This window comes from Harpia harpyja, chromosome 23 (assembly GCF_026419915.1).
Source record: "Harpia harpyja isolate bHarHar1 chromosome 23, bHarHar1 primary haplotype, whole genome shotgun sequence".
NCBI classification, from domain to species: Eukaryota; Metazoa; Chordata; class Aves; order Accipitriformes; family Accipitridae; genus Harpia; species Harpia harpyja.
The window spans coordinates 11272032-11343018 of record NC_068962.1 but is presented as its reverse complement, the minus strand read 5'-3'; the positions used below and the strand labels follow the sequence as shown (position 1 = coordinate 11343018).

General features: G+C 40.6%; 1 protein-coding gene and 2 long non-coding RNA genes across 3 annotated transcripts; 1 reads left to right on the top strand and 2 right to left on the bottom strand.

The window, feature by feature from the left end:
- Positions 1–734: 734 nt before the first annotated feature.
- Positions 735–2822, bottom strand: LOC128135515 (uncharacterized). The gene is made up of 2 exons (XR_008233102.1): positions 2553–2822; positions 735–2443 (listed from the first exon to the last, which is right to left on the bottom strand). It is a non-coding gene; the product is annotated as an uncharacterized LOC128135515 (long non-coding RNA).
- A 43999-nt stretch (positions 2823–46821) lies between these two features.
- LOC128135654 (uncharacterized) lies at positions 46822–62263 on the bottom strand. Its single transcript, XR_008233193.1, has 3 exons — positions 61842–62263; positions 56043–56185; positions 46822–50061 (listed from the first exon to the last, which is right to left on the bottom strand). It is a non-coding gene; the product is annotated as an uncharacterized LOC128135654 (long non-coding RNA).
- Positions 62264–62628: 365 nt separating this feature from the next.
- Positions 62629–66315, top strand: RPS16 (ribosomal protein S16). The gene is made up of 6 exons (XM_052774607.1): positions 62629–62739; positions 62828–62884; positions 63798–63899; positions 64685–64781; positions 65937–65984; positions 66118–66315. The coding sequence occupies exons 2-6, from the start codon at positions 62837–62839 to the stop codon at positions 66261–66263; spliced, it is 441 nt and encodes a 146-aa protein (XP_052630567.1). The 5' UTR covers positions 62629–62739; positions 62828–62836; the 3' UTR covers positions 66264–66315.
- The last annotated feature ends 4672 nt before the right edge of the window (positions 66316–70987 follow it).

The following is a 70987-nucleotide window of genomic DNA, read 5'->3' as shown; positions in this document are numbered from 1 at the left end:
AAACTCTGCTGGAGATAAAGCACCCAATGCTGCAGCTTCTTTTGCAGTAGGAATTTTGATCGAGCAAGGAGTGCTCTGAAAAAACACACACACTTGTGTGTCAGAAAACACTAAAGTGATTTCTGTGCTAAAACGTCTGTGTTACAGTTATGCGGGCCTCTGTATTTAAAAAACTTAGGTTTTGCATATTTTTGAAATTGTGCATAATATTAAATCTTATGATCTTGATAAAATCACAGTGTTACTCCCAGGAAAATAAATGGCAAACAATTACTTCAAAAGGAGAACAATCTGTCCCTACTCTCTCATCACTTTGCATTTAGATAAAATTGGAGAAGAGGCCTAACTGCTATAGAAAAGGAAACAGTGTAAAAAATTAATAGCTTAAAGTACCATTCCAATGTCTTCTTTCTGTAAAAAATAGCTAATCCATACTTAAAATTCAAAATCTATGTCGCTGCTTTTCTGCATTGTATATTTAGAAGATCCTTACTTTCAAAGAGACACCAGGCGGTTCCCCACACAAAACAGGAATATCCTGCAACCGTATCCTGCATACAATCACTGTCATGTAACACTCACACTTCTCTGCAGTAACAGTAAGCACAAAGGGAAATACATTTCTTAATATTTTATACCCAAAATATATGCAGTAGTTTTAATGTCAATTTCTTCTAGAAGTATAATAATCGTATAGGTGATACATACAGAGGTCACATTAGAGAATGTCTCGATGCATTAATTCATTTTTATTTAAAACAGTCAAGGCTTGATTTAGGAACTCCTACTTGTTTTAGTGAGTTTGTATTAGCTCCCACTAATATCCCACTGAATCCCACTGGAGTTATTTACGCAAGTAAATGATTTCCAGTATAAGTTCCAAAATCTGAAATTTAATTGTATGTTAACTTATGATGGGGTTATACAACACACAGACAATTTCCAGCCTATTTATTCAGGTTAAACATATTATAGCAGATCTGGAATCGCATTCCCCTGTTATATAACATTCCCACAGATTCACACTTCAGCTTTAGGAAGGAGATGAGGGTCGGGCCTCAAAGAAGCATTTACCCCACGTGGTCCTCATACATAGAGAGATAAAGCTAAATATAACATAAAGCATGCCATTTGCCCATACAGTGTTAAATGAGCTCCATACCATAATCAGAACACAGTTAAACAAAACCAGGCAGTTACCTAGAAACAAAAGCACAAAAATCTCTGTCTCTCTCACATGCCTGAAAGCGTTTGTGGTCAGATCCTGCCACTGTTGTTCACATTGTACAGCATTTATGAGTGGTCCCATTGAGGTACTAGGGTATTAGAAACAATTTATAAGTTAATAAATGCTTCAGCTGCTTTTAAAACTGCCATAAAATAGGCACCATTTAGATTCAATATTTGCTTTAATGATTCCAGTGTACAGTGGCTTTGTTAGGTTTGTGTTGCCCAGCTTGGGTACAAGCTATGCAAGCACAGAGCTCAGCCTAAGCTGCAAAATTCTGGTAGTCCAACTTAAATCTAGCCTAACTTAGTTTACACTTGAGCTTTATGCAACTCTGGGTACACTACTACCAGTAGCCAAGCTAGTTAGTTTTAAGGTAGCTCAAGCACATCTTTCTGGCTTCTGTATCTCTTGATGTTTCATCTGCTGGCATGGAAGTTACAGAGGATCATATCATCAGCTGGTATAAATTTATTGCAAGTACACTGGATAAAGGTCCGAACTTCAAATTTTAGTACTTTAGGTATAGGATTTGGGTTTCACTTGTAGAAATACATATTCTGAGAAAGTCCAGACTAACTCTACTGAAACAGAGATACCTAATTCACAGAAGTGTGCTTGAGACTAGAATTTGGTCGATACCCAAATGTAATGAAATACAGTTGCTATGCTTCACCCGAGTGTCATGGTGGACATAGATAATGTTCTCAGGTAAGCTAAAACCAGCTTTTAGAAAGTTCAGTAGAAATCTTTCTGCCTTGGTCCCCTCTGACCCACACGGTAGATTTCTGTCTACCTGTGTGTCACGAGGGATGCTGCTCAATGTCTGGGCAAACATTTGAGACATCTGCACAGTCTGTCTCTTTTCAGTATTTAAATTTCCTCGGTACCCTGAAAGTTAGTATAGGTTTACACAGTATGTCTAACTGAGCAAGCATAGACAGAGATGGATTCGGTTTGTCTGTGCTCCAAGCTGCTGTGTACCTTGTCTGGAAATAAAAGAGCTCTTCCTTTCAGGTAATGTAGGTGTACAGCTCCTAGACCAAAGCTAGCTTGTTTCTGCCCAGCTTGGAGCACTAGCGAAACAAGCTGCCGTCTGTCTGCAGCTGTCCGCGTAGACTGTTATGACGGGACATGGGCGTTGCAAGCCTCGTAGTGAGGCCCCGGGCTGGAGTCTGGGTGGAGGCAGAAGCCAGGTGATGTAATTAAGGCAATCTGAAATCAAGAACCAGAGACATAAAATACTCATTAGCCTAACAGAGGAAGGCGAGCATACGGTTGGAGGTAGGGTTTGGCACCCAGAAGCCGGGGAGCTTGCACGCACCTTGACAAGAGGTTGGACTTTATGGTTGGACTCGATGATCTTGAAGGTATTTTCCAACCTAAATGATTCTATGATTCTAAGAGCGTAGCTAAACTTCTGCTGGAGCCAGGAAACCATGGAGTGCAATTGATGAGGTGGGACCAGGAGAAGGAGCAGAGGGAGCAGCAGCAAGGACAGATGGCTGGGGCCAGAACTACGATGGAACCGGCGGCAGAGGCGAGCTGGATCCTGACGGTGCAACCAAAGACAACAGCAGAGACCGGGCCTAGAGGCAAGGCAGAGAACAGAGCTCTTGTTCCCAGGACATCTTTTGTGCACGCCGTACCTACCGACGTCTAATGACACCTGTCTGCTGGCTGCAACGCCTGTTCTGGAAGCTGGGTCCCCCTCCTGAGGGCACAGCACCCCAAGGACTGGCTGCGTGAGGAAAGTCATCTTCCTCGGCTAGCCATGGCATAGTCGTACCTAGAAGGGACCGCATTTGTTAATTTTAATGAAGTTAGAGCAGGACTGTAAAGAAATCTGTGGAACATTTGTTTCCACACAATATTAATCAATATAACGAGGTGCAATCACGTAATCAGTCCCATTGAAACCTATAAGGCCTAGTAGGTATGCATATGCTTACACGTACACTTACGAAGTAAGCATACACTTACTCGGGCCTCTGCTTCAGTATAAGCAGGAGCCTTAATTTTTCAGGGGATGAAAGGATGTAATAAAGAGTGGAACTGGGCATTTCAGTACCCGTAGGGCTGAAGGTGGTGCAAGAAGATGGGTTAGCTTTCTGGCATGTGTGTCAGTCATTATAATAAAACATTTTGCTGCAGAGGTGTGTACATCTTCGCACAGCGCCTGTAAAATGACTGCCAGGAGATTAATTACGATATTTATACTAATCTAACCAAAGACATATAACAACAATTATGTCTGTAGCACCCACTGCTCTCGTGCGGTGTAACAGAACTGGATGTGAGTCTTTTTCCCTTGGTGCATCTGCTTCTAGCTGGAAAGCCGTGAAGCTTACATATACATGCGAGAAGCTGGGCTTCTGCCAAAGTGCCATTTGACACTATGCCAGCTTTTGGTCCTTCAAAAACAAAAAGCTTTTGGCCTTTGCCATTTAGGCAGTGCACCAGTTCATCCCCAGCTTATCTTTAGACTTCTAAACTATTTGTAAGACTAATTACTGTCAGCAATGAGATGGGTTTTTCAGGATAGGATGTTCTTACATAACTATGAATGTACATGAGAAAGCCTAAGTAAAGGAAATTAGCCTGCATGCTGAATTATCCACATTTGCTTGTTTCTGTCAGATACCTTCCTCAGACAGAATTTTCTTCTTCCAGTGACACACATAAGATTGTAAAATGAACTCACGGTAACTTATCTTCTGGATTTGTTGACAGTGATCTTTGTTAATCCTGGGAGGGGGGAAAAGGAGCAACAATTTCAAATAATTTTCATATTTCTTCCACGTTAAATAAGGAAATGAAAAAAGGTAGTGTCATATCTTACATTATGTTCAGGATATGTATCCAAAGCAAATGTGAGGATTCCAGTGCTTTGGTTTTTTTAAGATGACTTTATCATGTCCCAGTAAACAGATTGTAATCATGTATTATCCTTGCTCTAGCTGGAAGCTTTGGCAGGTCTTTTCTTTTTGAAGCAGGTGCTCTCCTGTTTGCTGTTTAGCAAGTAGTTTAAAAAGGAAAATTTTATAAAGCTCTAGGATTATTTTCCTCTGGTTCTACAACCTAAAATTCTATTGCATCAGATTTAAGAATCACATGGGTTTCTCATGAAATAACCATGTTTATTTTCAATTCCATGCTGTACAAAAATAATTGATTTTCCATAATTTGTAATGCATTAAAATGCATTAATTCACTATTTTAACGCACTGTTACATTATAGAGGTCCTAATTATATTGACAGTAGGCTTGATTCTCTGTTGCTATGTGTAAGAGAGTGTTTCCACCGTCTGAGTTCAGTCATCGAAGTTACGTGATCAGAGTTGCCCTCCGGAAAGGTCTTTCACTTTCCAGTGACTATAAAGTCCAAGGAGACTGCTCTCCTAAGATAGGTGCCTGAAGTCAGGCAGCATTAATATCCCCCACTTCACACTCATTTAAACCAACAAAATGCAAGTGCAAAGTGGAAGGAAAGGACTGGGCTTCTGTTGGGATAATTTTAAACATTCCCATTACATTTTCTTTGCACGCCTGTAAATGGCTGGACAGCGAATCAAGCTCACTCAGTTACATCTCGGCCTGCAAAGAGTCTCATTGACTATATACAACTGACATGAGCAAAGGAGGCAGAATCCGAAGACTCACCTTGCAGAGAACCACCTGAAAGAAATAATTATTAGTCACAACTTTAGCTACAGCTCTTGGATTTCCACAGCTTTCGCTGTTGATCCCATGCTTTGTAGATCTGTTTTGGAAATGTGTGTCGTTACAGAACCTGACTCCCTGTTCAATACTCAGTAGTCAGCTGCACGCTACCTACTGCTGTATGTTAGCACCATGGGCACATCTACATCAACAAGTAATTCAATGCAATAGGAGCAGATCACCAGCTGGAAATGGCTGGTACCGAGTCCTACGTTTACATTCTGTATGTATGGGCATCTTACCTTAGATCAGATTTACTGTGATGCTTGAACTATTTCTAGGTTTATATTGCGGGTTGTGCCTACCATACATGTGGTTCAAAATCCTTCTGCCCTAATTAGGCTTGGAGCGCAGTAGATAAACTTTTGGAGTGAAAGTTACAGTTTCGTTTCCCCAGGAAGATATCTTTTGTACCCACCAAACCCACTCTGCAAACCAAGCCAACACGCAGTGAGTGGCGATGATCAGAGGATTCACTCCGAAACCTCACTACTATTCTGAACAAAAACCCTGCTGGAGGTGCAGCTTCTAGGTACTGAAGACTGCTCACTGACACTGGTCCTGCTCCACTCTAAATCAATGGCCAAATCCTCAGCAGGATCAGGACCGCTGCCTTTAATTAAAATGCACGTAATATTACTGCACATCTGGGCGATGAACTATATCACTCTGCTATTTCAGCACTGCTAAAGCTTGTATTTAGAACAATGGAAAACAATTTGAGAATTGCAGTTTTTCACTTTATTTTGTTATGTGACATTTATTTGTATAGAGAGGATATAAACCAGCTATCCTGGGTCTTACATGCAGGAAGAATTCACTTTTCTTTTAAAGAACTGAAGATAGATCCTTGTTTTCATTTTTTAGAAGCGATAAGACATTACAGAAGTAACTGTGAATATGTGAATCATAATAATCTAAAAACCTGTATTTCATTAAATATGCTCCTAATAAATCACCCTTAGTCTTCTTACATTTGTAGTGTTTCAGAACAATTTGCTGCTGTCCCAAGGCATGAACTTTTTGGTCTGGCAATGACAGCATTTAATCTCCAGCTCACTTTAAATAGATTCTTCCAGCTCAGAACAGAGAGGTCTGGCAACAAATGTATGTGTTAACGCCATAGTGATGGATGATTTAAAAGAGGTTATTTAACTTGGCTACTAATAAAAGTTATTTTCCTGTAACTTTAAAATTTTAATGTAAATAATAAAAACACCTGGTCCTTGTGCAGCCTCTGTAACATTTGATAACTGCTTTATGAAAACTATCATGTCTATTAAATCCTTGGGAAGAAGCTCAAAAAAATCAGGTTAAAAATCTATTATCTCAAAAGCTCTGGTTTTACCAAAAAAATTGAGTTTACTGAGGACTTTTAAAGAAGAGTAACAAAAGTAAAATCAAAGACACACAAAAGAAGGTTAATTTCTAAATAATTCGAGTTAGTAGTATAGAACATGTATAAATTTCTGAGGTTTTAGAAAATCAGGTGTAAACTAAGATAACCCAGACTGGCAAAGTTTATTTAGAAACAGCATCCATATAATGAGTATAATTTGAGGGGTGTTCAGAAGCACTGGGGATGCTGTAAAATGAATCACAGTCTAGTTTTCTCTACCACGTTTTCCTTAGATAATATATACGAGGTGTTCAAGGGAGGTGTGATAAGAGTAATACCCCTTTTTTGCTGGTAGGTAGTGTCCTAAATCTGTTAAAATATTAATACTATAGTAACTGGCAGTAGAGGAAGATCCTGCTTTAGACTACAGTGCATGGAGGTGCTTGCTCACTGCAGGGATTTGATGTTTCTCTTTAGAAAGAGCTAGAGAAGTATTTGTGGTGTCTTTGGTGTAACAAAGTCTTTCCAGCGTTCCAAAGACAAGTTGTATTTCAGAGGAATCTGTTAAGGAAAAAGTCTTTGGGTGAAAAACAATTACTTAAAAAGAAACTACTGCTGAGGAGGTATTGTATATGCCTTCAGTGCAGAGAAGCCTCAATTGCTTCCATGGAGTTATGGTGATGGTGACTCAAAATGATTCAGCAATTGCTGTTCCATAATAAACAGAAATGAAGAATAATTTAAAAAAAAAAAAAGAAAAAGGCCATTATTTGAGCTGTCTTCCACAGATTTAAATTTTAGCAAGCATTCCAGATGGGTTTGTGGATTAAGTCTGTCTTTATTCTTTATTGAATGATGAAGACTCAAATTAGAGAAGGTTGCAAGAATTTCTATTATGTTGGTATGTCTTTGCTGATAATTGGTGTGGACTTTGTATTTGCCCTGAAAGCTAGACATAATCACTCTTCCAGCTCAGCCCTCTGATGCCTTCCAGCCTGGCCACTCTGTTGAACTGGGACATGAGATAGATACACTCTGCCTTTCCTTGTTTCATAAGCCAGCCCTTTGGCACCCAGGCATTCAGGAACCTGGAGAAAGGCAAGCACTGTTGAAGGAGATCGTTAGGGCTGATCCTGAGCAGTGGCTATATAAACTGAGATATGAAGATCGGTTTCCTGATAGATGGAATTAATGTACCAGAGTCTGTAGGCTGTAGACTGCAAACAGTAGAAGCAGAAAGATATCTTGTCAATTTGATTGTCAGCAGCCTGTTTGCATGCATAACTATAGTTTCTGTGGTATCGTGATGAGTAAAGATTGGCAAATTTTACAAGATGTTGTCAGAATAATGATGAAGACGGCTAAGTTAGCAAATCTGATGTGGCTATTGTTAAATATAGGTAGGCAAGGTCTAGCCACCATGATTTTACTGAACTGATTTTGCCATGATTGCTGAACTGTCCTGAACGAGCCATCTAAAGCAAATTAGATACTTCTAAGAATATCCTTATGGAAAACTTTAAGGAGTTTTCTCATTTACGGTTTTCTCCTTGCTCATCAGATACTCCTCAGTGGCCATCCTGCACTATACTTGAAAAGCAAGTATGTAAACTTAACCAGAAGAAAGAAAAAAATAGAAAAAAGGAAGACATGATCTCTAACTTGGTCAAGAGTGTGTGGAAGCTAAGAAGTGAAGGGGGTATCTTTTCAAGAGAGGACAGAAGAACCAGAAGTTGGTTCAGGAAGCATACAAGATGTTTGCAGCCCTTCAAATACCAAAAGAATGTCTTACAAAGCATTAGGATGCAGAAGAACCTAAACCTTACTTGCCAGGAGCTACTGTACTGTATGGATGGTTTTGCGATCTAGGTTACAGCCATCTTCTGCCACAGGAGAACATATTATGGCCAAACCAGGTCTTTTCCCTTGATGCCAGTGTACACTAAAGGGAATGATACTCTAATCTGTGATTCATGTAAGAATGGTCAGTACCTTGAATCTTCTTTGCTCGTGGCTTAAATCTTCATAGAAATGTCTCTGTTTGCTATGATTTCCTATGTAGATGATGATTTACTTTGGCTTTCAAAACTGACATATTCATTTAAAATCAGCAGTTCATTTAAAGTCTATATACAAGACAACTACAATGACACAAATTAGCACAAAGCAGATATTCCTCTGATTCTGACATACCGTCAAAGCGTGCCCTTAAGGCCTCCTTCGGGTGCACATCTCCACAGTCTGCTCTGGTAATTGCCTTTGTGTCTGGCAGTTCAAAATCGGCAGAGGTATTTCTGTCCCTACCCCCTTTTCTGGTAACATTTTCCTTTTTGTTTTACAAATATTTTGTAAAACACAACGTTCAACTATCATAACAAAAATATTGTGGCTTACTTAGACGCAGTCTAATTATGAGGCGTTTCCAGCATCAGTCTACAAATACACATTAAACAGTCACTTTGCATGGCAATGCAAAACGTACAAGCTATGCTCACATCTGCCTTTGCATCCCAGTGGCTCCAGGATGAATAGGAAAAATAGGTGGTTCCTCAGGAAGCTGTTAGTCTGGCAGCAATGCAATGTGAATGTGCCAGTCGAGAAAGATGTCGCCCCTTAGGACTTTCAAAAAGCTTAAAAAAAATCCTTTCATTCTGAAGACTCATCATGGATCTCCCCAACCAGTTGTGTTCACAGCAATGATTTGTCCCCAATGATCCAATAACATTTTCACAACCCTAGCAAATTAGCTCTTTTTCTTTCATTGGTAAAGTAGAGAGGAGGCTGTGGGTGGCAAAGTCGTGATATTAATTCCCTCAAAGCACAGTTTGGGAGGCAAATTGCATTGTGTTCCTCTGTTACTTTCCCTACATTGCCCATGGTCACAATACTGTGCAGACTCGGTAGCTTTGCAGTCTTAGATGAAATGTCTTAGATCTTCCAGCTGCCACATAGTTGCTGAAAAACCAAATCATAGTCTTCAGCAGTGTAAGTGCCATCTCTTTCCTCTACCAAAGCTCTCGTCATTTAGTGGATGCCAAGTTGGACGGCCGGGGCTTAACTCTCCGAGAGAGTTGTCTTCCATAGCCTCTCTTCTCCTGGTGATCGTCAAGGTTTATACGACAGTTCGGCCTCACTTCTCATTACTTGTTTTGCAATCCCTGTAGCTTTACTTTACCAAGTGTAGGTGTTATTTAAATGCCAATAACATTCAAGAACTAATTTGGTGTCCACTCCAGTTATTCTCACTGCTTTACAACCAGTCATTTTAGTAGTTGTTGAAGTTCTGCAAATAATAAAAAAACAAACTAGAAGAAAACCCCCTAATGTTATATGTCTGTAATACCAAAACATCTAGTGACCTGCCTACCACCTGTATTTCTATGCAAATTAATGAAGAGAATGAACCGTGACAGGAAAAAGAATACGGGTGTTACAAAGGAAATGCAAAATAAGAGAAGATTATAGGAAGCGTAGGCTGGTGTGTAAGAACTTTTCCCCATAAGTCCCATCACAATCCTCAAAAAGGGATTTTGGACTCACAGCACAGCACTCGCGGCAGTGGGGTGAGGGCCGCTGGGGCCCGTCACCCTGCAGGGTCCCCCGGGGAGGGCCACCACGGGCGAAAGCACTGGCCCTTCACCCGGTCTATCCAAACGGCGGTGCTGGCACCTGCGTGCCAGAAGTAACCCCGGCGGGTAAACGTCCTCCTGCCGACGTGACCCTGGGTATTTGAAAGTCAGCCAACTATCTACGTAGCGCCTGTTCGCTCTGTCTGAGAAGCTGAGCTCTGCCGTAGCAAAGAGAAGGTGTTATAGCAAGTACTTTACTGCAATATTCCTATGGTTCCTCTCCAAGGTGCATCTGCACTGCAGCTTGCTGGTACACGCAGTGTTGGCCTCGTAGGCCCCAGGGCAGAGTTAAGGCTGCATTTCAGAAGCGGATTTATTTCACCTCTGTACTTCCTACATTTTAGGAGCGCAGGTTTCTGCCATTTTAATGATTCATTTCCTAATTTTAAGAGACTTAATTCCTACAAGGACAAGGCTGGTAGGTAGCTCAGGTAGTGTTGTTTTCCCCAGCCAGGAGCTGTACAGCTGCTGCTGACTGCCCCAAATGGCTACCACAGTCCAAATTCACCACTCGGAAAAGTGAATTTTTATATGGCTTAAGAAAAATTTTTATCGTGATGTTTGCTTCTAATGCAGCTTCTCTATGTGCTAGGTCTGAAGTATACGTGATCAGCATGGGAACTGTCTGAGCCACAGTCTGAGCTCCTATGTGCTTAAGAACATGTTAGCAAAAGCAGTGATTTTCTAAACACATATTTGGGGGGAAAGTATCATTCTGAAAATCAAACTAAACTTGGCTACTTACGCTTCTCCAGCATTAGCTACATGAAATTTCAAGAGCAGCAGGAACAAGAGAAGCTTTCTATTTCACTCAAAATTGCCATCTTTGAACAATAAGTACCATTCTGTCTTTACAGAGATTATCAGAGCAGCAGTGTTGAGTTTGAAGAGAATAAGTTCAGGCCAGAGACTGTTGTCTTTAAGAGGAATGGAAATCTTCTGAAAGTATTTAAGTGACATCAATGTAAAATTGGCAGTGAAAACATATTCATTGTTTCTATCTTGGCCATCTCTAAAGCCATATTATCCACCTATGTGTATAATTTTTTCCATGTTGATGTGAACAGAAAGTGAAAAGATTGTTCAATCTATGTATGTATTTATCTTATGAAAGGGAAAATATACAGACAGGTAGAATGGATGGATGGATGGATGGATGGATGGAGGGCTAGATACCCACACACATGCATACACACACAAGCACCCCGCAAGAATAACTGAAAAAGAGTCAACGGTGGAGCTGAAGCTGGATGTGTCAGTAGGCCTTAGCATACACTTAGTATATACTTTGACAGATTTCAAAAATATGAGTTGGAATTGTGAGACAGAACATCCGTGATAGAAAATCCTTTTAAACTCTTAGGTTTGCATGTAGGGGCAAATGTTTTCCCCTGGGCAAAATCTGAACAAACAGAAGATGTGCAGGTGCCAGGGTGGGGCTACAATAATAATCCCCGAGGGCCGCTGCTTGTCTGTTCCACAAATACTATGTTTTTAGGATTAAAGCTGGTTAAAAAACTTCCATCAAGATAAATTCCCTCCAAGAGAAAATGCCCCTATGATAAGGGACTTCTGTGCGAATGATCCATTTTTATTGATTTTTTTTTTTTTAAAGATGGTTTCAAAGGTAGTTTCAGCTAAAAAACATTTCCTGACCATCTTGACTGAGGAATTCACATCGCTGCAGGCTGCCTGTGCAAGGCAGCGTGACCTTTCGAGCAGCGTAGTCCCAGACTGGGCGGTTTCCCACCCCCTTCTGCTACACAAAGCCCTGGCCAAGACAGTGACAGTGCAAATCTGGTTTAGCTCTGCTTAGCACCTGGAGTTGAGATCTGTGGAAAATGCCATTTTGGACTCGAGCTATTATCCACAGTTAGACCCCAACTTACCTTGTTTGTCTTGCTGTTTTAACCTGTTAGTTAAGTGAGCTTAGCTGTTAACACGACACTTCTTTTTCCCCTGTAGACATGCGGTAAACGGAGTAGCAAGTTATCCTCTCAGTGACTGCATGATACTGTTACAGTCATGCAATTGCTTTCAAGGGAAATTAATTTTAGGAAAGCACTTAATGTATTTACATGCATCTTCTAGTACAGTTTTGACATGGAAACAAGGAGGAGCCAACATCTTATAGCCAGCTCTTTGCTGACATACATAAACCACTAAAAAATTGAGAACTAGTGTTCAGTATGCCACTGAATGGACTTCTACCGACCCTCCCCTTTTGGAGTATAAACTTCTGTTGGAAACACCCAGCAATATTTTCTTTGTTACACAGTTGGTACAGAGGTTTCCTCCTGCTGGAAGTTTCCTCCTACCTGTAACCCTCTTTCCTGAAGGACATCTGAGTGGACCTTCCACCATGAAGTTTACCTGAACAGCAGATGAAGGGGGGAGCTAACTCCGCTGAAAAAAGCTATGGGGTTATTCAACAAGGTGGTCTAAGTAGTAGTTAAAATACTATGAGGAAAGTTAAGTAACAGCCATCAAGAAACCAGACTCACATTTTCCTGTAGCACTACTGAGGTCAATGGATTTGCCTCAGACTTATGCTTATATTAAAGCAGACTTCTTTCACTTAAAAATGACAGTCATATCCCTGATAAATATATATGAACAAAGATGTTTTATAATAAAGATCTCATGTAGGTAGCCCTGCCTTTATGTGAGAGCACAGATCTTAACTGAACATGCAGAGGAATGCACAGTTAGCTGTCTTGCTTGCAGTGTTACAGGACATCCTAGAGCAAGGTCAGACTCACAGTTATGCATTAGTATGATTTGTTATGAAAAGTGGCATTTAAATATTTAAATGTACCAGGTCCTATGTGTTTAATTTCATTGTTTAATCATTGCATAGTTTCCCAATTAAGTAGTAGCTGGCACAGAGTGGTGGGTTGCTCTTTATTTATGTGCTGCTGCAGCTTTCCAAAGCCTTTCAGTGTTGGTGAGGCATTTCAGCTATACATTATTCCTTTTTTGCTCTTGAAACTATACATCAAGATATGCAGGATATTAGCAAACTTTTCTTCCCAGGAACATGGTAAAAAAAAAGATATCCCAGTATAGATTCAGCAGTACCTATACAAAAATCCTTGCTCTTTTAGAGTGCAGCTATAAATCCATAGTTAATGTATCATGCCAAGAGTGAAGCACACAGTAGATGTATATCCCACTGATAATAACAGGAGCTGCATATATATAAATGCCTTGCACTATGCTAAAGATGCACTTTGAGGCATTTAACCAACATTTATCAGGTTGCAGCTACTGTATAAGATAATCGGCTACAGCTAAAACTATAGATGGCATCTTAGCTGTCTCGTTGTATACACTAACAAACCTTTCTAATATCACATGTGTTATACACAACAGGCATCCTCGCTGGAGGACTGGGATTGCCTGCTAAGGATTGCAACCATGCTGATGTCCAATTTAAACACACAGAAGATTAAACAATTGAGATTAAAATGTAAATCCAGAAATTTTTATATTAGTATTGCTGAGCAACAAAAGCATAATAAAGTGAAGTCATAGATGCTCCCACATTTACATTTACTATGATGTTTAAAAAAAAACACAACAGCCCAGTTACAATGGAGGCAGAGGGGAAAGGCAGAACATGATTCAAGACAGAGATGAGAAAAGGAAGAAAAGAAAGTGAAACATCATAATGCAAACAAGTAACAAGCATTTGGAAGTAAGCTACTTGAAAATCAGTGCTAAGCAGTGGGGCTTCGAATATTTATTCAAATATTTATTTCTGTTCCTGCTTTCCCTACATGCCCAGTGAAAAGACTGTTCAACAGGCTGCCTTCTGCTAGAGCTGGACATAATGGCACTGAGGCAATGTAGGGTATCTATATCTCTGTGTTTGCAGGTGTAGGTTTGTGTATGTTTACTGCTTACCCTGGAAAAAGCTCCTAAGCAAGCCCTCTTTTTTGCCCAGGAGGATTACTCTAGTTTTCTAGAGGAAAATCTGAAAAAAACCCGCAACCGACCAACCCACCCTGAAATCCACCCCTCCTTGTGCTTTGTGTTTTGGATAACTGTTTATTAGCATAGTGGTATATGCTAAATTTACTCTTGGAGTATTGGCATTTGCTCCTCTTAGGACTGTTGCATGCATTTGGCTAATAAAAGGAATATTTTAAAAATCAATTAATTAATAATTTCAAATGTGCTCCTAAAACTTACATAAATTTATGTTGTAAATCTGTCTCCAACATTCCCTCAGTTTATGTCACCACAAAAGCCCCCACGAGGAATTAAAAGCATCTTATGCACAGTTCACATAAGGACAAGTCCTTTTCTTCCCTCCCAATGAATCCTTGATTGCACTGTAACAAATGCAGCCTGCTGCACGGTTCTCTATAAACTCCATGCACAGGCACAAGATTCGGGTAGGGCCAGGGCTTGTTTTCCCACAAAAGTTGTGGGTTTGTTAGTTGATGCCAGCCAGATTAAAGTAGGGGTTAGACTGTCCACAGATATGTCAATTAAAAAAACATCTTGAGTACAATTTGTTGTTAAACCGGTACATATCTTGACTGAACTGGCCTCCAGCTTTGGCTTTGCAAGAGAGTGTTTATGCAGATGAAGAGCTCTTTGCAAAGCCATGCACACAGGCTTGTCCATCCATACTCAAGGCATATACAAACATAGAAGGAATGAAATTTATTTTTATCCGGGAAGATGGAGCTGCCCTGTGAGCACACAGCAACACAGTTCCAGCTGCATCAGGCACATGTGCTGGTGGTACTAATGGGGAGCCACTCTCCCCCTATGTCCATTGAAAATGAACCATTGGAATGTATACCTAATAAATTTACTGATATTTGCTACCACATGGATAACATAAATAGCGTAAAGTCTTTAAAATAAAACCAAACAGGCTGTTATTAAACATCTCACAAACTATGCCCGAAACTGGTGTAATAAGCTATAGCGAAGACAACCTTTGCTTTGGCACTGGCCTCTTCTCTGCCTAAACAATACGAAGAATTAAAAGTATATGGTCATAGAAAACAATGTCAGTAAAAGGATGTTTCATTATTATCCATGTCTTCTTCAAAAACAGAATAAAAAGTATTAATAAAACCCCAGGTGTCCAGCCCCTGGTGACCTAGCAGTCCCTATACCCTGCAAAGATTGTCCCCAGAAACATTCTTTCAAAGGAGAGTTCTGCTTTAGATTAGATTGCCTAGTCCTGGAGCTCACAACAGCCCTACTGAAAACAATTAAGTAATTTATACTTAGAAGCAACTGTGACCTTATCCAGAGAAATACCTTCCCATTATTAGGGCAAAAGAGACAGTATGTTATTTTACTTTCTCTAATATTATCTGTTATAGTGGTATTTTTTAAATTTGGGAAATCAACTAAAAAATAATATGTTGTCTAGCAACAAAGAAAACAGACACAAACAAAAGAGAAACAGAGTGACAATTCTGCTTTTGATATTGTATATTTCTACCTTCGGGTAAGCTCAGTAAAACTGAAACAACAAACAAGTTAAAATGAACTGGCAAATCAACCTCCCAACAGTGAATAGATACCAGGGCTCTGGGTCAGCCCAAATGTCGGGTTTTGAGTTTTTTTTTTTAATTTCAAAAGCATCTGAGATTCATTAAGTTCGTCTAAGGATGTTTAACTTTATAATTCAATCTTTTAAATTTAATCATTAACTTACAGAACAAACATCCATTATTTTCCCCTTCAGCCAATTTTTGCTCTTGAATGAAAAGGCTTTAACTTTTCAATTTTATTGAAGCTGCACAATGAAAAATGGTCAATTCAGAATCAGGGATATCCTGAGTTATGTGGTTTTCTGCAAAACTTAGTATTTGTACAGAAATATGTAATTTATGTCATGATAATATGCTAAATGGCACAGTCAAGCTATTAAAAATGCTGATATAAACGAGTTCCGCATTTAACTTTGCAAGATATGAATAGAAAAAACTATAGTGAAAGAAAGGAGAAAATAACCGTGTTGAAAAATACAGAATCAGTTAAGATCCACTGAAGTCATTGGAGGCTACAGCCACAGTAGTAAAAGGAAAGTGTTAAGGCTGAGCTCAAAGGCTGAGCACAGTGACAGGTCCACACTGCTCACTCACCGGTGTGCTCCTGGAGATACCCATATATTACGTTTGAAGGAAACCATCAGCTGTGCCCCGTGCTTTAAATTATACTCGAGCGTGTTCTTTTCTGCAGCACAGAGAAGCTCTACTTGTGCTTGGCTCAGCCACCTCCAAGCCCCTGCCTGCCCTCGCAGGGGTCACTGCTGGCGGAAGGGATGGGTAAGGTTGACAACCAGCACGGTCCCAGCGTGCGCCGACCGCTGCGGCATCGGGTGGGATTGCTCGGCACGCCGGCCTCAGGCCTCTGGGGACGGCGTGAACACACGGAGCTGGGTCCTGGGCACCTCTGAATTGCCGAAAGCTCCTGAGACAACGTAGAGACGGTGTAAAAATATGTACGTGTTGTCCTCGGTGAGGGGTGGATTTGAGACACAGAACTCTTTGGGGCAAGGAGGAGTAGAGCCACTTTGACCTGTTTTGGTGACCTCAGAAAACGTGGTTGTTCTGAAGGTGCTGTGAAGTCAGGACGTGCACATACAACCTCCTTCCCCCTCCCCTGCTCCCACGCACGCTTACGCGTACGTGTGCAGAAAACAAGAAAAATATTCAGAAAAGCAACGAGGAAAGACTCTTCTTCACATTTGCACCGCAGCTTCAGTAGGGGTGGAGCGAGCTCCTACAAAACGAGCACTGGAGAGGCTCGGTCTTGCTGTGTTCAATTCTGGAGCACGCCCAGCACGCGGGTGAGCAGCACTTGTTCCTGCAGCTTTATTGCAGAACTATACCCGAGTGAGACCATTCAGACTGAGGAGAATGTTCAGTGCTCATACCTCTAACTCGCTGAATTTGGACTTAGCCAAGACATTAAGCAGCACTTCAAGTTTTGGGAAAAAAAGTGGCAAGGGATGTTAATCACCTCAACTCATTATTCTTTGCAGGAGCACCTTGGAATTTCTCTCATGGACCTAGTCTTAGGAATGCATTATGCTTAAATAAATTAATGACATAAAATGAAATCATATTTTCACCTATGATTTCATTTGTTTCACCTATAAGTTGTCAAGCCATATACTCAGCTACAGCCTATAGAGCTGGTGAAAATGTGTCAAGAAAGCTGCACAGACATTTAACTAGAGATTTGGAGAATTAAAAAATTATTCAAAAGTTTTAAATAAACTCTCATTGACCTTGACTTCTTTTAAATTCCTTGTCAATCAAGGTGGTGTTAGAAGCTGTGTAATCACCATATTAAAAGAAACAAAATTAGCAAATTGTACCCAGCCATTTAAGAATGTTACTGATGCCTTATCTAAAACAGCAGTAAAAGATGTCTAAACATCTTGTCATTTTCTGACTAACAGTAAATAGGAGGACTTTGAAGACCTAACATTGACTTTGAATGAGAAATGTATTTGAGCTATGAAAGTGACTGAGTTGCAAGAAGGCCATGTCAGAAGTAACTGATGAATGGAGCAATTTGTTGTATCATTGGTGCTTGTGGTGTGGGATTTGGCATCCCCATACAACACCCTTCAGTCAGAACTAAATCTGTGACTGTTGTACTGTTTACCCTACGTCTTGAGATTCCCAATTTGCCTATTCTGCAACTGCTAGCACAGTTGCTGAAAGCAATATTTTTCAGTGCTGCAACTGAACTGTGAAATGGAGGTCAAAGGATGGATTAAAAGATGCCGTAGCAATGTTAGTAACTTCCTTTCTCTACCGAAGCAAACGACACAGTCTGCTCTGGTACACCATGATCAAAGACACTGTTCACATTGCTTTTCAGCTATATTATTTATGTTCCAATGTAACTCATACACCATCATTTTCAGATAGGCAACTACATGCTAAGGCCTCATATCTATCTTTACTGAATTTAGCAACTATTTAAGCAATAATTTAGCACTTGTTATCTAGAGGCTAAATAAGAATTATTGCAAAGAAAAGTCTGCTGGCTTGAAAATGAAAATTAGAGGGAGTATAGAATAGTCCATATTGCTGTAACCTACATGTCTGAAGCAAAATCTAATTTGCTTTTGCCATAGGAAAAAATGAGGTTTTTGACAAAAGCAAGCCCAAATAAGAGGTATCTCAGTCTGTCTCTGTGCATCCTGAGAGGATAACAAAGCAAGGAGTAAGGGGTAGCAGCCCCTGAGGAACTGTCAAGAATAATTTGTCTACCTAATTTCCTTCATAACAAGGTAATGGGCCCTGCAGACTGAAGATTGAATCAATGAAGCAGAAAATAAATTCATCAGAAGAACATAAGAGAACAGGAATAACAAGGTTGGGTCAGACCAAAGAGTCCACATAGCCCAATATCCTGCCTCTGACAATGGCCAAAGCAGGTGTTTACGGAAGAATATAAACCAGGGTAAACACATAATGATGCGTCCTTGGTGTGTTCTTGTATTGGGTTTGTGTGGCAAGGTTTTGGTAGCGGGCGGGCTACAGGGGTGGCTTCTGTGAGAAGCTGCTGGAAGCTTCCCCCATGTCCGACAGAGCCAATGCCAGCCGGCTCCAAGACGGACCCGCTGCTGGCCAAGGCCGAGCCCGTCAGTGACGGTGGTAGTGCCTCTGGGAAAGCAGATTTAAGAAAGGGAAAAAACCCCCAAACTTGAACTCACTCTTTCAGACACTACCACACTGATTTCAGTAGCTGACTCTTTGCTGTCAAACTAGGATGGGACCTATTGCTGCATATGTACAGTATTATGGAACTCTGCATCAGCTAAGTTATCTAGCGTCATTACAAGCTTGTATATATTCAAGAAAGGACCTGGAAAATAAGCCATAAAAATTATTTTGTTCCCAGAAAAATAGAACATATTGTCCACAGGCAATCCAGTGGAGAAAATCTCCCAGTGAGATTATTCAAATACATTTTGAAAAAGACTGAAATGGAAATGTTGCAGGCTGAATATGCCTAAAGTTCCCAGAAAACAGTTTAGCCCCACAAGTCATACTCCGTGCACTTCTGAGTCTTAGGACCATGCCAGAAGAAGATGCAATTTGTTGGTCTCAGTGGGCATCATTTTAGGAGTGGGAAGTGGTACGAGTAGAACGTGCAAAAGTATTTTTTACAAGTTGCTCCAGGGACCATAAGAAACCAAGCAATGTTTCCTGCTTTACTAGAGTATGTTCCTTGCACAGGAAAGGTCCTATTATCATGGCACGTTGTTTATCATCTTTATATCGAATAAGAAAGTTAAAGGTTTAATTTTTTTCTCTCCAGCCTTATAATCCTAGAAACAATACAAGTCGTTAAGCCAGTCTTATTCTCTCCCTCCTGAAGAGTGGCCTTATGGCACCTGCTGAGAGCCGTTAGATTTCAGCACTGATGCAGAGCCCGCCACTGCCCCTGCCCACGGTGATGGAGAACTCGCTGCTGTAAATGGATTCAGCAGTGCAAAGATCATGGGAAGCTGTATCCCTTTGTTTTTAATTTCCCCCCTAAGGGCAACTTGTTCCAATTAGTGCCTCAGCTAGCAATTATTGCTGCACAGTGCTCTGACTTATTTCTGTCTCAACCAGCTGACTCAAAATCAGAGAATCTCACATGTGACGTAATATATACCCTGCCCTAGTGCCCGTGCTATAAAGAAGATCCCTTGCCTGGGCTCATGGCAGTGCTCTCGGGAAAAGGTCTTTCTTCACCATCAGACTTGGTTCTCCCTTCCATGGATACACGGGAATCATTTTAAACGACAGCCTTCCTTTGCTGTAAGGGTATTTGTACCTCATGCATATGAACAAACCGACCCAGCACAAACGTGTATGAATGATTTTTTTGTTGTTGTTACTGGTTTTTCTGGCCTGGGTGCTGACCCCTCGTCCCAGATGGGTGTCTCGCCGGCTCCAGCGGCTGGCATTCCTGGGAGGGAGCGCAGTGCCGCACGGCACACGGGTGTGAGAGTCCCTCTCGCAGCATGTACCAGCTCCTCTTGGTTTGTCCTGTTTTCCTAGGTAAGGACAAACCCGCCCCAGAGAGTTACGTAATAGCTGGTTTTGTCACATATTTAAAAATCAAGATACGTCAGTACAGACAGCTAACTATTTCACCCCAAAAGCTTTATCTGAATAGAAAATTTCAAGGATGTAATGGAGAAAGAGTCTTGCCAGGACTTTATTTGATGTGTTTCACTTTTCTGACATTGAACAGTTTATTTAAAGGAAGACACCGTGTGCTGATGGAGAGCTAATCACGGTTAGTAATCTATTTTCCATACAAATAATCATGAAACAAATAGATTACATAAATGCAGCTGCTCATCTTCCATTATTGTCTGAAACTATGCAATACGGCAAAATTTGATTTCCCAAAGGTACATTCGCCTATAATTTCTTAGGCTACTAGATTGTGCAAAATATCTTTCAACGTTATCAAGCGATGGCCCATTATCTGAATTATAGTGTATTCATGTTCCTACCATCCTCATAAATACTTGCTAAGAAAAGTTATTAAAGAAGACACAGCTGACTGAATCTTAAAGCTTTCATTTATGAAAAGGTAAACAGTATTCCCTTAATGCTCTATACACCCCCCTTTTTTAGGGCGTCCATGCTAGGATTAATTTTTTTTTTCCTTTCCAGAGAAGTTAGTCTCTTGAGGTGAGCTGCTGGCAAGCATGCACTTACTCCCTACAGGCTTATTAACAAACAAGTCTCCAAATGCAAAGTGCAGTCCAGAACTCCCTGAGATCAATGGAGGGAGTGCCATTAAATTCAACGGGCTTTGAACCAATTAATCCAAAGAATAAGGTACATTACGCTGGCTACACTAGGATAGATTTGGATCTGGATTCCTCAGTCTGTGTTTTGAATGGAAACACCATAGGGTTCAACTAAACAAATGACTTCCACCAGCATAAAATTCAACAGCAGCAGAGGGTTTCTGTGAGCTGCCTCCAGGGACTAGAGAGTCGTAAAGCTTAAGTTTTATACTGGTATGATCACAAGTGATCATATAACACATAAAGGATGTGGCAAGTTTCATGGAATTCCTGATAATTGCTGTTAGATGGGATAAGACTGCCTGATCCTGTGTTCTCTCCATGATTATACCTGCATCTACATCTTTGAAGACTTCACGGTGTCTACAGTCATAGTTAAAGCAGTACACTTCCTAATTAGGCATCACTTTGCTCTCCCAATTCTGGGATAATATCTGGCAAGTGGTTAACAGGCTGCACAAAAATTTAGAGTAGGAAATACACAGCAGGTCCATTAGAACAGACAGAACCTCGAACTGCACACTGCCTCCTAGCAACTGGCTGGGGAATGTGTTTTATAATGCGTTAGAAGGAAGGGTCCAATATACACTGACACTGCTTTCTACAGCACTGTATATTTTTCTTGGAGGATTCCTAGTCAAGTACAGGCTTAGCTTGACCTGGCTCAGCCTGGGAACTGTGAAGGTGGCACAGGTCTTTATGGTATCAATTTAGGATAAATCTGTGAAAATATAATATCTTTGTGTGCTGTTTACCTCAGTGGAATGACAACACTACTGACACTATATATCTCTGCCTTGACTAAAGCTGACTACTGATAGAATATATTCTTACTCTGTTACATTAATAGGGTCGACGGATTGTGGGAGACAATTAACGATAGATATTAAGCCAAGTGATAGTTTAGAAAGAAAAAAGATTTCTAGAAGTAGTTGCTATTATATACTAAAAGTCAAAGGTTTTCATCAAGACAGCATTGTTTTCAATGCTTTTGGTACACAGAAGATACAGAATGGGTATGGCCTAGACTTTTAAGTAACGTTTCCTACATCTCTTTCATGTGCTTGCATTTGGATCAAATTTTATACATATCACTAGAATTTTAGATAGATAGGTGCCATAACAGCATTTAAATAGGGAGGTGATGAGTTGCATCAGCAGCTCTTTTCACTGCATAAAGAATCAATACTACTACATACTACAAATATCATCAAATAGAAAACTTTAAAATATGATAATAAATACTGTTAATATTTTTATAATGTGTATATGCCTTGTACCAGTGATAAAGCAAGAGTTATGTGCTGCATTGGAACCTCATTTACCATTCTAGATTCTTTATAGACCCAAATCTAAAAATTGGTAGAGCATCTGTAGTTCACAGCTTTATTGAGGAGTACTTGGGAGATCTGTGGAATACAGTCCCATCTTCAAATCCACAGTACAACTGGAAATTTTCATTTGACTTTCCCTGTCTTTTCACCCCAAAGCAACTGCAATGATTCTCCTTTGATTAGAGTCTTCTTAGCAGCTGAGAAGACAAGAGCTGGACTATGCAAGGGTTTCCATATTGCAAGTATGTCAGTCACTTCAATGAATCTATTTGTGGAGTAATACAGTTCATGTGGTATGTAGACTGATATGGCCCTCTATTAATTTCTAAAAATGAACCAATCAAATGGATAATAGGACTTTAATATACACCCCCTCAACATTTTCCTACTAGCAAGAAATTATGAAGTTTGATATGCAGTTTTCTGGTCCCAAGGGAGGCACCAACTAAGCTATCTCAAAAGAAATTACATTGTTATCATATAGCTTGTTTGTTGTGGCAAGCAAGCAGATGTTAGTCAACTACCAGAATAATAAGGCTTTGATATAATTATCTGATCTAAAACTGCAATAGACATAAGGAATGCTGTAAAGGTGGTTTACCACAGATTCAGTCCAGGTATTCATAGAGAAAGCTGAGATTAGTGATCTGGAGCTCTAGTACATTCATTGCTCACCATGCATTTGTAATTATTTAGGCTTACATGACTTACGTTAGGAGTGACTGTACATATTTTAGCTTTTAATATCATCTCTCATACTGAAAATATTTCATAGCAACTGTTTTAACAATGTATTACTGTTAACCTTGTAGGACGCTGGTGGCTTAGTTTCTAGCCAGTCTGTTTCGCTAGTGTTTCACCTGAGTTTCTTTTAAGTGATACCATCATTTGAATTTGAAGTCCCTTTGGGCTTCTTGATAAAGAGAAACTTGGAAGCTAAGACGGAGGTTTTGCACTTCCCAGAAGAGGCTGATTCTTATGACTAGCCAGCAGTCGTAGCCTGATCCCTAGCCCACATCTGGCCAGAGAAACATGCTGCATCTGGTCTAAGTAAATTCTTACGGTTTTCCAAAGCAGATTGCTCCTGACTAAGACCTTAAACCATCTCACAAGTATTAACTCTTTTTTACATGTAGTTTCTGGTCTAGGGCAGACCAATGGTGTTTTTATCACTTTGAGTGAAATCATCTACTTGAACCAAGGGAGGAGATGGGGATGTGCTGAAGAGATGATGTCTATTAGGTGCTCTCTGATGCCCTAGGCGGACGGTGTTGGGGGACACAGTAAAGGTGCCCAGGTTGATGGCTCGGTGACCTGTGCCAGGCACAGTGGCACTGCTGAGACCTGATAACACCTTTAAAGAAGGGTTGATGACACCTTTAAAGAAAGGTTCTGCTGCTAAATGCTGGGAAAAGGCAAGTCTGTAACAGGTAGGCAGAGTACAGAGGGGGTTCCTTGTCCTTTGTGATTGTCCTAGCCAGATGAAAAGCATTTCTAGCCTGGAAATGCCCTCTACAGTGACATCCTAAATCAGGACCCTCCACTTAGATTACGGGGAACCTAAAAATAGGGTTTCAGCATGGCTAATGGAAATGCCAAAAGGTAGATTTATCTACACTGGTTCTGTCATTGCACTCATGCCTTCTGAAATGGGCATTAGCTTTTCGGTGTCTGCTAGGTCAAATCTTGAACAAAGGAAAGAGGACATTATTGAAGATGTAAGTTCTTGAGCCAGTGCCAGAGGCAGGTTTGGTGACAGCACACTCAGGTCAGAGAAATGAGGTCTTGAGTTTGGTTCTGATTCATAGTAGGAAACTTAGAGCTGGTCTAATCATGCAGGGATCAAACCTAGCTCTTAGTCCTCTGCTGGTTAATGGATAAATGGCATGAGGGCACAAGACTCCCAAAATACAAGGGAACATCAGTACCACATTGTACATCAGTAAGTTCCTGCAGTTGCTGTGTTTGTACAGGACATTTTTAAAGTGTATAGAGGTCAGAGAATATTCAGGTCAGATACTATTCCCAAAGTTGCACTTTAAGTCTCTGGGAAATTGGTGATTACAAGCAATGCTCTGAGGAGATATGACTCTCTTGAGCTTCATTAAGTGAGCAGGTTCATAGCTCATAGCTGAAGTTTAACCCTGACTAGCAGAAGGAGATGTAAATGAGAATTGGTCCTTAATCTGTTTGGTTCCCCAGCAGTACGGCTCTTCTGATCACCTGGCTGAAAGTGAGAGAAGGATCTCACATACAAAAATCTGAATTAGTCCATCCATTCCTGGAGGAGATTAGGATAGAAAGAGATTGGAGCAAACTTTACCTTAAAACTATTTGGTACTACTCTAAAGAAGTGATACACCTTAAAGTAGCTCCTTATGATTCTCCATTAACTTTCTGAAAGTTGAAAAGTTGGAAAAATATTAAAAAATTAACCCAAATTATGCACATAAGTTTCTTCAAAGAGGGCGGTACTTTTCAAAACCAAGAAGCCTGGCACCACTCTTCACAGATGAAAAAAACATATCCCATTTGGAGCATGGGTCCCTGAGGACTGTCAGGTATCATGTATTCCTGCAACCCTCTGGGCTCATTTGTTTACTTATTTGGGTAGTTCGGCTTACAGCCATGCAGCAAAAGCACTAAATAAAGAGCAACTTATGTAGTCTATTATATACAACATTAAAATCAAACAGATGTATACAAAATAGAGAACTTAAACGTATATAATCATCTTTACCAAACACAACAAATAACAGGAGATACAAATCCAAGCTACAATTATCTGGCTCAGTTAAATTATATATTATAGCAGCTTCAAATTTCTTTAAACTAATTACAAAGGTGATGATATAATATGCCTGTGATGCTGCTGTCACTGAAGATTGCTCTTGCAATAATTCAATTCTTACTTTTTCCTCTCTTTCATTTTGTAAATGTCAAGTAGGCAGGAGTAAATAATTTCTCTAAAAGTAACACAGAGTCTGTGGAAAAAGTTGGGCTACTTCTCTGATGTCATCATAACATAGTAACAAGTAAATGTGATTATGCAAAGTAAGTCACTTAATGCCTAGATGCTTCTCCAAAAGAACCATATTCTGCTTAAATGACAGAAATATTACCTATGCTATTTCTTCTATAACGTATGCAATAATATAAAAGGTTTTGGTTTGACAGTGTGATTACAAGACAAAAATACTTGGTGAAGAAGTAAAAAACATACCTGTGAATACTGGTAAATGTCTGAATGGGAAAGCATTTTAGAGCTCTGGATGCTTTAGACTATGGACACTCTTCCTTAGTTTTACACTGGTGACTGCTTTGTGACTGCCCAACAATCGCATTTAATGCCTAGGAAGGTAACAGAATTGCCTTGATTTGTATGTCACCAAGCTAGTCTGTCTAGACTGTAAAAACTGCACGAATCTAACTGCATTTAAGATGTTTACCTAGTTACAAATGTAAAACCCTTATGAACATGTGTTCAGAAGGCAGAAACCATGCAAAAGCTGGTTATGCTTGTATCAATACATAACCATATTAAACTAAACTAAGCTTTGGGTTGGTTGTACCATCATATCCACTCCAATAACAGAGAAATTAAGAAAATTACCCTCCCTCACCAAAGAGGTGATCCCTAACTGTGTGTGTATTCCTTGGACAGAGTAAATCACTAATGATTTGTTTAAACAAATGCATTTTGCTTTGCATTGAAATGGATCAGGAATATATAGTTTCAACTCTTCTCATGCAGATGTGGCCTAAATAATAAAAACCCTATAAACCATATTAAACAGTCACAACCTTTGCAGAAATTCTGCAGTGTTTGTCATTTGGAAACATGGCCTAAGATGCAAAGCTGCTACGCAGATAGGTCTGCGCCAGCTCACATCTAAGTTTTGGGTTTGTCCTCTAAAGACAGAGGGAGATTACAGAGTTCTCACTGGGATATGAAGTTTCCAAAACACGAGGCTGCCCATGTATGCCGTCAACGTTCAAACCCACAGTACCATTTAATTTACCATCATGAACAAAGAACATTCCACGAGGTGGTAAACTGAATCTCACTTCTCGTTGTGCAAGCTGCTGACAGTTCGGAGGAAATCCAGATGCATTTGCATGGAGTAAACTTCTGTAAACATGTTCTGCACTCCAGCAGAGAAATAAATGTCAAGGTAAGCTTGGCAAGGGACAAAAAAGGATGAGTCATATTTCTCCAGTTTCATTCCAAAGATGCTATCTTTCACCTTCCTCAGTACTGCAGTCATAAGACTGACAATGTTTCTGCTCCTTTATGGGAAACAGGATTCAAACATTGTGGGTAAATGATTTAGTGGAGCGTCACAGTCATTTTTCACACATACTTTGTTTTCATTACCAAAATCTGGAAGGAATAAGTTTCCATATGCAGCAATCAATGTGCAATTGCCTATCTATCTAAAGTGTTTATAAGTCACTTCTCATCCATGCTTTTAGCTGATAAATTTACATTAAAATGTACAGGATGAAGTCATTTTATGAAAGGCTTCCTGATGAGTAATTAATGGAAAATGTTCTGTCCATTTTGCAAAAGAAGAAACTGAGGCAGCATCACTAAGACCACATTTCCAAGCAATCATTAGCTTTGAGTTGTTTAACTTCTGATTAACCAAATTGACACATCTTGGAAACTCATTTTCAAGACTGCTATGCACTTGTTATTTCAATGAAAGTTAACAGGATTTGTATGCACCTCACAGGTCTGAAATTCAGGCCAGCTACTCAGAAATCAAGGAATTAGGAATGAAAGGCCACTTTTGAAACGATTTGCACAAGATTACATGTGATGTCTGGGACACAGCCCAGAACTAAACTCAGTGCCCTAGCTCTCCGTCCCGAGAATTAACAGAGTAATTATCATTCCTGCTAACGCTACTGATTAGTATTAGTATTTTCCTAAAAGAAGCATAGAAAGTACTTCTGTCTAGCTCATCCCTATTCCCTACTGGTTTGTTAATCTGACTGCACCTAATGAATATTTTTTCTCTGGAATGATTAATTATTCTCACTTTAGTGAACAAAAGTCAGTACGCGATACAAATATTGTGATATTAAATGGAGAACCAAGCAGTTTATGAAAGGTTTTCAGCTGAGTTCATCATTGGTTTGTGCTAATCAGATCTCTCAGGTAAAACTTTGTGTGTGATGTATTCCTTTCGTCTCATGACCTAAGGTGTTGCCATTTCTGTTTTCAATTAAATTTTCAAAAAACTGAAATACATAGGAGAATTTAATGTTTACAGAAACAATTAAGTTTAAATATTTACATGCCTAATATCCCAGGCAAGGTTTTCAGATAAAGAGATTCCAGATTGCTGTTTATTAAAATTTACATTTATTCTTGGCCCTATTCTCCCTCCATTCTTCATGCAAAAACTAATCCTTGAAAATGCAGGGGAAATGTACTAACGACATAGTGTTATTCTGCATGATTACCATTGCAGAATACAGCTAGCTTCATTTTTTTGTGGTAAATTTCTACCTAATCCAGATGATATAATCCAGATTATATCTTGATTATAAAAGCATTTGTGGTCTGTTGAATTCACCAGCAGGCTGGAGATTTCTAAGCATGTCAATTTAAGACAATATAAGTAAAAATAAAGCTCATCATTTACAAAGGAGATGGAAGCTATGCTTTAATGTGTTCTTGATTGTTGCTTATGTACATCAATATGCATGCTGATGCACAGAGAAGACATTTATTTCCATGCCAATGAAAAACACCAAAACCTATTTTGAAAAAGCAAAGTCACCACATTTTCATTCAGTTCTGCCTGCTGTCTGTCATAGCTAAGTGCAAGAAAGAGAAGTATCCTGAAAGTCCATTTGGAAACCTTATGGCAAGCCTCTCCAAGGTAGCAACAGAAACATTTTCAAGACATGCATCTTGGTGTTATTGCTTTAGAAATCTCCTCAAATCGAGTTTCTATATGTGGGAGTAATTTCTGGTTCCTCTTGGTTATGAAGAAATCAAAGTTTTCTTATAGCACTGGCCCTGGGAGCTTCAGTTTTACCATTCTCAGGCTCCGTAAGTAAGTAGAGATGTGCAAGAGACAAATGCTAAAAGCAAGAGTTGCAATTTTGGTTCAGAGATGCTCTGATCTTACCTGCATGGATTCATTCAATTTTACATTATTCACACTTAGCAATGTGATTCCCTCAGCTATGCCTGTCCACATCCACTGAAGTGACTGGGGTGACAAGACCCCAGGAAACTATCAGCCCCTGTGTGATAACAGCCAAATAAGATCTTCCCTTACATCTTCTGTCCCCCATCACCTTCTCTCCCAGCCTACCCCTCATATATCTCTTCCTTTCCATTTCCATATGTCGGTTGCTATCCGTTCCCTGCTTCCTGCTGCTCTCTCTCATAGTATCTTTATCTTTGATTTTTAAACATTGGAAGAAACAGGTAAGTGAATTAGACCTGTCAAATCCATGCATATTGCGTAGTCGTGCCCTGTAACCATGCGATGTGTTTACTGTGTCCTCCCTCTGCACCTTTTCCCCAGTGACTCAGTCTCAGATCAGACTTTTGGGGGGTCCTGACTTCAGACATGAGCCCTTGAGCCAGCCTCCCATGGTTCTGCCTTATAGCGGAAAGAAGTAGGTGCTTGGAGACGTGTTCATCATCTCAAGCATTTTAGATGCCTACCTTTGGATGAAACTACTTGAATCTTGGAAGACCCTCTTTCTTTCCACCGACTAGAAGGGTAGCCCAGATAACTAGCTCAACAGCTGATAGCCCCATTGGAGATACTTACATTTGGTCAGACGGATCTTTAATTGTCCTACCCCATGTCGACTGGAGGAAGCCAAAGGGAGTTTGAAAGAGGGAGACAGATGAAAACCACAATTCCAGCTCTCAGCAGAAAAAAAAAACAATTTAGAGTTGGCAGTACCAAACAACTATCTACTGTTGCATGTTTTTCATGCAATTGACCTTTTTAAGTTGGCAATTTGTATGTGATATATAAAACAAGTTTCAACAAAATCCAAATCGACAGAGACTGTAATCCCCAGAATGATCTGGTAGAAAAAACTTTTGCACTGCAGGTTTGGCTTGATGCTTTAGATGTTAGAGCTGCCACTCTTCATTCAATTTCTGAACACTGAAGATTGGATTTATGGCCTTACAAGCGTGGAGGTGAGGAATCATAAGAAAAATGAGCATGCTGATTCACATGAAAAGTTTGTGCCAAATAAAGCCTTAAATCATTTTATGCAGCTTGTCATTCAGACATATTTGACTGTCATCCAAATTGTTGGAATTGTCTTTCATACAGAAAAAAAATCTGTTTATTTTTAGGGTAATTGGAAAAGCAACAGATTATCTTCAAATTAATGAATAGGTCAAATTGCTTTTATAAGCTTAATAATATTTTCCATTGTCCCTCCCTCTTTAACACCTACCTTTGTTGCCTAATCATTCACACACTTTATTTTTTTGCGTTTGGGTGAGTCACGAAGTGCACATTACGATGATAAATGTATCATCTCTGCTTCCTCTTGGTGTTAACTCAGAGGTGTGATTCACACCATAAACCTATTTTACTAATTCTATCCTTTGTCGTTCATAACCTCGACTCTGTTAACATCACCAGTACTGCTGTAATCGCATGTTTTTACTTAAAAGCTAACATAAAGGTTCTGTCTGCTTTACGTTTTATAAATTCAGTCTGGCACATTTTTTTCTGTTACACCAGTTATTCACATGAAATCACAAGTGTTATTGTAATGCAAGCTGAAGAAACTCACCTTATATATGAAGGTGATATTTCCCCTCTATGATGCTATTTAACTGATTTATTTGAGGTAATTCAATATTGTAAAAGGTACTTAAGAAGCTCTTTCTTTCCTTTACAGCTTAGGCCACAATTTCCAGTGCCATGTTAGAAAATTGATGCACCCTGTGTGTGTATCCCAAACAGAATCACCCTTGGAGCTTTCTTCCCCGACCCCAAAGATTATACTTATATTCACACGATCCCTGAAACCCAGAGTATGTACTTTGTTTCTCTGATTTCATGTGAGTAACAAAAGAATTTGTAATAGTTCTGAGACTGTAGTGGTCGATGATCCTGACTGAGAGCAATTATGTGTGTGTCATTAAAGCAACGTGTAGCTGAGACGTAATATTCTAAAGATAGTAATACATCATTATGTGTGCTTGTGACTCAATAGTACGGGAACATAAGATCTATTATAACATAACTTTCCAATAACATAAGTTACTGGAAAGTTAAACATAAAAGCATCACAATATGAGTTGTTTTCTATGCAATCCTTTCAGAAACAGGAGGCTCCATCTTGAAATTAAATCCCTGATTTACCATGTTTGTGAGCTCAGAGGAAGACAGAGTGATCAGAAATCACTGGTTAGTGATGAGGTGGAGGGAAAATGGTGAGATCTTTTAGAATTGAACACAAAAGCTCACACGCATGCTGTGGGAATCTCTGAAAGCAGAAAGATAACCTTTTTCAGCTTCCAGCCTTAAAAAAAACCAAGCAAGTGCAGAGACTGTTTCTTGTAGCTACAGGGGGTGCTTTTTTTTCTGAAAACAAATAATTTCAAATATAATGTTTTGTCCAGTGATAACCAATAACTGGTGGCCTGCCTCTCCATCCAGGGCTGAATACGTGCCAGATTTATTTGGAAGGGGCTTTGCAGGGAAGTGATGTGGGAGTATGTGCCATGAAGTTGTTAAGAGGTGGGGGAGCCAGGAGGGGCAGGTGGGGAGCGGTGGTGTAGGAGACTGGGAACCTTCCTAAACTGGCTTCTCCCTGGTAAATCTTTATCTGTTGCTCCAGTGGGACAAGACCTACTGAATGCAAATCTGCTAAGGTAACCAGACTGAATAGCCCTAGACCAGTTCTCGCTCCAGCCCTAGACCAGGAAATTGCACGGCAAATTGAGTGATGTCTTTTTCACTCATGCAAATGGCAATCTTACTGTTAACTTCAGTGGGTGAAGACACGTCCATTAATCAAAGCACCTACTGGGACTTGCTCTTTAAATGTCTGATTTGACCACGGATCTTTGAACATCTTTGGTAGCCATTTCATTCACGATGTTTAAACAGCAATAAAAATCAATTTTCCATTTTCATTCAAGGATGGCAGTTGGAGTAATTTTTGACGTAATTCAAATTTCTATGACCAATTTTAACATTAAACAAGGAAGTGGGGTACTACTTGAAAAGCTCCTTTCCTTGGAAAACTGATTTATAGCATGACGTTGAAGAAAGAGACCAGGACTACCTAAACACTCGCTATCCTGTTTACTACGGCTATCAGCTGAGAACTAGTGTACGCTCATTACAGAATGGTTAGTTGTTCTGGTACGGCTCACCTATCTGGGGCTTTCTTCTTTTTTTTTTTCTTTCAGGATGACCACTGCCGGCATAGCCTGGCTTCAGAGGAGCACAGCATGCAAAAGCAGCTATTTCCATACCCAGGAGCTAACCGGCCCCTGCGACGCCTCGCCGCCCCGTCCCACTCCCACCCTTTCCACGGCGGGCTGTGCCCTCCCTCCCTCCTCAGGTGGGGACGCGTCCTTTTCCCGCACACCGCCCCGGCTCCTCCGGCATTCGGCCTCGGCTCCGCAGCAGGTCCGACGGGATCGGACATCTGCCAGAGGCTGCCCTTCAGCAGCCGGGCCCGAGGAGGTAGGCACAGTGACCGAGAAAGGCTTCTCCCAAGCAAAATGTGACTTATTCCTAGGAACAGAGCACTCGGGGAGAAAAATGTTAATGTGATACAAGAGAATGTCTCACTCGAGAGGTAGGCAGGCCTAACTCTTCCTTGGACCCCCCCTTCCTGGATGGAAATGCCTCTGAAAAACTTAACTTTTCTTAGCTTCAGAGCACATCTCCTTTTTATAATCAAGCGGCTCCTCTGTTTTCTGTGTCCACGAGCCACTCTTGCCAAGCTCATCTGGTGAAGAAACTAATGGACACTGGAAACATTCCTCTGACTGCCCTGCTTCGTGTACTGCGTGCTGCACACCAGCACGAGAGGACTCCCTGTGTCTAAAATTGAACTGTCTCTTTATTAACAGCCTCATTTACCGGGACACTGAGCTAGCAAATCAGATGCACACAACTTGCCTGGCTGTGCTGCCTCCAAGCTCTGCCTTCCTGCAACTTGTGCTCTTCCCTCCAAGTTTAATTTCATCTGTAAGTACTGGTAGGTGGCTGGCTATCTCCTTTTATGCTGCTTATTGCACTGGGAATCTGGGGAAAACTCCTGAAGTGATTTGTCTCCTTGCTGCTTTGACAGACCATGCCATGAGAAAGGCACATGTAATATTCAAAAAGATAATGAAGCGTCTCCCGAAGTCTCTATAGTCCATTTTAAAACCGCTTGGAAATCTTCTTGGTTTGTGTTTCTTTTAATTATTAGTTGGCAACAGATCAATTATTCTACAATTCGCACTCAAAGAGTAATCTGTAAAGTCTTCATACATGCAGATGAATCTTTTTAAGTAGTGTGTATATATATAATAACCAAAATAAAAACTACTTAATTTTGTGTGTTTTAAAATTCTGCACATTAAATATGAATGGCATTATCTAAAGAGATAATCTAAGGATTTATTCTTCTTAAAAGCAGTACCTATTATCTTGGTTCAGGAAGTAAATTAAATACTTCAGAATATAGACTATCTTTCTGAATATAGAAAAAATGGGGTGGGACAAATTTTTGCTGCATCTTATATTACTTGTAGGGAGTAGTTGCTTTCCTGGTGTCATTGCCAATGATATAAACATGTTATTGCTTGCTTGTTGGCATACAGGCTAGAAATAAACTTATTATCTCTTTAATATATGCCCTTCCTGCTTGGTCTCAGGTTTCTGTCCAATGAATTCAAGAGTTACTCTCAGCTTTCAGGCTATGAGTTAAATCTCAGCCCCACGAATGTCAGGGGGAGGTTTGCCATTACATTAATTGGGACCAGGATTTCACTCAGTGAGTATTTCTTGGAGAAGATCTTAAATATTGTGTTAAAAATCAAATGAGAGAAATCTCAATTTACAAGTATGTAAGGCATTCATTTCTATCCTAATGTAAAATGACATGGTCAATACCCAGAGGCAGTTAAATTAAGCCTGGTTAGAGCTTTTACTTGCAGCTAAAAATTCAGCAACTCACATCTAGAATAGATTTTGTTTTTACTAAGAGAGAAACAGACTCCAGATATTTAGCTTGTGACATAGCTATGATTTATTTTAGACCATGCATCAGTCTAGAGTGAATGGCTTAAGCTGCCAATGTCAAAGGCTAGTTATCTTAGAAGCCCTTCTAATTGTGCTAGAAGGTTACGCATCAAGTTACGCATAATTGTGCACAAGGTTCTGTGGATGGCCCAACACACAGGCATTTTTCCTGAAAAAACAGATTAATACATCAGCCAACGATTTCTGTCTTAAAAAGCAATGTGTTGCTTCAGTGACAGTTGATTAGTAGTGCTCTTTAGCTAAAGAAATCCAGTTGCCACTTGACAGCGTGAAGACTAGTAACTTCTTAATACACCCAACAACAGCATCTTGAATTTGGAGCTTACCTCAGTAATACCATAGCCTATGTGTACTACACAATAATACATAACATTTCACAGATACTATCCCCCTTACCATTAGGCTTTCAGTTGGAGCAGGAAGAAAAAAATACAAGCTCACTACATAAAAATACAGCCTCGCTATTTCTGTGTAAACTTTCCAACACAAAAGCAAGCTCAGATCATCGGAGTGGTGAAGAGAGTGTTCAGGGCAGCACCCAGGCTGTGCAAAACCGGCTTTAAGCCAACTTTATTTTCTCCTGGTTGTGGAACCCTGTTGGGGCTGTTGTATAGCAGAGGATTTAAAGGCTAGCGTAGATGCCAGCAGTCTCAAAAGGGCTATTTTAGCAGCCAGGATTATTGGGGCATAAAGGAACCACAAAGCCCTTGCTCTCCGACTGCCTTGTGCCAATAGCACGCAGCGAGGGAGTGACAGAAGACGCTTATAGCATATGAGGTTTTTGCTGTTCTCGGGGAATATCTTTGTGACCAACTCCTCTGGGATCCCGGAGTCACGCAGATCTGCCCCGGTTTACCAGTGCACTGGTGTTATAGTTTTGGGGAGACAGCTGAAGTGCTGCAGATTACATTTTAAAGACGTGATGCTGACAAATTAAGTTCAAAGTCTTAGCAGGGCCCTTCCAAGTGGCAGCTCTCCAGGGCTGGACAGTTATAGCAGTAACTTCTATAAATCTTTTCAGAAGCTCCTTGGGCTTCAGATACTTCCAACATTTCGTCATTCCCTTTAAACAGGGAAAATTGCCCAATCCCTTTTTGGAGGCCAGCATAATTATACTCTCGGAAAATAATAATAAAACCAGAACATGACAGTTCACACCACATGATAGAATTAGTTAATTCTCACAGTAAATACTGGCAAAAATGTTAATACAATGGCTTTCTTGGATGCACTCCTGTAAACTTATGTTGATGCAAAGAAGTGCAAAAAGAGCTTTTAAGAGATTTGTTTGGGACTCTTCTTTGTAGCTGGGGAGTAGTTTCATTTCAGCTATAAAACCTCTGCCAAGCTGTGTACATGTCTTGCTGTCCAGTGTGCATTTCTTTATTGAAACATGTCCCAAACAAAACCAACCACAAAATGTTTGTGTTGCTTTACATCTGCTGCTTTTTCCTCCATCACATTTGCTTGCTACTGGTATCCCTGTTAACTAGAATTCTGGAATATTTTGGAGGAAAGAAATGTGAACAGAAGTGTCAAAGAAGTCTCTTCTATCTACAGCAATAAAACTGGTCACATTATTATGGCCAGAAGCTCACAGGACAGTTCACAAGACAGTATGAGCTATATGCTCATGTAGCTGGCTACCTCCATGAATGATTCAAAGTATCACTTGTTTAAAAAGGAAAACTCTCTGGTGAATGCACACTTTACAGTAAAGAGTCCAATGAAGGCATGCTGTTTTTCTGTTGTGACTAAAGTTATCATGATAAAATTTAGCATCCATCCTCACATACTGTATGTATAACAAATCAAAACAAAACAAAAGAAATCAGATAGAACCTGGGACAGACAACTTCACATGGATTCAGAGGAAGAAGAGACTCAAACTGGTGAAAATTCAAAAAGAAAATGAAAGGAAATACCAGTCTGGCAAATTCAACAATGCGATGCACTGCGTTTGGACCCTGCTACATTTCAGACTCTCAGAATACCTTCACTTGGCAAGGCACTACACTGCCTATCACTCATAATTTATAAGATTTTGGTGTTCACACAATGTCTTAATTGAATTAATTCATCTGACACAAAGTCCTCTCTGTTTCTTACAAGGATAAAAGGAAACAGAGTTAGTGCCATTTATACCACCTTAATTGAATACTCATAAATGTGCTGCTGGATTTATACCAAGTTTTCAGTAAGGTGAAAATCACAAAAAGAGGCAATCCAAAGGACTACTGGATGTGAGAAACTTTTCCTAAAGCATAAATTGTTGCAAATTCAGAATTGCAGTTTAAGGAACATCTTTTGATTTCTACCTATAGGTGTGATCTAAAAGAGAAACTTTGTGATTACTAAAAAAAGAACCATGCTAGCTGGGAGAAAAGAGGTTGTAACTGGAAGAAACCCAGAGGTGTGGCTGCGGTGCTGGTGTGGTTGCCATTTCAGGGCTGATGAAGCCACAAGGCCAGTGCTGGGGAGGCCCTTGCAGACGAAGCGTGTGGGAACCGGAGGATGGAGCTGGTGGGGGGAGACCTCTGTGAAGCAAAGAGTGGCTGGTGGCTTTGCGGGGAGAAGAGCAGCTCTAGCACAGAGCAGGGCCAAACCAGAAGAGATCAAATTGCCTCAATTTTAACAAGCAATTAATTATATATGGGGGCTTTTTTCTGGGTGAAGAAATTGTATATGCTCCTATAAACTCAAAAATGTACGTTTAACGAAGTCTCAGCGTGGCTTGCACAGCACCTTGAAAAACAAAGCCTGTGTTTACAAGAGGAATACTCAGAGAGCCAAGGTGTAAGGCCTGTGAGGAGAAAGGAGCTTTGCCTGCTACAGTACTTAAATACTGAATCATTTCCAGTATTCTGTGCCAGATAATCACTCTGGTGCATGTAAGTTGTACCAGTATGATCTGATACGTCAAGAGGCAAGCAGGTTACATCAGTTGTCTTGATCTTATCAGAACACAAAACCCATGTCTCTTTTTTGTGTTCAATGCATCATTTCCCAAAACATTTTTCTTGTGTTCCCTTCCCAGATGAACTTTTCCATTCATTGCCTGCTAATTCCTCGATGCAATCTGCATGTCCCAGCACAATTCCTTTAGTTTGTGATCTGCTGCCTGAGCATAACCCCAGAATTTGTTTAGCTGTCATTCCAGTAGCCTGAAGGCTATTTCAGTCACAAAGCGAGCAATTCAGTTGCCTAACTTGGGTACCCGATGCTATTTGAGAAGCTCTGGGGTATCTAAGCCACCCATCAGAGCTGATAACACAAAATCCGTGGGAGACCTACACCCTTGTCAAGTGGCAGGTAGAGACGAGGGTGGATGACCTTTGGTTCATGTGAAGTTACACAAGATGCCTACATTTGGGTAACTGGCTCGATCCTCAACAGCTTAAATATAAACCAGTATTTTCATGCCTGTTAACTTTTCCTGGTGCTGTACATCTCTTCTTGCAGCCTGTTTTCTGAAAAGCAATTAACAAGTAATTATGTTCTACCTCATCTCAAACTCATGTAAAGAAAACTCAAGTACAGGAAGCTAGAATAACAGTCAGAAGTAAACTGTTATTTACACTTTTACCCATTTGCCATGTTAAACATATGCATCATTCAGTTTCTAAGCTTGGTTTTCAGTAGCCATAGAAACTGAAGAAGACTGAAAAAGGCATCATTTATTTCCTTTTTCATTTACTGATCTTGAAAAGAATTCCTGAACCTGCAGTGCTGTATTATATTTCATGCACAATTGCTTCCAATCTAATTTTATGTCAAGTACTGTATATAACTTAAAAACATTATCAGGTACCTCATATTTTAGCATTTGGTATTAAAACTGCAGCAATGGTTCAGTGTGGTACTATTATTTTGTTTCATTGCACTAAAAACAAAAAGTGCTTTCCTTGGTGACTGTCCACCCTAGGAGTAGATGTTTTCATATACTGTGTTCCTACTTTATAGTCCTACCATTTTTCATTGCTTGCTACACACCCTCCTTGGCTGCTGCTGAGAATGATGTTTGCAGGAGGAAATCGATGGTAAAGTACTGATGCTAGAAAAATACTTAGCACTGCAAAGCTGTTCCTATGGCAACTGGGGCCTACAGAAGTACTAGAACATATATGAAACCTTATGTAGTTTTCAAGCACAGTGTTTTTGCAAATGCCCATCATTATAAAAACACCTTATTATACCATTTTTTTCTGTTAAACTTCCTAGACATACATGAAAATGTGTTCAGTATTTTTAGGAACAGACTTCTTTAGATATCATGACTAAGTCATTACTTATTTATGCTTTTGGGATGCCATATCCCATTACTACTGGATTTACAAAATTAAATCATGTTAATATTAAAAAAGGAGATAATAGTCATACATATTCAAGTATGTTATCTTGAATAACTTAAATTTTCTAATGAAATGTGGATGTAAGTATCTAGGATTAAAAACCTCCTTTATTTTTCATAACTAGATTAATAAATATATCAATCTAGTTAAAAAATTAACCTTGTATGTATTTTCCTGTGTGAGTTGCCTCCACTTTCTGAAACAGTCATTGGAATACATTAGAAAGTCCTGATCTGGTCCAGGACCCTGATGTAAAACTCGAGGTTTGCCACTTACGCGTGCCATACGTGTGGCCGAGCTCCCCCCCTCTGCCCGCGGATGGTTTTGAGGGGCTGCACAGCCTGATACCAGGGTGCAGCCTCCTCCTGCTCGGGGGTCCTACCCGGCGCAGAGGGGACAAAGCGGGGAGAGCAAGGCAATCAGCAGTTCTCTGTGCTACCAGGTAATGTCTTCCTTCACGAACGCACCTCCTTGCATACACAGCACTTAAACACACAGAAAAATAAGCATATGACAAACCGTAGGGCTGATCCAGGCTGCGGGCGATCAGTCCTTGCTCCAGCGGTAGCTGGCGTGTTAGCAGCGGCAATTGTGGTAGCACCCATCTGCAGCTGGCTTTCCCGTAGATGCACCCCTGGTGCCTGCGTGCTAGCCCGCAAGTTTGAGCTTGTTCCGACTAACTCGTAGGTGGACAAGGGTGTGAGAGTATGGCCCATGATCCAGCCGTGCCACCATCTGTCCAGATGCCAGAAGCAGGGAATACTCCAGAAGCGTATTTCCCTCTGTGCTCTTGCGAGATTTGCTGTTTTCCAGCACAGAAGATCTTTGCTCTGCATCTTTAGCTTTTCTGTGCACCAGGCCTTTAGAATTTATGCAAATTAAAAAAAAAAAGTGTCTCTTATGCTGCAGTTGGTCCCTTGTCCCAGGCTGTTTCCACCTCAACAGCCAACTACTAAAATTTAACATTCAAATTCTTCCTGGGAAATACAGGCAAGAGTCTTGTCAGCAAAAATGAATATCCATGCAAGGAGCTTCATGATACAATGATTTTAAGGTAACAATTACTTGCTAGTGTTCTTCTTTCTCAGCTACTGAAGAATTCACCATCGACAGGGTCTTTCAGGCTTTCTCCTAGGACTGTCTTTTATTAATATAATTAAAGGAACAGAACAATCCATCATCTTGCAACACTGGGATCCTTAAAATGATATTTCAGGCTGTGTTTCTGTCTGGCCTCCTACTTGATCCTGAGTGGGGGCCTACAGTCACCTCCAATGGGATTAAAGAGGCCACGTACATACCATTCTTCACCGAACACCCCACATGAAGGGACCTGGATTAAGGTCTCTCCCAGAACCTTCCCTGCTTTGGGGTATTTTTCTTACAAGCTGTTTTACCCCTATTGTCCTCAGTTACCATGATACGACACAGAGGAATGGGTAATCCTCAGAGAGATTTGTCTGGAAATCAAGAAATAGAAGACACCAAGTGCCATCCTGTACTATCACAAGCACTGCATTAGAAATGTATCTATATGTAAAAAGCAAAGGACCTTAAAAAGCAAAGTTTTGTTTTATAAGTTTAAAGCAAAAGTGACATCCAGTGGCCTGCAAATCCAGACAGATTGTTGCAGTTTGTATTACAAAAGCCCTGCAGAATTTTTTGAAAAGCAATTTCATCTTCTTTGCTGACTTCCATGAATTTGCTCTTCAGTAACCTCTTTTATAAAGTTACAACGCGACTTAAAAAATAAAACCATTGCGCTAGAGTGGTGAACAAATTTGGTTTGAACACATAAGTTTCTCAATAACACCACAGTGAATAAGAAAACATTTAAAGATTGCATATAAGGTCAAGAAGGAGAAAGGTTAACTTCACAAGGATTTGAATACTTCATTCTTGACACTGAACCTAAGGAATGCTTTATATTTGCTTTCTAAAATTAGATCAATGTGAGTGTAGACACTTTATAGGCAATTTTATAAATGTGAGTAAATAATGAGCTTGATAAGATGTGCCTTCTGGCTAAACATTTTCCAGATCACTCTGCAAAGATGTCCCGATTCCACAATGTGCTAATCATCTCCTAGGACATGATAAAGCCCCCTGGGAGGCAAGGTCCTTTTGCGAGAAGTGAACCATGCAGCAAAGCAACAGTTGTGAGCAAAATTGGAAGAGCCGCTCAAATGCAAACCCAGTGATAGGAGGGAACCTAAACCCCCATGGAAAGGCGTGAAGAGCATCCGCACCCTGAAACCAGGGCAGGCAGGGAAGCACTAGGCTATGACATTTTGCAAACCCAAACTATTTTGCAATGTGCTCTTGTCCTGCCTTCTCAAGTGAGACTGATTTCTGATGTGGATAAACCTGCCCATATAACTCTGCTAATACACCTCTGTCCAGAACTGCTCGCAGGGTTTTTTTTCTATGAAGAGATTAGACATAAGCAGTTTTCAATTGCTGGACCTCTGCCTTCTGGTACTAAAGGCTATCAACACACACAGTAAATCCCAGAAAATAAATGGGAGAAGACAAAGAAGAAAAATACAACCAAAAGATGGTTGCACACACAAGGAAATGAACAGTAAGAGATGATAATCAAAAAGACAGGAGCAAGAGGCTTTGTAAAGGAGGAAAGCCTACACAGTTGCTTTGTCATCTTTCCTGGAGCAACCACTAGGAACAGGAAGACTATACAAATACCACTGCAGAGTCACCTTTTTCTCTTAGTAAACCAAGACCTGAGGTAGTCACTTTTTCTCACGTGTGCTCTCTCCCTCCCTTAGAGTTGTCTAGTCATCATATTGGAGACAGTTTCAAAGGCAAGTAAACTGTCACATCAATTTTCACTTGGGATTCAAACTTACCTAAACAAGAAGGCCTGTCTGTATTCAATAACTTTTAAAAACAGTTGGAGAAACGTTAGTAAAACACTAACTTTTTTGAGTTATTTCAAGGGCAAGAGGCTCTAGAATAGACACATTTTGAGCAGTGGCAATCGGGATCTGGAAAGACTGCCAGTCAAAAATCACATGAAAGGAGTGTGGTAAGGAAGCGAGAGAAGTCCCTTCAGAACAGCTAAAGAAATATAAATATCCTCGATTCTGCCAGCTTGTGCCTCTTTAGCAGAAACACTCAGCCGCAGACTCAGAGGCCTTGGGAAGCAGCTGAACGGGTGCTAGTGGCTCCTTTCCTGACTCAGGGGGATAACGAGAGACAGAGATTGCAATGGTTCTTCTGCAGTCACATCTGCTGAACAAGAAGTGCATTTGATGAGGAATGGGTACCTTTCCATTAAAAAAAAATAAAATCACAGTTCCCTCTCTGTTGACACAGCAGTAGGGCACCTCTGTAATCAACCTTTCCACCAATGGACAGTCTTGTTTGGGTATCTTTCGTTGGCAATACAAAGCTAAAAGAGGAAAGAGACTTTAACTAGGACACAGCCACCAAGTCTGGCAGCGTTCCCTTTGAATATTTTTCTAAGGACTTTGTCCATATGAGTTCTGAGCACAAATGCCAAATGACATTCAGAAGAAAAAGATTAAGCTGATAAAACTGTGCAGCAGGTTTTTTCTACTATTTTGGCTGCCTGTGGTACACAAATTACATTACATTTTTTGTTTGATTAAAATGAAAGGAAGTAAAAGTAGGTACTAGCCTTCCTTTTTAATTAAACTGATTAAAAAGGATCATCTGCGTGTTTGTCCTTTCATATTTCACTAGCTAAATGGGTTCTCAAAAGAGCTGCGCTGCAAGATAGGATATCTCTAATGTGGTAGCAATTTTTTTTGCAGGTATCTACTCACTTTATCTGGATGCCTCATTGTTAATAGTCTCCCCTGCCCAGGCAGCTGTGCCTATGACAGCAGAACAACATGTTCCCTCCAGTACAGCATGTGGAGTTATTTCATGTCCAACCAGAGATAAAATGTAAGCTACTCAAAAGGAACTTCCAAATCACCCTGTAAAAGAAAACTGCAGAGAGACAAGTTGCTGGCAAGAAGAGAGATGAAAGGGTTATGTTAAGGACTTATTGACCATATTTCTCTTTCATCGGGCTGGATTATGCAATCTGCCAGGTGCAGAATACTTGCAGTTTCTAAGAGCTGAGCAAGCATTACAGATATGTGCGGAGCAAATACCTTCATTTAAATGACATGCTGGGAAAACAAAGTCATTTTGCATGGAGGTCAGGATGTGGAGGGAACAGGTGGCAGATGCAGATATTTTGGAATGGTTCTTCCACACTTTGGAGCATGCAAGGGAAAAGATTTAATCTGCATTGTTACAGGGGTCGGTGGATATTTCACTTCCTTATTTAGACATATTTACTGAAAAGGGAGTGAGACCACCTGGTAATATATTTTTGAGCTTAAGTACTCCTGCAGGGCAGGGCTGTGGGGAGCTGGAAACCAGCCCTGCTGCAGCGTCACTGAAGCAGGGACTGACGGTCCCAGGGGGCTGAAATGGGGTCCTGGGCTGTGGGCAGGGTGGGGGGAGCCCTGGGGAGGGGTCAGGGACCCTTAAAATAAAGAAACAGTTTGCACTGGATGCCAAACTTTCAGTTGGCTACATTTAAATGAGGTTAATCCCCCATAGCAGATCTAGGCTTACTCTGTCTAATGCTTCAGGAGGAATTTTATCAGGCGATGTTCTCACTAGCTGATTTGGGAATCTTAAACTTACTTAAGTGCTTGTGTTTTCTTTACCCTAGCCCTTTGTCACTTGGGCGATTTGTGCCAGCCATCTGGTAGCAGATGTCCTTTGCAGAGAGCAGTGCAGCAAAAAGGCATTAAACACTTTAGTCTTCTCGGCATCATCTGTTTAGATCTTTCCTCCCCTCGGCGTAGCAGACCAAAGCTTTCTCAGCCTTCCTCCTACTATTAGTGCAATTACAGAAGGATTTCCTGTTACTCCTTACAGTCACAGCCTTTCTGCTTTTTCTCTCCCTAATTGCATGTTGCTCTCTTACTGTTGCAGCCATGCTGGGGGTTTTGGGGTTCTTCTTCTGCCCCCAGGTGGGTAAAAGAGCCTTCCACAGTGGTGGCTTGCTCTCCCATCCTCTGGTCTCCTGGTTTATTTGTTTCCCTCTGACTTTACATATCACCCTCTGAGGTTGGTTGAAATCTGCTTATTTTGAGTATCTATTGCCTCATACTCTTCCTTTTTTCAGAAAACAGGGAACTCCGCAACTTCAAAACAGCCCAGGCTGTCCCCGTTGTGATCTCTAAACTCATTGCACAATTAATCCTGGTGTATTATTTTTCTAAGTACTTAAAGCACTTCATCACCACTCCTGTGCTTTGGATGTAGAAATGTAAAAGCACTCAGAAATCAAAATAAACATCATGTCTCTTGCTTTTGTGTGCTGAAACAGTTGCTCACTGATGTGTTAGCATATGAAGAGGACAGAAAAATTTCTTTTATTTTTAAAAAATGTAAGTCACCCTTGGTACGATAGACTCACGGTTCAAAGACAAAGATAAATACAACTCTCAGGTCTTGCATTCTAATTGAGCAATCTGTTGGAAACATGAAAACTGCAGACAGCTTTTAAAGAAGTTGTTTGTACTTTCACTTTGGTTCTCTTCAAAACTGCACAATAATGGAAATCTAAAGGATCTCACCCACATTCTAATGAAACCAATGGAGAATTTCTTGCGCTCATTGGTAGATTTTCGCTATGACTGAAAGTATGGAGCAAAATAAGATGTTCAGTATTTTAAGTTAAACCTCAATAATCAAAATTGGGAGGGATAATTTTATTGTTTGTTTAGAGCCATAATATTATTATGTTTATGATTACTATCTCTTATTTTGTTGGCTTTAGAAGAAGCAGAGTGTTCTTAAAAAAATACCATTATTAATGATCGTGTGCAGGGGTCTTGTAAAATGTAGACTGTCTAAAATACCCCTCTAAACCACAAATAATAGTGTTTCAGCATTAGCTTTAGCTTCACTGTCTTTCTGAGTAATTCATACTGCTTTAAAAGCTTAACAAACAAATTTAAAAATTATGATAAACAACAAATTACCAAACTATTGGCGCAATTCTGTACAAGCATAGTTCAGAGCTAGGAAAAGAGGAAAAACAATGGAGGAGGGACAGGACTACTATGTCTTATTCATTTTCCTCTCTTCATGGGCAAGATGCAAAAACACAAAAGATGTTTAGAAGGGAAGACAAAGCTCCTGCTCTTCATTTTCTCAGTCAAAAAAGAATTATAAGCAAAATGTGGACTGACATCCCCCAAACTCTGAGCAAAATTTGGGTGAATATTTCTAAGTGCAAAAGCATGCTTTTCAAAATCAATGTTTTGATGAAAATGAAATTGTACCAGTATTTTAATGAAAAGATCTTTGAAATTAAAATACTGACCTGAAGCAAAAATTATTTCTAATATGCCATAAACTGTTTGCATCTGCGGTTGTGCAATGGCAGCATTAAGTATTTCCAGATTTTTGCTTGTTTGTTTTGGGGAATACTTTGCAAATGGAACTTGTACCATTCTGGGCAAAGATGAGGCAAAGTATGGTCCTGGGATGCCCCACAAAACTGTTTTGTCCATCATTGGAGAGAGACGCAGCATTTAAAAAAGGCAAAGTAACAGGTTAATAAGGATTTTGCCCAGAAACCAGAAAGTGATGAAGCAAGTGAGAAGTGTGCTTATTTCAGCAGATCTTGATTTAAAGCAGAGGTAAGCTGGTGGCTGAGCAGTCCGGCACCTATTCCCCACGGCAGCGAGAGGAGCTGCGTGCCGCGGCAGTGCCGTGTGTTGGCATTCCAGCTCCTGCTCCCAGACAAAAGGAGCTTTCATTTAAACTGAGAGGTATTGAGTAACAAGCCTCCGCACAACACAACAAACTGAACACAAGTGTCTCAAGCGAGGCTCTATTAAAGTACGGGAGATTTGCCATGGCCCCATGATTTATCATTTTAATTGGAATAAGACAGATTCCATCAACGATTACGGAGCAGAGCAGCAAGAAATGTATGTTTTTCTTTAGCAGCTGTTATTACGCAGGATAGACAAAGAGCTAAGGTAGGAGAAAAACCCCTTTTCAGTGTAAACAGATATCCATCTAATCTGTAGAAGACGTGCAGGAGAAGAAGGGAAACAGGATCTTTCAGATACAATCAATACTGAAGAAGCAAAATCATGCCTTTTCCACAGCCCTAATATAGCTACAGCCATCCTTCCTTACCTCTTACAAATCCTGTGCTAGTGCTACAGTAACATCCCTCCACTTCTTGTTGGCATATTTGAACAAGAGATTTCAAAGAGTGGTTCTTTGACCTTCCCAGGTGCTGCTCATTTAGAGTTTCTTTTTATAGGCAGGAAGTTAAGAAGGGATCAATGAGGACCAACACCAAGCAGGAAAAAACAGAATGCAGCTTAGTACACCGTGTTATAGATCTGGTATTTTCACTATGGTAAATTAAGGATTTTAATATTATGCCTCCATGCTGATATAAAAGACCATAATAATTAAGTTTAAGGTTATAATTTTAATTAATAAATATCATAGCCTACTGGCTATTTTTTCCAATGTCTCATAGCCTTTGCGGAAATGACACATTATTGAGCAGAGGAGCAAAAGACTTGAAGCAGGTTAATTTTTCATGCAAACCAGTTTTCCACTGTCAAAAAGATCTCTAATGATCCACTGTTTCCTAAACTGAAGATCACGTTCCATGCTCTGAATACATACTGATTTCAGAGCAGACAATGTAAGATTAGGGACCTGGCCATCAGAGTGCAATACAAAACCATGTCTGCAACATAGGCTTCCACGTTAGGATACAGGGAGATGCATGTATCTCTAAAGGTATCTAAAAAATACCTAGCAGATATTCAGCTAGAAATGCCCGCAATGGTCAGCAATGGTCAAAAGCCAAATAAAATAAAAAAAGATGACTGTGCCACCACGATCCAAATGTGAATACTGTGATCAGTTTTGCGAAGCAGTGGTAGAAACCTCTTAGAGGTGAACAACAGATACTGGCCAGCTCCCATGTGAGAACACCGTACAGATCAAATTTTTCACCTTGGGAAAGGTGCGTGTGAAAAAGACATGCTGGGGACCCAAAAAACCATGGTTGAGATCAAGAAGGTGAATAGAATTATGACTCATTATTCCTTATGATAAGGGACAGTGAATGACAGCAAACTGAAAACAAATTGGTTTGTCGTTTGTTTTTTCTTTTTTTTTTTTTACTTAATGCAGAAGTAACTGAGCTGCAGAATTTGCACTTAAAAGTACAAACGAGTTAAGAAAAATAGGTGAGAGAAATTCATGGAGTGTAGGTCCAAAGCTGCCTATTAAACAGGATAATCGATGTGCAGTTTATATTGAAGGAAGAGCTAATTGCTAGCTATTCACTGGATAGGTCAGGAAAGGGGGGGGAATTTGTTGGTTCATGCCTTTTCTTCCAACTTGTATTTTTTCTCAAGCAACCGTTGTTGGAAATAATAGGATTCTGAGCTGTTTCATTAGCTATACATGAGGTGAAAATAAAAAGTTAAAGATATGGATTTAAACCACTACAGAAAAAGCACATTTGTATTTTCATTAGTTAAAAGTGCTCACACAGCTCAGCTGACGAGCTGTCATTTTTGAGTGATGAACCACGTCTACTTTTGATCGTCATCCCATATCCTTCACTGTTGTAGCGCAAGAAAGAATCAATTTTAGTTCTCAAAGCTAAACTTGCTGCCTAGTCCACGCTAATAGTAAAAACATAATCAAGACTAATTCAATGAAACAAATGGGTTTTGATTAAATAATGTCATGCAGAAACACCAGACAAATCGAAACACCATTTCCCAGAGTTACGTTCCCCTCTAGTCCTGGTAGAGATTGAATCTGAGTGTGTAATATATCATAATTATATCCATTTCTGTTAATCATTTCATCAAAAATAGTCAGTGGTAAATAGTAGGCTAAAGGGTAGGACGCTGACAGTTGCTGTCATGGGTTTGCTAAGTAGGAAAGCAGGAAATCGCCAGACCTCCCCTCTTTCACATCTCTCCCATGCACAGGGGACAGAGAAGAGGTATCTTTTTCCCATGGAAAAAAACCCAACTTAAATTCTAAACTACCTCCTACACTTTCCTGTGAGTTAAAACTCCAGTTGCATCCTGACCAGCTCTTGGCTCCTCACAGTTACCCGCCGTCAACTCAGAAATCTGCAGCACATTAAGAAAGCACAAGTTGAGGACAGCCCAAAGTAAAGTGAATTAGAATTATGACAAATATCACAAGGAATATAATTTTAATTCAGTAAAGCCATTCCCTTTTTATTCAGTGCATTAGCAGAGTTTCCATTTGGAGATGCCAGAGCAACAGAAAAAAAATGGAAAAGCCAGGCAGAGCTTCTGTTAAAATACAGTGCAGCTTGATTTGAGCATTTATGTATGGTCTTGCCTTCAAAACCTAACTCTGCAAACAGCATGTGAGTGTAACGTGTGGTTTGAGAAAAAAGTCGAATAAAAATAAAAGTATATCACATCAGTCAATCTCCATTTCAGGAAGTGATGCAAGCAAAGTCCGCAGCGAAATGTGCCTCCCAGAAATACTCTGCCACCCACAGCATTGTGTAACTTTCCTTAGCATGAAACATGCTTGGGCTTAGCTACTGTTAGCACCAGTTAATTGCACCCCATGCAACCTTGCTGAAAGTTAAAAAAACAACAAACAGATGATGTTATTTCCCTTCCTCTGCAAAAGTGGGTCTGATTAAACTGCTGTTACAAAGCCCTGCGACAGCAGGAACGAGTCCTGCAGTCTCTGATAGGAAAACTGCCTGCTCCACATCCCACCAAAGTGAATGCAAAGGCTGGTTTGCTCAAGAGCTGTTTGTGTTTTGGATCTTGCCTCTTTTGCACCCCTGCTGCTTCTTTAATTTCAACTTTATTGTTTTGGTTTAATTTCTCTTATTTTCTCTCCCATCACCTACTTTTCTTTTTGTTCCTTTCTAGTCACAGTTTCCAAAACTGAATAAACAAGGAAAAGTACAGTCAGGTGACAAAACTCAACACCTGATGGTTACTTCTAAGCAACACTGATGCAACAATCGCAGCTGATAAATGACTGTATTACATACTTTTTAATTTGGCTGCCACCATAGTAAGTTTTGCATATAGAGCATCCCACTGCATTACCCTAAACCTGATACTTTCTGTGCATATCTACGCGGACTATTTCCTGGCAAAGCAACGGCTGCCTTAAAACTATTGCACAAGCCAAGTGGAACTAGAAGACAGCACATTATTTGACACTACTTATCCTGCTCTCAGAATACTCGGTTGTGTTTTTCAGTTGCCCTATTCCTGTGAGGCCACAGCTTCCCATCGCCGCTGCAGAAACGGTTCATCTGCTATTGCTTGCTTGCTTTCTGAGCAGGGCTGGTGGCAGGAAGCCACAATTGCTCCCTGTGTTTATCTCTCCCCATCTCACAGCCCTGACACAGCGAGTCTATTTGGATAGCAAGAAGCTGTGGTAACTAAGCAGCCACAAAATCGAGAAGGGACATTTCCCAGCTACTTGCACTGCTAAGAGTAAGTGCAAAACAAATTCTTTGTAACAGAACAAGTATATTTTTTAATGTGAATGGAGCGAGAAAAAGGAATAGCAGGTTTTGTGTGGGTGCTTTACTTACATAATCTTAAACTAAATCTTCCTGCTTTAGAATAAAAACTGTTCTTTTTCCTAGAGACGGTTTTCACTGACAAGGATATTAGCAATAACTTCATATTCCAGTTACAATCTCTACATAATTCATCTTGAGCCTTTCTGTGGGTAGTTCAGAATCGTGCACAGCCCATGTCCCTTCCTTCTCCAGAAAGTAGCTCCCATTTCCTTGGGGAATAACAAAATGCCTGCCTTTATGAAACAGCCAGACCCACTTAACCCCTTCCTGCCATATTTAACACCTCGCCTCCAGAAGAGGCATTTCAAGAAAATACTACCAGATAGTTACAGAAAACATTTAAAGGGGTCAGTTTAAAATGCAAGCTTCAAACCCAGACCTCAGCTTTCCCAAAGGAGGTAGTGCTCAGACCTACGACTTCAGTTCAAGGTCACCTGGGGGGTCAGGAGCAGACTCAGAGCGCAGACCAGGACCAGCATCGCTCCCGGACCTGCCTCCTGTGCTCAGACCATTTCTGTTGTTTTTATTTTTTAAACAAACAATGCTAGTGACCGCAACAGTCTCCAAGAAAGACTAACAAAATGGTGATGAGCCTGCTAGCAGTAAAGTTATTATTCTATTTCCAGATGGGTTACTGGAAGCAAAACCAAAATTTTACATCAGTGGTGCTCCTGAAAAGTAAGATTTGATCGTAAAAACATCACCACAGATTTCAGGGGGGTTTCTGCTCACACACAGACTAAGGGTTTGACAAGATCAGGGTCCAGTTTCTACACCCCAAGCACCATTATCTTCAGTGGACTTGCATTATAAACAATGAAAAGTACATTTTAAAGAAGAAGGGGCTATGCCTGCATTCCTGCAAAGGTAAACTCTGCCTAAACTCTGTGTATGCCTGTCCTCCGGACATCCAGCGGCCAGCGTGGCCCAGCTGGGCCAGAGACGATGCTCAGCCTCTCTGCACAGGCCTGGGGAGGTGTTTGTGCATCTCGCACTGATGGGCGAGATTTCCTGGTGCATTCTGGCTGCCTTTTACCGCTTCAGGGATGCAGAGCAGTCATAAAATTTAATTGCCCAATTAAGCAGGCTTTACAGTTCTTTTGCGTTGCTGGATTGCCACAAAGCAGATTGAACAGACTAGTGAATTTGGCCCTTTTTTTTTTTTTTTTTTTGCCACAAAAACATGAAATACATGGGCTAAAGTAACATAAATACAGAGGTGGGTATAGCTTGTGCAGGAAGACATGTGTTTCGGTGTTGTGGAACGAGTTACAAGTGAGAACCCTAATCCCTTCTGTTCTCTTTACAAGATGGCAGAGGGAGCCCCGGCTGTGCAAGTAAAGCTGGCCCAGCCAGGGCTCTGTCAGGGCTCTGAGATGGAAACACTCTCCTGGGGCAGCAGAAACAACCTTTTGAGAACGAATCATGGGAAAAGGGGAAAAAAAAAGCATATAAGCATCAATGACGATTTGCAAGTGGAGGAGTCTAAACTTTGATGGGGAGTAGAGTTCAGTGAAGGCAGCAGCAGGTGAGGAGGGCTCAGACCGGCTGAGCCCACCGCTCTGCCTCTCACCGCCTGCTCGTCCTTTACCAGGTCCCTTTGGCAGCCCCACAGCTTTTCTCCCCACCCGCTGTTGGTGGGTTCCTGTTTATTTTCAAGCCTCTTGGTTGTGGGGTGATGCCGGATGCACGTGCCTAAAGAGAGGAGAACAGCAAACACTTTAGGGTGGTGGAGGCCTCTAGAGACAACTTCACTACAAATAAATACTATGGTTATCTAAACGCCAGCAGGCATCTCAGTAAAAGTGGCTTCATGTTCAAGAAAGCTGCCTGATCACTTCCAGGTTAATATTTTTTTTTTATTTAACAAAGCAGTTACCAGAGAAGCCATGGGAGAGTTCAAAAGGACCAAAGCTCACAAAAAGTTAATCAATCAATTCACAATATTTTTATACTAAAATGCCAACAGTTTAAGGCAGTAAGTATTTTTCTTGATAAGTAGGTGGTATCTAGGGCTTGCAGGATTTTCATGGAAACAGAAAAATCAAAGAGAAAGCCATGCTTGCACAAACAAAATAATAAAAAATTGTGAAACGGACCCCATTACCAGGCCCCAGCTCAGCCCCGGTGGGATGGTGCCCCTTTGCTAAGACAGTGCCTGCACTGGGCTCACCCTCAGCTCCCGGCTCATCCCACCTCAAGGAGCAGCCCTGCTCCTCTTGCTCCCTGACAAAGTCAGCCTGAAAAGCATTGTTTTTTAGATCCGCATCAAAGTTCTTTACAACATTTTTTCTAGCATTATTTCTGAGTTAGTGAAACTAATGTAAATCAGCTGATTTCTAGTCATTCTTTAGTAGGGATTAGTAGTGACAAAGTTGAGTTAGTGCAAACACACTTCACTTTAGCTTATCCACTATGTAATGATGGGGTTTAAGGTGCTGTTCTTGCTCAGTGGTGATGGAAAAGCTAAGGGAGCTTTAGCATTCACCCCCATGGCAGCCGGCAGCAATGCCGACCTGCTGTGATCCCCCCTTCCACGTCCCAAGGGCACTCACAGTTATTACGCAGGGCTGCGCGCTAGCCCAGCTTTGCCCTCCCCGTCCCCTACCACCCACACGCACTTAGATCAGCACTGAGTCTGTTCCAGGCTTGTCACAATCCTCCGACGAAGTAAAGAGAGACAAAGGGATAAAGGATAAGGAGTGAATTAGCAAGGAGGGGAGAGGTGGAAGGAATACATATGTGGAGTGGGAAAGGGATGAATAGATCATTGGCTGAAAAAACATCCTACCGCAGTTTTCAGTTGTGTTTGGGACAGCGTTCAGTAACAAGCACTTCTACAGGACCCCGAACAGATGACCGAAGTTGCAAAGGTCACTTTAAGCGAACTGATTTCAAATCTAGCTCAAATTAGAAGGGCTGGAGGTCTAGATCACTAGATAGTTATGCAACGGTCACATGTGAAATCATCAGTTGGTCCTTATAGTGTAGTTCGAGTGGTATGAGCTGGCACTGTAAAAGGTGTAAACCCTCTGTCTGACCTAAACTCTCTGCTCAGTCTTCTCTCTGGAGAGTTAATGCAGGAAAAGCAGAAAGAAAGTGCATTTCTAGATTACTTTCTCATTCTCAGAACAGCCCATAAAGTGGATGTTTGGGAAAAAATAACTACATATATTTTTTAGAGCAGAGTTATATCGTTTGGACCAGAGCTACCAATTGAACAGCCGTCACATCGTTACTTAGGGACACATGCCAACAAAATTTGAAATCCAAACATGCAAACATTAACAGGAACCTAGAGACTTTAGATAAAATGTGCATTGCAAACTCTAAGCAGAGAAGTTAGCACTGACACTGCTTTATATAAAGCAAGATTCCAGTTGCTACGGTTTCCAAATGGCCACATTTTGCAAGCAATCAATAAATGCACTGAATTAAAATTAGATCAGGAAGACTGACAGGGCCTGTGCAGCTTCTGATGCTGAAGGCAAGGGCTCTGTGCATGTTCAGTCAGAACTATTGGTTAGTTTGTTTAAGTCTGTATTCAGAGGATTTGATAATTGCATAGAGAAAATTCATGCATGCACAGGCTGAGATCACACAGAGACAAGATGGTCTTTTTTTTAATTTTTCCACAGATGATGGTTTGACTCTTTGTGCTGTTGAAAGGCAAGTATCCTGTCAAGCTCATATGAGATACAACTAACTGCAAAAAATTATGTCAAAATCATAAATCACTATATTGCATTTTAATATTTTATTGAAGCGTGACTTAAATTATTTCTATTACACGTGAACTGTGTGAATGATGTTTTAAAAATTAATACAATATGGAAAATCTCAAGTGTTCTATTATTTCAATTAAAAAAGTATAAACACCAAATACATTAAAATCAAACTCCAATAGATTTGAAACCTGTTGCTTTCTATGGATAAAAAAAATTATTTATATCAGCTCCACATGATGTGGCAAAAATACATAATTATTGTTGAACAGATTTTGGGATGATGGAAGATTGTGAAAAGTTATGTTGATGGCTTACCTATCTAAAAACGTCACTGACCATGGAATGGAAATAAATGGTAGAGATTATATGGGACTCTTTTGTCAAAATACTTTAACTCTTAAAATAAATGACTAGCAACTGACTCCAGAATGCACAATAAACAGACTTGTAGAGATTTTAACTCCAATCTTAAAAAAAAAAAAAAGGAAAAGAAAAAGAGTTTATATAACAACAGTTCTGAGCATCTTTAAATCCAATGGAATACATTCTTTCAGTCCTTAATACTCTGCTGCATTTGTCCCAAGCACAACCCTAGCCTGTCTGTGAGATACTTCGCCTGTTTGCTTTCAGCCCCTACCAAATAATGGATTTGCTAGAACAGACAGGGCTACTCCCCTTGATACAGAGAGCATGCTAGATGGAAAATAAAAGTTCCAAAGGCTTCCAGTGATAATGAACAGAAGTCCTATTTTCAAAAGTTACAGGTACTTTTAAAAGTCTAATCTAATTAACTTTCAATTAGGTACAGACTATGAATCTATGTCATTCTGCAAACAGAACTCAGGGTCCTAAGTTACTTAGAGGCAGAGGTTTTATATTCCTTTGGGAGTTAGGCACCTAAATGCCATATACATTTTAAATGTCTTTGAAACCTGGGGTTCATTTCCCATCTAACTACTGATTTCTGTGTGGTATGAAATCACTAGAGTTTGTATTTCTCTACTTATATTACTCTCCAGACTCCTTCATTTAACAAGACTTTGCAAGCTTGCATCAACAGTATCTTCCACTGTGTAAGACTGCAGGCAGTGATGATAGAATCATAGAATCATTTACACTGGAAAAGACCCTTAAGATCATTAAGTCCAACTGTTAACCTAGCACTGCCAAGTCCACCACTAAACCATGTCCCTAAGTGCTACATCTACACATCTTTTAAATACCTCCAGGGAAGGTGACTCAACCACTTCCCTGGGCAGCCTGTTCCAGTGCTTGATAACCCTTTCGGTGACGGAATTTTTCCTACTATCAAATCTAAATCTCTCCTGGCACAACTTGAGGCCATTTCCTCTTGTCCTATCACTTGTTACTTGGGAGAAGACACCGACACTCACCTCACTACAGCTCCCTTTCAGGTAGTTGCAGAGAGCGATAAAGTCTCCCCTCAGCCTCCTTTTCTCCAGGCTAAACAGCCCCAGTTCCCTCAGCCGCTCCTCATCAGACTTGTGCTCTAGACCCTTCACCAGCTTCGTTGCCCTTCTCTGGACACGCTCCAGCACCTCAATGTCTTTCTTGTAGTGAGGGGCCCAAAACTGAACACAGTATTTGAGGTGCAACAATGATCACTGTGGAGAGATTATTGCTCACTGTTCTGAGTAAGATCTTTGTCTGATGCTATACGGTTGATACACAATATTTTTATTCCTCATGAAGAAAACATGCCAAACTCGGGGATTCCCATGGAGCCCAGAGCAGCATCTGACCTACAGAAGTGAAACATCCAAGCTGCCTGTTAGAGCATGAAGGGTCATGTACAAAGGATGCATATCTCACACTGTGAGAGGTGTCTTGCTTTGGCAAGTCATTATTTCTCTAGTGTCTATTCAATGTCTGTATTCAATAAATAGAGGAAATTTTTACTTCATTTCTTCTACAGTTTGAAATGCATATGGGTCTCCTATTCTGTAGGGAAACTATAATTTCTGTGCTGATGTGCTCAGTGGTTTGGGTTTTTTTTTCCCCAGCTCAGTTTTTTCTCATATTGAGATATTGTATTTTTCCTTGATTTTGATTGCCATAAAATTAAATAAGTTACTTAGATTTTTAAAAATACATATTTTCCTTTTGTTGTAGTTTATAGATGCAATGCTAGTACCATCATTTCTATGATATTTATTTTGGAAAGATAATACATTCCAGAAAAAATCATGAGGTGGTCTTCTGATTTAGATCAGTCATAACCCTTAAAGGACACTTTTATAAAACCAATAGCTGAAGAAGAATATGGATAAGATGAAATTTTCAGCAAAGCTGAAATTTGGATGGAATGTAAATAGGAAGAGAGTGCAGAACGGATCTCCGTTGAAAAGGTGTTTACAATTTAGGTGTGATTCTTTGTAAGGAATGGATGATAAAAGTTCATGCATCTGTTTTTTTTTAAACTACATTAAGAAAGTCACCAAAGCAATTTCTTTTGCTTCTTAATCTGCTAATCACAATATATGTGTCACTACACCACACCTACGTCAATATTGTGGAAATACGCTTTCCAGAAATACTTTTTTCTAAGATCAGCAAGAAGCTATAGGTAGCACCATCAGAAAAAAAATTTAAAAAACAACTGGGTCAAAAGCTCCTGTAAAATGATGATATAAACACTCAAAAAAGAGTTGTGTTAAGACACTATAGATGATAAGCTGCTATGACTGCTGCATTGCTGGAGGCTACTGCCTGAGCAGCAGAGCTGGTGTAAGGTTTTTAGCCTAAGATGTTGACTTTGCATTGAAATAAACTGGAATCCACCTATTGTTTGCCATTCTGTCAGAGAACTGACCCCCACCAGACAGGGCAACAGTTTCTTGGAGCGTCGGAAGCACAGCTGAATGAGGACAGATGACAATTCACAGAACAGGGCATTTCAAGGGACCTTGAGATTTTAACAGGTTTTGATCAAGCAGCTTTTAAAAGAGAAGGAAAAGTTGGTATGCATATACTTAACAGTTAAGACAAATGTGTTTTCCGGGTTTGCAGTAAAACTAAAACCAAAGGACTAGAAGGTCAGCGTGGTTAACTTCATAGATCCTGAAAAGCAGAGTTAGTTCCCAGTTGAAACCCACCAGTAACAGTCTATAGTCTCTCTCTCACTTTCCTCTCCGAGTGGTCAACTCTTGTGTTACATTTCATCTTCCTTAGAAACTAAATTCTTCTGAGCAAGGACTGTATCTTCCTATGCAGTTTTATGACATGTAACAAAAGCTGCTTATAATCCTCACTAAAGCCTTTGGATGCTACTGCAGTAAAAAAAAGAAACACCATGTACAAGAGCAGCCAACGAGTATCCCAACGATGTAATTATGATGGTATTTCTATCGAAAGGACAATGGACTACTTGATGAGACTTACATTTGTATGAATGTTCCAGTCCATCATCATAGGACACGTATATAATTCTTTTACTTTGTGTGCAAAACCTTCTCTAGAAGAACAAAGTACCTCACTAAATGTGAACTTTGTCTGCATAAATAAAACCATCTGGTTTGATGTCTAACCATCTGGTTTGTCTAAAGTTTATAGTCTCCTGAGTGTTATTCACAGGCCCACATATGATCAAGCCTCCACCGACATTTTTATTTGGTAAAAGCTTTCCCACAGCACTTTATTTTTTCTATCTGTTTTTGATCTTGTAAAAAAAAGTCATTTTAATACGTGTGTTGTAATACTGCGTGTGTTTGTGTTTCTGTGAACTGTGTGTAGATCTCCTAGTGGGTGGATATTGCGGGCTAGATTCTCTTGGGAACAGTGGAGGAAAGAACTACAAAAGAGCCATTTGGAGATACCAGACCCTACAACTTCTTCACCACTGTCCCTGAACAAAGGGCTAGGTGAGGGTGGACAGATTACTTTAAAATGCATCAGCTATTAACATGTAACAAGGCATTGAGAACTGACCTCTGTCTCAGCTCAAGAGCTACAGCTGGTAACAGGTAACAACCACTTTGTCAATCCTACACCAGCCAGGGACTCTGCTGGGTTTGACAGTTCCATGATTCCTGGCAGCATGCAGTGTCCAGATAACCTAGCCGTATTCAGCCCTGTGTGAATAAAAGGTATAATTATTTTCACTTAACGCTACAAGCTAGACAGTCACTACATTTCTGCTCACTCTCTCTGCTTCATAAACGCAAGATTTTCCATCCGGAGCCCTTACAAAGCCTTGCCAAAAGGGTTCATTCTCCTTCAGAGTTCAACTGCTCCAGTTTCTGGAGAAAATGTCTCAGTTCCCTGGTAGGTCAGTAAGTACACAACAGTTCACGAGCTCTGATACTTCTGCCTTATCTGCCCTCTTACCGCAGGCAATGGAAAATGTTTCACTTGAAACAACAAACAGATTCAAAATCAGAAATAGAAATGACCTCAGTAGAGATTAATATTAACTTCACAGAAACCTACATCTTTCTGCTCTAAACCACGATTGAAGTTTCAGCAAATTAAACACGTGCATAATAGTCTATTTCTGCAGTCAGTAACAATAATCACATCTTTTCATCTACCTAGAAGATAGCAACTTTCTGTATGCGTTACATCAAAAGTAAGATTTAAAGACAAACGTAAACTTACAGATCATGGAGTGCGACACCGTATTTGTAATCTGAGCATAACTAAACCAACTGGGGCAAAAATCCTGTATTTTAAAGATGTGCAAAATAGGTGCCCATTTTAATGGTCACTCTTCCCCATATTTCTTTAACACAGAAAAGTAGAAAGGATCCCAACAGGCCTGTGGAAGCTAAGACCCAGGACAACTTTCTCTGCAGAAGAGTTGAGAGAGGGCAGCTGGATCCCACTGGACCCTGCTGTGTTTAGTTTCTAAAAAAGGGAACTAAACCGAGCAGCAGCCTCCAGGGGCAGCAAAATACAGCAGGAAGCTTGGAGATGCTGTTCTGTTCTAAAAAAATAATTGTTTCATGTACGTGATTCTATTTACTTGCTAGCTTATTTGTCTATCTCGGGGGTACTGCGTTGTTGCCCGGTCAGCTTCTTACAGCTTTGATTCCTGTTGACATATGTAAGTGTGAGTGTATTAGCTCATGCACACATACTTAAGAGCAGCTTCTGTGGATGTACAGGACAAGAGTTTTCAGTAATTCTAATTTACTGTTAATAAATTTCACTAAAGTGTTGTATACTGCAACAGAGGTCAAACAAAGATGAAGTCATATTCCAAATCTAAGTCCTAGACTTCTAGATTTTATCCTTTAATATATGGACAGATTCTAAAATGAGCAGTTAATACACTATCACTTTCCAGCTAAACTATGTTAACTGATAATATGAATTTCCAGCCATTGTAAATAGGATGCACGTTGTAAATTTAAGTCACATTTTTCAGATTCTAGCAGCAAGTCAGGTAACAGAGCTAAAACAATGAGCCTTAATGTCTGTCTATATATTCAGATCCAAGATGGGCTTTGTATTTCGTTTATTGTACTGAAAGAGCTATCCCATTCATTCAAAACTAAAGCCAAGACAATCATTAATTGTGATTTTTCCCAAGTACCAATGCTAAAAGTGGGTCCTGAGTAACCTATAGTATTGCTAATTATTTACGTGTAATGAATTTTAGTGTGAATATGCCTATCACTGTCTCAATTTCTACATTACAAATTGGCTTGTGTTTTCAATCTCAATGTGACATTAACATTTATAATCTGCAAATGGGAGTCAGTATTCACGCCAGTCAGGATAATCCATATCCTTATGTTCCAGAGCTTATGCTATAGAGTTTCCTTAAAGAAGGATAATTAAATCAAAAATTTTGCTTTAGATTTTAAATATTTTCTTAGGAAAAAATATTTATTAATATGAAAATCTTGTGTGATCCTTATTTGTTTTCAGAACATATTTCCAAGAGCTGGGAATATTTGTTTTCTGGCATGCATCAAACATTTTTCCATTGGTCACAGCATTCTTGCACTAATTGAGTTTAGAAAACTCTTCAGCTGCTGCCTGAATGAATACGATCTGTGAAAAGCAAGCATCAGAAATAATGGGATCCATTAGCTAATTACACTTTATCATCAAACATGCATCAGTTGCAAAATGTAATATGAGAACTATATTCTGGAATCCCAGCTCTTTCAGATTGTAAGAGCTGTCATAAAAAAAGCACGTCCGTATCTTCTTTCCTGAAATACTGTACACTCAGTGAAAGAACCCACTGATTTTCAAAAGGTATAAATCTATACAAGACAGAAGCCTTCTGAAGCGTATAAAGATGATTTTGCTGTCTGAAGTAAAAACTTCAGGGAATATGCTTTGTTTATCATGCATGAAATATGAACAAATCTTTGCCCTGGTTAAAATTATCCACTCTGCTAAAAAAATCCTACAATGTATAATCCAATGGTAAACTGGGACATTTAGGTACAAGGCGTGGATTTTTTTTTTTTATGTTATTATGGACTAGGTAGAAGAAATGTTTCTTCATACTTCCCCTAAGCGCCCTTTACTTTTACAATGATTTTTTTTTAATTTTCTATGACAACATACGTAGAAGTAACTAACCATAATTTGCCATAGCTCTCACCTTTCTATTAATGCTTCAGATAATACAGGAGGAAGATAATCTCACTTATTCTCACACTATTTTTCCATGGAGAGCATTTTCTCTCCTTTAAATAGGAAGAAATTTAGAATCACATTACAGCTGGCCTTGTTAACATATTGACCTTGACTCTTTGTTGCCTTACACTCTCGGTAGCTACATACTTCTGTGTTAAGTGGAAGCTAAAATGCCATCCTCTTGGAATGTTTACCTTTTGAACTTACATGTGAATTTGATCTGAAAGATGAAAAGGTCCAAGTGGAGAATGCAGATCATGATTTCACATGGAAGTCCAGTCACTTGCTACTTTAAATTCCAAACTACCTAAAATTCCAGAACCCCCCCCCCACACAAACACATAAACAGCAAAAATCTTCAATAGATTTGACTCCTGAATAGGGATGCCAAATAAAATCTCTGTTAGCACTCAGGTAACAAATAAGTATACATTTAAAATTCACTGGTTGCACTACATCAGGCTGACAGTATTGGTGGGCAGTGGAGTGACACCCAGGTTTTATACTGCAGTTTTCCATATGCTCCACACTGGCAAATTTCCAAACGAACAGATAGGACACTGCTCTGCTCAGCCCAGCTCACTGACTCTGCTTAGTCCACCTTTGCCCATCTCCTGCCATTCCCTTCCTGCCCTCCTCCCCATGGAGCCATGTTACCTACACAACATTTGTGCTCCTGTCACAAAATGAGGAAACAATTGGAGACATCGTCGGAGACATTCCCTTATAGTGCTGTGCCCTGCTGCCATACCCTAGCTGTTTCCAGCAAACTGACAGAGCAGCAGTGCATGTGCCTGGTCTGTGGGAGGAGAGTAAGTCACAGCAGCACCTTACACCACAGCGTGCAATGAGGTCAAAGCAGCTCCAGTGGAAGAGGTCAGGCAGCGAGAGACTCTCAATCCCTTAAAGCCTCACTAAACGCCATGTAAAAGATTTAGTAGTTGTAAGATACTTGCTGGTACAAAGATACACAAGAGATCATCTGTTAGTACAGTACAAAATTGCTGTAAAATCAAGGACTTACTTAGACTTGAGTCAAATCCACCTATTTTTCCTCCTGCTAGGAAATAATAAAAACACTCTATCGAGATGGGTTCAAACCTGTCAGCTTTCTCTTGAAATGCTCTTTCTGGTAAGAGTGGTTTACCAGAAAATATGCCTTAATTTCTCTGGGCCCGATTATTCACTGTTTTGCATGCCATGTAACTCTTCACGCTGGTGCAAAGTAAGGTTAAGAAAAAAAAAAAGGCTGCCAAACAAGTGCCTTGCATTCCACAGGTGCAATTATTTTACAAATAAAAAGGAAGGGAAGACAAGAGTTTGTAGGTGGTGCTTGGAGATTCTTACTATGTTATTCTTTTTGAAATCAGAAATATGTTACGATTTTAAAGTATTCTGTGCTCAGTAAAACTAAGTAGGGATATTGTTGGACTTTTCTTAAAAGTATAGTATCTTACCCGAGGGTTTTTTTCTATTCTGGTATCTTTCTTTTTGTTTCTTTTGTATATGGTGGTATTTATGATCTAATTCTCTCTTCCCATGTTACAGCCTAATTTCTGTGGTAGGTGGTTTCTAAATGCCTTTTAGCTCCTATTCCCATTTTTATGCTAGAAAGCAAAGGAAACAAGCAGCACAAAGCCTTTAACCTTATCTTCCAGGCAACACTATCAATATTTGTTGGTTATCTTCTTAGTTTGCTAACAGAAAGATAAATGTGTGTAGGCATATCACTGGTTTTATTCCTCCTTCTAGGAGGAATGTTTTCAGTTCCAGGAAGAGCATGCAGCAGATGAACACCCAAATGAGGATGAATTTTGAAGGACGTAAGAAAGCATGCTCCCAAAATGTAAGCTTTATACAAGCAGACTTTTGAAAACCCCCTATTTAATAGTGTACTTGGTATTAAAACACAGGTCTTCATCAGCAGACCTCAGATAATGCCCACAAAAGGAACAGATTTAGACTTGCTTTCTTTTCCTTTCAAAGTGCCCTGAACACCCAAAAAAACTCAGTTACTAATGGCTCACCTTTGGGTTGATCGTAAGTCTTAGTTGAACCATTTTGTCTAACTGGGTTAATTAGGTATTATGTTTTCTCTTTTTCACCTAAATAAAGGTTTTGTAATGTCTAATATTTCAGATCGTATAGCTGCTTTCAATATGCAAGTAAAAGATTTCTCTTATACAGAGCAACCTATTTTCACCAAATCTGTACAAGCTAAATTGGTTTTGAAAATTTCACTCTTCTGTGAAAACTAACTGAAATTGGCCAACAAGCTGGCAACCATTCCCCTTCCCCGGTGATGGGGAAAGAGTGGATGATAGACACGTGTGACTGCATAAACACTGTTCCTTAGGAAACAGCCTTAAAAAAAAAAAAAAAATCACTTTCCAGGTCACATGTTAAAGCTTTGTACAATTGGGGGTTTGAGATGTGCTAAATCTTACACGTTCTGCACAGTACTATTCACTTGAATAGAACTAATCACTCAAATTGCATAAAGCTAAGTGCTTGTTTAAATCCTCACATGACTGATGACTAATGTTCAGTATTGAAAATCCTGTCCAAAGACAAAGGAACTGATTGTTTCATTTGAGCAGTCAACTTTCTAATTAATCATAGTAATTTAAATCTGTATCGTTTAAAACTTCTGAGAAGCATGACCTTGCTTCATCGATAGATTCTGCTTTTGTCCTGGAAATGTTTGCGTACTGAATACCAAGCCTTAGAAGTAAAATATTTTCAGCCTGAAAGCAACTTAAATTCCATGTTTTATGACAGATATCAAGGAAAACAGAGATAAAAGCTCAAATTGATGGTGCTCCGTGGACACCCTGAATCTAAAGAGAAATCTTCGACTTGCTCTTACACATAATGGTCGCTGACTATTCAAGCGGGTATAAACAATTGCCTGAATATGCCTCATCATACAATGCTAGAATAGAATACAGGGTTTAATGTTTCAACCTCTCCAGCAGTTTACCAAACTTTAAAACTAAAAAAGCTTTGTAGTTTGTATTGCTGCATCTCAATATTCACAGAATGATTGTAAGCCTCTTGGAGAAGGCATCATTTTGTTCTCTTTAAACCAGAAGCCCAGCTGGGTTCTGCTTGTCACTGGGATACCTGACAGAAGGTCCGCTATGGTGTCAACACTGGATGTGTCACAAGTAACGGACGAAGCAGCCTTTTGTGGGCTGTGCATCCTCGCTCCCCCTCTCAAGAAGTCCTTCAAGCTGCTGTAATCCATGCCAGAGCTCGGGCAGTGAGTGACCCCCCTCCCCAGCCCCACTCTAACCTCACCCGTTTGAGCCGGGGCTGCCCTTCTCTTCCCGGGGAGAGGCAGCCGCGGCGGGACATCCCCGACCTGCCAGGTGGAAAAGCGGCAGCATTAAGCCTGCGTACAAGCTTCAGGGGACAGAAGCTGGTTTCTGGAAGGGGGAACAAGGCCTACCGAGCGCTTACGGAGTCTGAGGGGACTGCGGCCCTTCACACCAGAAGAAAAACGTGAGGTAATTCTGTGTGCGGCCAAAGTTACTTAAAAAAAAAAAAAAACAAACCAACACAGAGCGAAGCGGGGAGGCGGGAAAATACGGGGTGACCCCACACCGCCGTGCCGAGCCTTACAGAAGCTCCGGTCCGGTCCGGTCCACCCCATTTAACCCTGCCCAGCGTCCACCAAGCCGCTCCGGCCGGCCTGCCGCAGGGCCCAGGGGCCGCGCCTCCCGGCCGGCGAGGCGGCGGCAGGCACAGCCCCTCCAGAAGGAGCCGGAGAGGCAGAGACAGAGGCGCGGCCCCTCCGCCCGGCCTCGCCATCGTCCCTCCGGCCCCAGGCACGGCGGTTAGCGGAAGGCGGTCGCCCGGCGCTGCCGCAAAGCGTGGCCGGACGGAGGAGAGGGGCAGGCGGCGCACGCTCTCTGTCGCACTGCCGGAAGACGGCGTTGCGCTTTGCGGCGCGGGCGCCCCTGAGAAGAGGCTGGGAAACCCCGTTCGGCCTTTTCCTGGTGCCGCCGCTGAGGGGAGGGTGAGTGTCCGGCGGGCTCCGGTCTCGGCCGCCCCGTTCGCCCCCGGCTCCCCCGGCAGCGCTAACGCCGCCTCCCTCTCTCTTGCAGGAGACAGTCATGCCGGCCAAGGGTCCCCTGCAGAGCGTCCAGGTCTTCGGGCGGAAGGTGAGGCCGGGGCTCATGGCCCGCTCCGTTCTCCTCCTGCCTCTCGGGCTGGGCCGCGCCTTGTGGCCTTACGCGCTCGGGGTCCCTCGGCCCCAGCTCGGGAGCGGCGGCGGTTCTTCGCCGGGGCCGTGTTGGGGGGGGGCCTGCGGTGGCGAGGCCTGCGCGGCAGCTCCACGTGTCCTGGTCCGAAGGTGGCGGAGCGCGCCGTGTCCTCGGCGGACGCGGGGGGGGTGGGGGGAAGGATTTGGTCTCGTTGGGAGCGGGCCCGGGCCTTTTGGGTCGGAGATCTGCCCGGCTCGCTCGGGAGCGGCCGCCGCTGTCGTTTCCAGGCCACTGGGGCCCGGCTCGTCGTTGCCGGTGTCCCGACAGCCGTGTTAATGAGGTGGTGGTGGGGAAGATGAAGCTCGTACTGCGGGCATCCAGTAGCTCGAGTTAATTCTAAGGGAAGGTGAAGTTTGTGCTGCGGGGATCCAGTGGCTCCAGTTAATTCTAAGGGAAGGTGAAGTTTGTGCTGCGGGGATCCAGTGGCTGGAGTTAATTCTAAGGGAAGAGGAAGTTTGTGCTGCGGGGATCCAGTGGCTCGAGTTAATTCTAACTGACAGGCTGTTGTGAGGAAATGAGCCGCAAAAATACCGTATTGCAGAATGGAGAGGGCACCTTTCCCTCATTTATAACTAAATCTTACGCGTGACTATATGGTATTTTTAAGTATAAATTAAATATAATCTTATTAAGATGGTGCCTTCATACTTCGAGTGAATGCCTGGGAACATAAGGAGTGGTACTGTTTTGTGTAGTGTGAGACACTAATCTTGGGCATAGAACTATGATTTTTAGGTTGTTAAATAGAAATTAACTTCACACCGCTAGTACAAAAGTGAAATGCTGCACTAATACGCATTTGGATTTTTAGAAAACAGCAACTGCTGTTGCCCACTGCAAGAGAGGAAATGGCCTCATTAAGGTGAATGGAAGACCTCTGGAAATGATTGAGCCCAGAACTCTGCAGTATAAAGTAAGCATCCACCCAGCCTCCCCCCGCCCCCACCTTATGTGTTAAAAAACCTTTATATGCATAATTGATTGAGGATGGAGAAGAGTTGTTTGCCTTACTGATAGCACTAAATTTTTGGTTGTGTGTTACCTGATCACCTAAAATGTAGACACTGTTACAAAAATTCAGAAAATTGTCCTTCTGTGATTGCCTTGTTGGGAAGGGTGAGCTTTTCGCTTAACTGGATTCATGTATGTTAATGTAATTACGTGAAGTATTTTCAGCACTTCACATCTGTTTTCTAAATTGAAATGGATGACTTAAAGCCCTCCTTTTTAAAAGGTTGTTTAGGACTTAATAAAATAGCTGTTTGAACACTGCTGAGAGAATCTGAAACTGACTAGAGAACTAAAAAGTATAATAAATACTGGAGAAAACCACCTACAAATTACTTCAAGTCTTCAATTTAATGAACTTGATTTATTTTTCTGATGTAGTTATGGCATTGTACTTAGAACTATTGCCTTGCTCTTAATTCCTGTGTGCATATGCTTTGCTATTAAGATTTCTGAAACTAAAAAAAAAAAAAAAAAAATTCAAGACTTCAGTAAATCTATTTTATAACAGCAGTAGTAAATGTTAAAGAGCTCTGCAAGAGATGTAGCTAATTTGGGCGTGCGCTTGTAAAATCAAGGCTCCGTTTTTCAGAACATTCAATAACTTCACTTTTGGTAAACCTACTACAAGCTCTAATCTTTGTAGTTTCTGATCACAAATGAATTTTCTTTCTGTGTTTTGTTTTCCAGCTGCTTGAACCTGTCCTCCTCCTGGGGAAGGAACGGTTTGCTGGTGTTGACATCAGAGTCCGTGTAAAGGGCGGTGGCCATGTAGCACAAATCTACGGTATGATTTTTGGTGGGATCTCTGGTGTGGGCTAGAACAGGTCAAGCCACGTATTTTAAGAGGCTTGAGTTTAGAATAGTAACTTGCGCATCTCGATGTTCTGTTTCTTTTTCCGCTGCGCAAATGCAGTTTTTCCTAAGCCTTATTGGTTATATTTTATATGCAAAGCTGTAACATCTGGAGTGAGTTGAGTGAAGTAAATTGGTGAAGTTTTCAGGAAATGTGAGGAAATGATCTGTGTGTCTTGCAGTGTGACAGGACAGTTCCAGTGCAGCTGGGCACAAAGATTTTGGGAGGGGAAAAGGGAAGTTATCACTAGAAGTTATATGTTTAGTTGTAAATTTCCACGTTGTTCAGAAGCATCTTTCAGCTGACCTGCAAAGCTAGGCAGTTCTTTTCCCTTGCAGAGAAGATTGAGAACATACTTGCATTAGTTGTTGATAGGGTTGCTCTTTACAAATGATAGATTTGTTCTGCTGTTTCAGTTTGGGTTTAGATTAATGAAGCGGAGCTGAAGCTGCATAAAGAGCAGAGACATGTTTCAGTCTCAAAGTTGATTGCATTAATTTTTCAGAAAATTCAGATTTTCATCAAAATCCTGATCTTGATGTTCTGGCAGATAACAGGCTAACAACATCTTTACAGTTACTCCCATACTCCTGGTTTGAGTTCTGATTACTGTGTTACTATGCTACAGGCTTGTTTTATTGAGGTGTGCCAGAAGAACTGCTCATACTGTCCTGTTGTCCCTTTTGCCTCCTTAGTCTTTGAACACACTGATCAGTTTTGTCCTTGTTGAAAAGTACAGGCGTTTCAGAGGATTGTGTTTCTAAGGATTTTGAAAGTTGACTGCTCGGTAGAGGATGAACCTATGTTAGTACTCGGGAGAGAAGGTGATCAGACTGCCCTTGTACAATTCCTTGGCTAGCTGGCAGTTGTCAAATCAACACATGAACTGTGGGTGGCCTCTTGGCACGGATTTGTTCAGATTTGCCAAAGTAAAGGTCATGTGGGGTATGTGGGAGGGGAGATTAAGGAGGGAAAGGACAATTTGGCAAAAAACAAGACAGCAAGTGTCTCAGGTAACTGGCACTTTGTGTTTAAGTTTTAAATACATTTGCAATCCTTACTGATCTGTTACCTTTTTTTTAACAGCTATCCGTCAAGCTATTTCCAAAGCATTGGTGGCTTACTATCAAAAATGTGAGTTGTTTTGATTATTGGATTAGCCTTAAGTGGAAATGTATGCCTTCTGGTAGTTTTGATGCAAAAAATGTTAATACGGATTTGTTGCATGTGAAACTTCTTAAACTGAAGTTTTGGTTTTTTTAAACAGATGTTGATGAAGCTTCTAAGAAAGAGATCAAGGATATTCTCATCCAGTATGATAGGACTCTGCTGGTTGCAGATCCTCGCCGTTGTGAATCCAAGAAATTTGGAGGACCTGGTGCTCGTGCGCGCTACCAGAAGTCTTACCGTTAAAATACTTCTACGGTCATGTGACAGTCAATAAACATAAAGAGAATTTGATAAATTTCATGTTTCTAAATTGCATTTTTCTGTGTGGCTAAATAGATTTTTCACTGTGTGTTAACTTAAGATTGATACACAAGTTGATCAGTATTAAAGTAAAATCAGAGGGCTGTGGGCAGTTCTCTTTTATCCCTTCTAGTAAGTAAGTCTAGATAGATATGGTCTTGGGAATAAAGAAAAGCTTTCTCCTGTTGATAAGTGTGTGGTTATCAGAACATAAAGAAGGCTTACATCCTGTTTTTTTGTGGGTACATGCAACAGTGTAGCAGTTCATTAAAGCAGAATTCAATGTGTGCCTTTCTGGTAAATCTAAACAAACGTGGACCTTTTCCAGTACCTGGATGGCCACTCTTCCTGGTGTTGTGAACCAACGTGAGTAGCCTGTGTTCTTCCCATGTGAAAATGTCTGAGCCTGGTTACAGACTTAGTCCGTAATGCGTACGAGCGTGGATCTGATTCCTAGCTGGTAATTTCTGTATCGTGTGTTATGTGACTTGCTTTAGTACGCCGCCCTAGTGTAATGCAGCGCATTAAGCATCTTTCTGCATACACTTCTGCGCTGGCAGTTCGTGTTCTTGCAAAGGGCTTCTGTTTTCCTTGCATATTTATCTGAAATACCACACTGAGAGTGAAGTTCCGAAGACCGCTATGGAGTATTATATGGTAATGAGTATTGTCCCATCTGCATGAAATGCTTTTGTTTGTGCTTGTGTAATGATTAGTGGCAAGGAGTTTATCCCCGTGAGGTTAACTCCCTCAGCGTAGTGCTCAAGTGGGTATTCAGGTGGCTCTTCTAATGTTTGTATTTAAAGTTTATATCAAAACCAAAGTAATTATGGGGGCGGGGGAGGGAGGTTTATTGAACTCTTGCCATACCAGATAATACAGAGGCAGAGTTCTGGATTAGTATGTCTAAATGTAGGGAACTTTTTTTTTAAATAACAAACCCCATATATTCTGTTTCAAAATAGTATTTTGTAAATGTAAAACATAAGGATTTTGTGTTACAAATAAGATTGGGTCTAAATGATTCATCCTTCAACCACAAGTTCACGTGGTACACGCACAGAGGGATGTAGACCTGGAGAACAACATTAAATGATTTAATAAAAAAAAAAAAGGAAAAATCCCTTTGGAAGCCAGATGATTGCTTATGTCATGAGCTAGGTGAGGCAATTTGAAGGCCTTAGGGAAGTAAGTGGGAAAAACCTGGAGCTGAAAATACAACAGTAATTTTCAAAGATCTAGCTAGGGGGTGTGTGCATTAAACCTGAAAAGAAACGTTGGAGAAGTTCCAGTTTCTCGTCCATTGAAACTGAAGATTTTTGTTCTGGAAGTGATCTCCCGGGGACAAAGAGGAAGAGTAAGGTTCTGAGTAAGGCATGGGGTGTGCCAACAAAAGGCTGTTGGAGAGGCTGGTTCTGTCCCTTGGGTGAGTTGCAAGTAATTGAGTGAGGCTTGGATATGAGCTGATCCAAGAGGCATGGGCATAGCCCTAGACTGTTCCCTATGTTTGAAAAGCAGTTTGGAGAGGAACTAGAGGAAACGTTGGAGACTAAGCAACTGAGAGCCTTGCTTCTGATGTATTGCTCTCTAAGCGTGGTATTTTTGTGTCTGTTGTATGCCAATACTGAAATGGTTACAAGGAGCATGTTGATACTTGAGATTTTTGTTGGGCTTTCTATTAATGTGGTATTTGTTCTCTCACTTTTTTAATGGTAGGTCATTTCAGTGTGCTCGGTCAGCATGAAGTTAAACCAGCTTCCTTTGCGAGTTGGGTTGGAGAATTGGAAAGAATTGTACAATTTTGCCCTTTTGCTCTAGTTAAGGGAAACAGGTGCTCGTGGCTTTTTATAGATGTTAATTTGTTATGGTCTCTTTGCTTCTTCAGTAGAAAGGCATTTAAGGCATCTTCACTGAAGTGTAGTTATTCAAGAGTTAAATGTGTAACTTGAACAAATTCCTTCTGAAAAGGAATTCATCCATCCATCTCCCATTTTAGCTGTCAGCGTGTGCCACAAAATACTGAATTATATGACCTGAATAGAAGTAGAACGCTCTTATTCACGCTCCCACTGAAGTGGAGGGGACTGTTTTATATTCTATCACCAAATTACATACCAGGACTTTTTGTCTTACACTAAGTGAATGAATGACTCCATTCCAGATACTTGCTGTCTCTTTGGCAAGATGCATGGTTTGCGTTCCTCAGTCCCCCTCTTCTGCACCCTCAGATCTGACCTGTTTCTTGTCCAGCGAGTTCCTTGGAGTTTCTACCTTGTAGTAGAGTTGCTCACAAATTATTCTAGCTCTTGGGCTGGTGAAAACCGCGATGTTCTGCCTTCTAGCCTGGCTTTCTAAGGAAAAGATGCTATGCAGGGCTGACTTCAACTTGATAGATGTTAATTAGCTTCAGCTGAGGAAAAATAAGCCTTTTAGTTGTTTGGCTTGTTTGGTGACTGAAAAGCAATGGCTCACTCGTTGCTTAGGAAATGTGTACTGGTTTGCCAGTTGGCACATATGTACCCTATGCTGTGGCTTGTCCAAAACTGATTCTTGCCTAGTTGTTAGAGCAGTCCAATGCAGGGAAAAAGGAAGGACACAAAGTTACTGTGGTGTGAAACTCAGGGAGGCAGGGGGAGACGCAATACCTGATGTCAGTAACTTTAGGGGTAGATTTCAGAGTTATGGGGAAATCTGATGTATGAGTTTTTCTGCCCACAGAAGAGCTTGTAACAATTGGGGATTTTTGTTCTGCTGTTCTTTTATAGAAAGGCTGAAAATAAAACCCACATTGCTACTAATATATCCAGAGATGATATCTGCATGTCATTTTTTCAACCAAAAGGCCCTTAGCATAATAAAAATGCTTGAACTGAACTCTGATCCTATAAAAATGCCCCATTAATCCTGTAAAGTGATGTCATTCCCACAGACTTGCTTTCTAAATGAGAAATGTTCATGGTATCGGGCTGGTGTCTGCCTGGGTGGCTGAAGATTTTTATTCTAAATGGTTTCTTACTGATCACCCACTAGAGGGCTTAACTTCATTGGGGAAGTGTAACTACTGTGAACTTTGAAGGTGTAAGGAGAAAACCTGTTCATAAAAATGTTTCCTTTCCTGATGTCCTGATTCTGCAGCGATGGCAATCAAGCTCTTGTTGTTGAGCATCTGCCCTGGCCAGAGAAACATTTCGGGAGAGAAATAGTAACAGTTCGATCTTCAAGGCCCTAGTGAGGTTCTTGAGCAGCTGTGGAGGTGGTTCCTGGAAAAGAAGAAATGCCCCTAACCTTTTATTGTCCAGCTTTTTCATTAGTTTCACTAATGTTAATCCTTAGGAAGGTCAGGTGCACACATCAAAATGTGGTCTCACTTGAATTCTTTGTTGAAAATACCCGTTCAGTGAAGGCTGGCGTGTGAGCTCTAAAAAGTGTCATGTTTTGTTAATGATGACAGCGGATCCAATTCCAAACCAAGGCAGGCTTGGACCCATGGCTCTGAAGGTGGTTATTTTCTCACCCATTGTTTATAATCCTGATCAACTGTGTAACCTGTATATAAAATTAAGTCCTCTCAAATGTTATGTTGGAAAACTTGGGGCAAATTAATTTTGACTGTAATATACAAATATATTAACATTGAAATGTTTACAGTTTATTTTAAAAGAAGAATCTGTAACTTAAAAATGTAACACTAGCATTTTTTAAGTGTGGAACAGTGTGTTCTGTATTGTGTTTTTCTTACAAAAGTGAGTATTTTCTAATGCATTTGTTCTGTTCAAATTCTTCAGAAGTCCCGACCTGTGAGTATTCTACTACTTGTGTAGATAATGTGTGTCATTGCCTCCATATAATTTGATTCAAGTTTTTTTTTATCTCTTTCTTAATATAGTCCTCTGAGTTGCAGTTCAATGTACTTGGCTGAGTAATTCTTTTTCCTTATTAGCTAACATCCTTCGTGTGCTTGGGACTTTGCTGTTTCCTACCCTTCCTTGAGCAGAGATATCCAGACCTAATGAAGCCTGTTGGTCTAACTCTTACAAAGTCCCTTTGCAGCTGATGAGGCTTGGCCCGCTTTTTAAATATTAGAAGTTAAACAACTGTGAAATACTAGCATGTACCAAATATTCCCTCAACTTTGCTATAGAAAAATTGTAAAAAAACCAAATAAACCTCTATTTTTGATAGCTTCTGTTAAACCAAAAGAGTTCACTTCTATTAATGGAAAGATTTGTGAAGCTGCATGTGAAGCATGGTCTGAAATACGGTCTTGAGGAAGGGAAGAATCCCCCATCAGATTTCTCAGAAGAGTTTGAAACAGTTTCTAAACCAGACTTAGCTTCAAAGTAAGATAACATGAAGACTGGTAATGGAATTTGGAAGCTCTGATGCTTGGGTTCATCTGAGCTTGAGAGCAACCTAAGGCATCGTCCCCTAAGAGCAGGTTTGTGAGAGGGTGACATGTTGAGTAGCCTCTGTCCCTTCCCGTGACATAGGTGCCCACATAAGAGTTCACAGTCTGAATATGACTACATCAGTGTGTTAATTTGGATCAGGAACTCACTTCTTTTGCTTCTGCTTGCAGTCTGGAATGGTTTTGGACCACATGGAGCAGATGAAACTAAGCTGGGAGATGCATTTCAGCTGCAGATAAGCAGCGAGTCCATGGGACA

Bases quoted from the DNA above. Each gene is read 5' to 3' on its own strand.
- RPS16 (XM_052774607.1), top strand. From the start codon at position 62,837: ATGCCGGCCAAGGGTCCCCTGCAGAGCGTCCAGGTCTTCGGGCGGAAG. The intron at 62,885-63,797 runs GTGAGGCCGGGG...TTGGATTTTTAG, and splicing joins TCCAGGTCTTCGGGCGGAAG to AAAACAGCAACTGCTGTTGC. The intron at 64,782-65,936 runs GTATGATTTTTG...TTTTTTTAACAG, and splicing joins CCATGTAGCACAAATCTACG to CTATCCGTCAAGCTATTTCC.